The 70,640-nt window shown below is 45.2% G+C and overlaps 6 protein-coding genes across 6 annotated transcripts; 3 read left to right on the top strand and 3 right to left on the bottom strand.

Annotated features, from left to right (window-relative positions):
• Positions 1 to 25,466: 25,466 nt before the first annotated feature.
• Positions 25,467 to 26,604, top strand: LOC125512470 (nuclear transcription factor Y subunit B-3). Its single transcript, XM_048677563.1, has one exon. The coding sequence runs from the start codon at positions 25,546 to 25,548 to the stop codon at positions 26,284 to 26,286; it is 741 nt and encodes a 246-aa protein (XP_048533520.1). The 5' UTR covers positions 25,467 to 25,545; the 3' UTR covers positions 26,287 to 26,604.
• A 10,198-nt stretch (positions 26,605 to 36,802) lies between these two features.
• Positions 36,803 to 40,170, bottom strand: LOC125514449 (tRNA (guanine(9)-N1)-methyltransferase). The gene is made up of 3 exons (XM_048679787.1): positions 39,684 to 40,170; positions 37,902 to 38,261; positions 36,803 to 37,375 (listed from the first exon to the last, which is right to left on the bottom strand). Exons 1-3 carry the CDS (start codon positions 40,083 to 40,085, stop codon positions 37,103 to 37,105), a joined length of 1,035 nt encoding a protein of 344 aa, XP_048535744.1. The 5' UTR covers positions 40,086 to 40,170; the 3' UTR covers positions 36,803 to 37,102.
• Positions 40,171 to 40,472: 302 nt separating this feature from the next.
• Positions 40,473 to 41,417, top strand: LOC125512469 (early nodulin-like protein 1). Its single transcript, XM_048677562.1, has 2 exons — positions 40,473 to 40,693; positions 40,847 to 41,417. The coding sequence occupies exons 1-2, from the start codon at positions 40,495 to 40,497 to the stop codon at positions 41,305 to 41,307; spliced, it is 660 nt and encodes a 219-aa protein (XP_048533519.1). The 5' UTR covers positions 40,473 to 40,494; the 3' UTR covers positions 41,308 to 41,417.
• A 2,832-nt stretch (positions 41,418 to 44,249) lies between these two features.
• Positions 44,250 to 44,602, top strand: LOC125516865 (protein NOI4-like). Its single transcript, XM_048682152.1, has 2 exons — positions 44,250 to 44,471; positions 44,558 to 44,602. Exons 1-2 carry the CDS (start codon positions 44,250 to 44,252, stop codon positions 44,600 to 44,602), a joined length of 267 nt encoding a protein of 88 aa, XP_048538109.1.
• A 1,558-nt stretch (positions 44,603 to 46,160) lies between these two features.
• LOC125514447 (cellulose synthase-like protein E2) lies at positions 46,161 to 50,700 on the bottom strand. The gene is made up of 8 exons (XM_048679786.1): positions 50,292 to 50,700; positions 49,306 to 49,627; positions 48,981 to 49,121; positions 48,117 to 48,248; positions 47,805 to 48,017; positions 47,474 to 47,692; positions 46,957 to 47,304; positions 46,161 to 46,863 (listed from the first exon to the last, which is right to left on the bottom strand). The coding sequence occupies exons 1-8, from the start codon at positions 50,585 to 50,587 to the stop codon at positions 46,321 to 46,323; spliced, it is 2,214 nt and encodes a 737-aa protein (XP_048535743.1). The 5' UTR covers positions 50,588 to 50,700; the 3' UTR covers positions 46,161 to 46,320.
• A 3,179-nt stretch (positions 50,701 to 53,879) lies between these two features.
• LOC125514446 (ribulose-1,5 bisphosphate carboxylase/oxygenase large subunit N-methyltransferase, chloroplastic) lies at positions 53,880 to 58,647 on the bottom strand. The gene is made up of 13 exons (XM_048679785.1): positions 58,197 to 58,647; positions 57,935 to 58,098; positions 57,749 to 57,832; positions 57,593 to 57,650; positions 57,083 to 57,136; positions 56,860 to 56,931; positions 56,543 to 56,623; positions 55,859 to 56,031; positions 54,963 to 55,065; positions 54,731 to 54,862; positions 54,452 to 54,574; positions 54,192 to 54,350; positions 53,880 to 54,110 (listed from the first exon to the last, which is right to left on the bottom strand). Exons 1-12 carry the CDS (start codon positions 58,581 to 58,583, stop codon positions 54,261 to 54,263), a joined length of 1,521 nt encoding a protein of 506 aa, XP_048535742.1. The 5' UTR covers positions 58,584 to 58,647; the 3' UTR covers positions 53,880 to 54,110; positions 54,192 to 54,260.
• Between the last annotated feature and the right edge of the window lie 11,993 nt (positions 58,648 to 70,640).

Raw genomic sequence — 70,640 nt, 5'->3', positions numbered from 1 at the left:
CACGACAGGCCCGTCTCTTTCCAGGACACAAGCCGCGTGGGGGGTCCGGATCGGAACTTAGGGACCGCGGTCCATTCCGGATCGCGTGGCTCGGTGATATAAAACCACCAGGATTGCCATCCCTTCAGGGTCTCCACGAAAGAGCCCTCGAACCATAGGGCGTTGGCCTTCTTGCCCGCCATGGCGCCTCCGCACTCCGCCTGGCTGCCGCTCACCACCTTGGGCTTGACGTTGAAAGTCTTGAGCCAGAGGCCGAAATGGGGGCGGACGCGGAGAAAGGCCTCGCACACGACGATAAACGCCGAGATGTTGAGAATGAAGTTCGGAGCCAGATCGTGGAAATCCAGGCCGTAGTAGAACATGAGCCCCCGGACAAATGGGTGGAGTGGAAAACCCAGTCCGCGGAGGAAGTGGAGGAGAAATACCACCCTCTCATGGGGCCTTGGGGTGGGGATAAGCTGTCCCTTTTCGGGAAGCCGGTGCGCGATGTCCTTGGACAGATACCCGGCCTTCCTTAGCTTCTTGATTTTGTCCTCCATAACGGTGGAGACCATCCATTTGCCTCCCGCTCCGGACATTGCTGGAGAAGGTTGAGGTGGGAAGTGCGGGCTTGGGCGCTGGAGCTCGGGTGCGCGAGAGATGGGTAGGCAAGGGAGGAAGAAGGCGTAGGTAAATAGGGTGGATCCTTATCCCCTTATATAGGCGGATGCGGTTATGCGTCCCCACCTGCCTAATAAAACTCGCTTGCCTCCCGAGCGCCGTGATAAATGGCACGATTGGGTTACCCACATCCGTATTAATGAGAATCCCGTAAAAAGGGTACACGATCTCTGCTTTGACAAGACGTGCCAAGGAAACCACCTCGCAAAACATGCTGACGTGGAAAAGTAAAAACGATTCGAGTAAAGGACTTGGCTATAGTGTGATGGCGCACTGCAGAATACGTCAGCAGATTTTATTTGTGTTAATATTATTCTCTCTATAGCAATATGTGGAAACTTATTTTACAGAGCCGGACACTACTCTTGGTGATTACAATCTTCTATGAAGGACTTGGAGGAGGAACCCGCCTTGCAATGCCGAAGACAATTTGCGCGCCGGACTCGTCGTCATTGAAGCCTGGTTCAGGGGCTACTGAGGGAGTCCTGGATTAGGGGGTGTTCGGATAGCCGGACTCCTGGACTATGAAGATATAAGATTGAAGACTACGTCCCATGTCCGGATGGGACTTTCCTTGGCGTGGAAGGCAAGCTTGGCGATGCGATATTCAAGATCTCCTACCATTGTAACCGACTCTGTGTAACCCTAACCCTATCTGGTGTCTATATAAACCGGAGGGTTGTAGTCCGTAGAGGATCAATTCCATACACAATCATACCATAGGCTAGCTTCTAGGGTTTAGCCTCCTTGATCTCGTGGTAGATCTACTCTTGTACTACCCATATCATCAATATTAATCAAGCAGGAGTAGGGTTGTACCTCCATCGAGAGGGCCCGAACCTGGGTAAAACAAAGTGTCCCCTGTCTCCTGTTACCATCCGGCCTAGATGCACAGTTCGGGACCCCCTACCCGAGATCCGCCAGTTTTGACACCGACAATTTCCCTCAGTTTTTGAGAACCAAGGTATCAATCAAGTAGGAGGCTACGAGCGAGTCCCTCGCACCTACACAAAACAAATAAATCCTCGCAACCAACGCGATAAGGGGTTGTCAATCCCTACACGGTCACTTACGAGAGTGAGATCTGATAGATATGATAAGATAATATTTTTTGTATTTTTATGATAAAGATGCAAAGTAAAATAAAAGCAAAGGAAAATAACTAAGTATTGGAAGATTAATATGATGAAGATAGACCCGGGGGCCATAGGTTTCACTAGTGGCTTCTCTCGAGAGCATAAGTATTTTATGGTGGGTGAACGAATTACTGTTGAGCAATTGACAGAATTGAGCATAGTTATGTGAATATCTAGGTATGATCATGTATAAAGGCATCACGTCCGAGACAAGTAGACCGACTCCTGCCTGCATCTACTACTATTACTCCACACATCGACCGCTATCCAGCATGCATCTAGAGTATTAAGTTCATAAGAACAGAGTAACGCATTAGGCAAGATGACATGATGTAGAGGGATAAACTCATGCAATATGATATAAACCCCATCTTTTTATCCTCGATGGCAACAATACAATACGTGCCTTCCTGCCCCTACTATCACTGGGAAAGGAAACGAAAGATTGAACCCAAAGCTAAGCACTTCTCCCATTGCAAGAAAGATCAATCTAGTAGGCCAAACCAAACTTATAATTCGAAGATACTTGCAAAGATAACCAATCATACATAAAAGAATCCCGAGGAGATTCAAATATTGTTCATATATAAACTTGATCATAAACCCACAATTCATGGGTCTCAACAAACACACCGCAAAAATAAGATTACATCGAATAGATCTCCACAAGAGAGGGGGAGAACTTTGTATTGAGATCCAAAAAGAGAGAAGAAGCCATCTAGCTAATAACTATGGACTCGTAGGTCTGAGGTAAACTACTCACACTTCATCAGAGAGGCTATGGTGTTGATGTAGAAGCCCTGCGTGATTGATGCCCCCTCCGGTGGAGCTCCAGAACAGGCCCCGAGATGGGATCTCATGGATACAGAAAGTTACGGCGGTGGAATTAGGGTTTTGGCTCCGTTTCTGATCGTTTGGGGGTACATAGGTATATATATAGGAGGAAGAAGTACGTCGGTGGAGCAACAGGGGGCCCACGAGGGTGGAGGGCGCGCCTGGGGGGTAGGCGCGCCCCCCTACCTCGTGGCCTCCATGTTGGTTGCTTGACGTAGGGTCCAAGTCTCCTGGGTCTTGTTCGGTGAGAAAATCACGTTCCCGAAGGTTTCATTCCATTTGGACTCCGTTTGACATTCCTTTTCTTCGAAACCCTAAAATAGGCAAAAAAAACAGCAATTCTGGCTGGGCCTCCGGTTAATAGGTTAGTCCCAAAAATAATATAAAAGTGGATAATAAAGCCCAATAATGTCCAAAACAGTAGATAATATAGCATGGAGCAATCAAAAATTATAGATACGTTGGAGACGTATCAAGCATCCCCAAGCTTAATTCCTGCTCGTCATCGGGTAGGTAAATGATAAAAACAGAATTTTTGATGTGGAATGCTACTAGGCATAATTTCAATGTAATTCTTCTTAATTGTGGCATGAATATTCATATCCGAAAGATTCAAGATAAAAGTTTAGTATTGACATAGAAATAATAATACTTCAAGCATACTAACTAAGGAATTATGTCTTCTCAAAATAACATGGCCAAAGAAAGTTATCCCTACAAAATCATATAGTCTGGCTATGCTCTATCTTCACCACACAAAATATTTAAATCATGCACAACCCCGATGACAAGCCAAGCAATTGTTTCACACTTTTGACATTCTCAAACTTTTTCAATCTTCACGCAATACATGAGCGTGAGCCATGGACATAGCACTATAGGTGGAATAGAATGGTAGTTGTGGAGAAGACAAAAAGGGAGAAGATAGTCTCACATCAACTAGGCGTATCAACGGGCTATGGAGATGCCCATTAATATATATCAATGTGAGTGAGTAGGGATTGCCATGCAACGAATGCACTAGAGCTATAAGTATATGAAAGCTCAAAAAGAAACTAAGTGGGTGTGCATCCAACTCGCTTGCTCACGAATACCTAGGGCAATTTGAGGAATCCCATCATTGGAATATACAAGCCAAGTTCTATAATGAAAAATTCCCGCTAGTATATGAAAGTGACAACATAGGAGACTCTCTATCATGAAGATCATGATGCTACTTTGAAGCACAAGTGTGGTAAAAGGATAGTAGCATTGTCCCTTCTCTCTTTTTCTCTCATTTTTTTATTTGGGCCTTTTCTCTTTTTTATGGCCTCTTTATATATATATATATATATATATATATATATATATATATATTATTTTTGCCCGGAGTCTCATCCCGACTTGTGGGGGAATCATAGTCTCCATCATCCTTTCCTCACTGGGACAATGCTCTAATAATGATGATCATGACACTTTTATTTTCTTACAACTCAAGAATTACAACTCGATACTTAGAACAAAATATGACTCTATGTGAATGCCTCCGACGGTGTACCGGGATATGCAATGAATCAAGAGTGACATGTATGAAAGAATTATGAACGGTGGCTTTGTCACAAATGCGATGTCAACTACATGATCATGCAAAGCAATATGACAATGATGAAGTGTGTCATAATAACGGAACGGTGGAAAGTTGCATGGCAATATACCTCGGAATGGCTATGGAAATGCCATAATAGGTAGGTATGGTGGCTGTTTTGAGGAAGATATATGGTGGGTTTATGGTACCGGCGAAAGTTGCGCGGTACTAGAGAGGCTAGCAATGGTGGAAGGGTGAGAGTGCGTATAGTCCATGGACTCAACATTAGTCATAAAGAACTCACATACTTATTGCAAAAATCTATTAGTTATCGAAACGAAGTACTACGCGCATGCTCCTAGGGGGATAGATTGGTAGGAAAAGACAATCGCTCGTCCCCGACCGCCACTCATGAGGAAGACAATCAATAAATAAATCATGCTCCGACTTCATCACATAACGGTTCACCATACGTGCATGCTACGGGAATCACAAACTTTAACACAAGTATTTCTCAAATTCACAACTACTCAACTAGCACATCATTAATATCACCATCTCCATATCTCAAAACAATTATCAAGCATCAAACTTCTCATAGTATTCAACACACTCATAAGAGAATTTTATTATTAATCTTGTATACCTAGTGTATTAGGATTATTTAAGCAAATTACCATGATATTTAAGACTCTCAAAATAATCTAAGTGAAGCATGAGAGATCAATAGTTTCTATAAAACAAATCCACCATCGTGCTCTAAAAGATATAAGTGAAGTACTAGAGCAAAACTATATAACTCAAAAGATATAAGTGAAGCACATAGAGTATTCTAACAATTTCCAAATCATGTATGTCTCTATCAAAAGGTGTGTACAGCAAGGATGATTGTGGTAAACTAACAAATAAAGACTCAAATAATACAAGACGCTGCAAGCAAAACACATATCATGTGGTGAATAAAAATATAGCTCCAAGTAAAGATACCGATAGAAGTAGACGAAAGAGGGGATGCCTTCCGGGGCATCCCCAAGCTTTGGATTTTAGGTGTCCTTAGATTATCTTGGGGGTGCCATGGGCATACCCAAGCTTAGGCTCTTGCCACTCCTTGTTCCATAATCCATCAAATCTTTACCCAAAACTTGAAAACTTCACAACACAAAACTTAAAGTAGAAAATCTCGTGAGCTCCGTTAGCGAAATAAAACAAACGACCACTTCAAGGTACTGTAATGAACTCATTATTTATTTATATTGGTGTTAAACCTACTGTATTCCAACTTATCTATGGTTTATAAACTATTTTACTAGCCATAGATTCATCAAAATAAGCAAACAACACACGAAAAACAGAATCTGTCAAAAACAGAACAGTCTGTAGTAATCTGTAGCTAGCGCAAGATCTGGAACTCCAAAAATTCTAAAATAAATTTCTGGACGTGAGGAATTTATCTATTAATCATCTTCAAAAAGAATTAACTAAATATCACTTTCCAAATAAAAATGACAGCATTTCTCGTGAGCGCTAAAGTTTCTGTTTTTTACAGCAAGATTAACAAGACTTTTCCCAAGTCTTCCCAACGGTTCTACTTGGCACAAACACTAATTAAACACAAGAACACAACCAAAACAGAGGATAGATAAATTATTTATTACTAAACATGAGAAAAATCAAGTAATAAAAATAAAATTGGGTTGCCTCCCAACAAGCGCTATTGTTTAACGCCCCTAGCTAGGCATAAAAAGCAAGGATAGATCTAGGTATTGCCATAATAGTAAGATAGATCATAAAAAATCATTTCATATTCTGTACGTTTGACAGAAAGTTTTCTTTGAGGCAAGCAAGAATAATCAAAAGGTCTAAATTTAATGGGACAAAAGTCCCCAAGATCAACTTTATGAGGTATAGGTTCCTCCTTCGGCCCTTCGTATTACACAACCAATTCATCATTATAAGCATTCTTTTGATAGAACTTTGTGAGCCTATACTCAAGAGAGTATCCTAGCTCATTATTTCGAATAGCAAAATCATTATTAAGTTTAGAAAGTCTATCAATTAGAACATTGGTGGGAACCTTTTTTCTAAGGTTTTCATTAAAAGCAACATAATCTAGAGATTGAAAACGCATTATTTCCTCTTGATCAAATAGGAGAGTTTCTATGGGAGGACGGCCAGCGTCCACCCTATAATGCACAAAGATTTCTTTGGCCTCTCTTATTATAAATCTGAATTCATGAGCCAAAAAGATAGTAGCGGCACGCTTGACAGAAGAATGCTCAATATTAGAAAATTCTAGGGAAATCCTTTGTATGCAAGGGTGCATGTGCATAAATTGCCTTTCAAGTTCAACTACAAGCATGGCAATAGCGTCCGCAAGACTACTAGTTCTATGAAGGATAGAACTACCCATAGAAGGTAAAGCACCGACAAAAGTAAAGAAATCTTGGATAACTCCTTTTCCAATAATATTACCGCTACCAATATGGAATTTTTTTTGTATGTAAGATAGGGCGTTCTTCAGCAGGAGCATCAGAATTTTTCATGATATTATTATTGTCCATATCGACAATAATTTCCCCAATTTCGGACATAACGGTAGAAAGTGCAACGGGCAAAGAGAGGCAAATAGAGAAAGAGAGGGAGGATAGAGAGAGGGGGGCGAATAAAACGGCAAGGGTGAAGTGGGGGAGAGGAAAACGAGAGGCAAATGGAAAAAATGTAATACGGGAGATAAGGGTTTGTGATGGGTACTTGGTATGTTTGACTTTTGCGTAAACCTCCCCGGCAACGGTGCCAGAAATCTTTCTTGCTACCTCTTGAGCACTTGCGTTGGTTTTCCCTTGAAGAGGAAAGGGTGATGCAGCAGAGTAGCGTAAGTATTTCCCTCGGTTTTTGAGAACCAAGGTATCAATCTAGTAGGAGGCTACGCGCGAGTCCCTCGCACCTACACAAAACAAATAAATCCTCACAACCAATGCGATAAGGGGTTGTCAATCCCTACACGGTCACTTACGAGAGTGAGATCTGATAGATATGATAAGATAATATTTTTGGTATTTTTATGATAAAGATGCAAAGTAAAATAAAAGCAAAGGAAAATAACTAAGTATTGGAAGATTAATATGATGAAGATAGACCCGAGGGCCATAGGTTTCACTAGTGGCTTCTCTCGAGATCATAAGTATTTTACGGTGGGTGAACGAATTACTGTTGAGCAATTGACAGAATTGAGCAAAGTTATGAGAATATCTAGGTATGATCATGTATATAGGCATCACGTCCGAAGCAAGTAGACCGACTCCTGCCAGCATCTACTACTATTACTCCACACATCGACCGCTATCCAGCATGCATCTAGAGTATTAAGTTCATAAGAGCAGAGTAATACCTTAAGCAAGATGACATGATGTAGAGGGATAAACTCATACAATATGATGAAAACCCCATCTTGTTATCCTCGATGGCAACAATACAATACGTGCCTTGCTTCCCCTACTGTCACTGGGAAAGGACACCGAAAAATTGAACCCAAAGCTAAGCATTTCTCCCATTGCAAGAAAGATCAATCTAGTAGGCCAAACCAAACTGATAATTCGAAGAGACTTGCAAAGATAACCAATCATAAATAAAAGAATTCAGAGGAGATTCAAATATTGTTCATAGATAAACTTGATCATAAACCCACAATTCATCGGTCTCAACAAACACACCGCAAAAAGAAGATTACATGGAATAGATCTCCACAAGAGAGGGGGAGAACTTTGTATTGAGATCCAAAAAGAGAGAAGAAGCCATCTAGCTAATAACTATGGACCCGTAGGTCTGAGGTACACTACTCACACTTCATCGGAGAGGCTATGGTGTTGATGTAGAAGCCCTCCGTGATCGATGCCCCCTCCGGCGGAGCTCCGGAATAGGCCCCAAGATGGGATCTCGCGGATATAGAAAGTTACGGCGGTGGAATTAGGGTTTTGGCTCCGTTTCTGATCGTTTGGGGGTACGTAGATATATATAAGAGGAAGCAACAGGGGGCCCACGAGGGTGGAGGGCGCGCCCCCTACCTCGTGGCCTCCCTGTTGGTTGCTTGATGTAGGGTCCAAGTCTCCTGGGTCTTGTTCGGTGAGAAAATCATGTTCCCGAAGGTTTCATTCCGTTTGGACTCCGTTTGATATTCCTTTTCTTCGAAACCAATAGGCAAAAAAAAGCAATTCTGGGCTAGGCCTCTGGTTAATAGGTTAGTCCCAAAAATAATATAAAAGTGGATAATAAAGCCCAATAATGTCCAAAACAGTAGATAATATAGCATGGAGCAATCAACACACACACACACACACTTTTAGTCGACGGGCCAGATAGGCATATATCTCACCAAGATGGATCGTAAAATGGACCAAGAATAATCCACCTTGGTCGTACAACCTCTCTCTTGTTGTTGGTCAAAGTGATGGCCGTCCATGCGACTCCGGAGATGGGCTGGCTCGCCAATAATCATGCAAGTAGCTAGTCCCCGAAGACAACCACTGCATGCGTGTGGCCCAAACATATGTATGGAGAGGTGTGTTTTTGAGTAACAATGGAACAACTTTGATGTGGCACCGTGATTTCGAACTATAAATCCCCAGACTGAGTGAGAGTTAGGTTGACGATGCATATGTATGTTACACCACACTTGAAGCCAACGACGGGGATTCATGCATCCATGCGTGCATAGTATATGCGCTCAAACTTAATTACGTCTGAATCTCACTATAACCTATACTACAATAACATGAACCAAATGAAGAATCCGCCATGGTAACCTATCTTGTTGTTGGTCAGGTGATCATGGATGCCCACGTGGGCCACGAATATATAGGCTTGTCGCCGATAACCACGCGAGGGAGTGTACCGTTCGAAGGCAACCACTACATGCATATGTATGGAGGTGATGCGTGCATGCATGTTTGAATACACAACATTGATGTGGCGCGTGTGTCAAAAATCGTACACTAGCTCCCCACACAAAGCGAGATCGGTTCATGATGTGTCATTGTACTAGCCTCTTCGACTCAATGGGAGGGATTCATGCGTACACATGCATGTGTGCGTGCTCAAGCTGTATCATGCTTGTCATCCGAGAGCAAAAATAATAATCCCCTCCTAAGTCAAATTAACTTCTCTTGTTGTCAGGCAAAAAGTAGTGATGGACCAAGTGGGCCCACAAATGGAAAGCATCGATATCGCTGATAACCGCTTAAGTGGGTGCGAGAGGACAACCACCGCCTCTTTGCATGTGGGCCAAACATATATATGTTGAATACCCAAAATGCACAACTTTGATGTGCCACATGCCTCAAAAACCATAAACCATGCACCCACACAGAGCGAGGTTCATATCAAGCGTACTACATATGATGGTCCCCTTCCCCCCTCTTCACCGCATACTATATGCCCCTGCCGTAATATATGTAACCCAAAAGAATCCTCATCGATGGTGAAATTAATTAACCTCTCCCGATGTAGGTCAAGGTGATGCATGCATGCATCGACGATGGCCTCGTGGGCCCACGGATGGAAGCGTCACACGTGGGTGTCCTAGCTAGGATATGCATGTGGCCCAAAAAGGTGTTGTGTGATGTTTGAATAACCAATTTCATAATTTTGATGTGGCACGTGCCTCGGAAACCAAAAAGTCCTGACACTAAGTGAGGTGTACTTGTTCACGGACGCGTACATATAGTATATATGCTAGTCCCCTCCCACCTCTTCGACGCGTACTATATACCACCATAACACAAACAAAAAATATTCTACCTTGCTGGTCAAATTAACCTTACTGCCGGCTATTTGTCAAAGTGATGGACGACGACCTCACGGGCCCACAGAAAGCGTCACATGCGAGTATCGAGTGTCGTGTAGGACAACCATCGACTGCATGTGGCCAAAAAAATTATGTATGACAGGGTTGTGTAATATTTTAAATAATGATTTCACGACTCTGATGTGGCACCATCCTGCCTAACAAAACAGCTAACCCACACGGTGGGTCACAACTCGTAGTGTACTGCGAGCCACCCATCACCCCCAGACGCACACAACCACACACACACTGCAAATCTACCGCAACTACGATGCATGTTAAATTAATTATCCCGCTGTGAACATACATGTTACCAAAGGAGGGACGTTCTAATTTCAAAAAAATCACAGAGATCATTAAGACGTTTTAGTACATTGATTGATTGATTTTCTACGGGTATAATGTGCAAAAATCAAATTTGAGCTACATGCACATGTGACAGTGCACCTAAATGGATTGCAAAAACACATGTGTCTCAGTGGGTGCATGTTTACTCCCCGTGCAACAAATTTCAAATATTGAGAATCTTGATTTTTAAATTCTGGTACATCCAAAACTTATTTGAAGTTCATGAAACTTACCGTGTTGTCACACGGACACCAATACAAAGTGGCATTGTACTTTTTTGTCAAATTTGAGACCAGTTTTGATGTAATCTTTATCTAATTACAGATGGGAGATTATTAATAATTGGGAATCAATATCCCAAACATATTATTTATTCGAACCGTGAGCGTTAGACTAACAATGGATACGTGCCATGCTTCGGTTAAGCAATAAAGCGGCAGCATTAATCATCCAAATAGAAAAACAATATATGTGCCGCTGCGCGACTCGTGTGGCATGCGAGCAGGCATGAGTTGATGGGACGCGTCCGCCGCGCAGACATACGGGGAGGCGTGCGTGCAGGTGTGTGAATTGACGGAGGCGTGCTCGCAGCGCAGTGTCATCGGGAGGCGTGCGAGTAGCTGTGTGAAACTTTGGTAGGCATGCCAGCAGTCCGGTGTGCAGGCTCACGGGGAGGCGAGCCATCGTTTGACCGTCGCCTGCATCTCTCCCACAACTCCCACTACTCCATATTAATGGTGCGCCCGAGCGGCCGCACTCCCCATCCTCGCTACGCACACACAATCCTCTCTCTCCACTTGCATTCTCGACGCCGCTCTCAGTCCTCAAAGTCGTCAGTGTATGAGGATGCCGCTGAAGCGCCTCATCGGAGGGAGTGGCGACGCCGGGGCTGCTAAAGCACCGGAGCACGGAGTGGCGATGGAGATAGAGGTTGCCATCACCGCCAGCGAGTTATCGCTGCATCCTGACATCGTCGACGGCGTCGAGCTTCCACGGCCGAAGGCGGAGTTCCACACCGACTCCAACGACCACTCCGGCGACGACTCCGACAACCACTCCGGCGACGTCTCCGACAACGACGGACAGCTGGTTAGTCATCTATACCCGTTTATGTGTCAAATAGATCATAGGGTTTCTCTGGTTACTCTTGCCTCCCCCTTTTTGGAATAGAAATCATATGGTTATGTTCTCCCAATCCATGAAATCTGCGTAAGTTTCGTTAGATCCGTGTAGTGTATTGATTGTTTGAATGGTATAGGTGATAAGTGATTAGTTGTTTCATCTGTGCAAATTATTTCTGCTAGTAATCCGACTAGGGTTAGTGTTCATGCTAATAATTCCTAGCCAGGGCTTGACAATTGATTTTCAATGACCTACATATGTTTGTGCCATTATTTTCTTCAAGATTGGTCTGTACATAGACGACTGCGCTTAAAAATCAAACCATAATATCTGGATATGTATAAATAAATAGCCATAAATTCCTAATCCTACTTCACGGCATGTAATCATTAATTTGATGCCAAATTTGTTTTACTATTTGTATAGGTGTTGTCTGACGATGTGGACAGTGAGGATGAAAATGTCCATAGGAGGTACAACAGGAAAATCCTAAGGGAGCTTTATGCGGGAATGCATAACAGGCGTATTAGGACCTGGAACGGCGGCTATGGATGCCCATTTTGCAACCAGAAGCTTCATGATGCGTATCTAAGTGTTCTGGCGTATGCAAGAGGATGGGTCGTTGGCTCCTTCAAGCAAAAGTATTCTCGGAGGGTGGCGCATGGCGCGTACGCCGAATACCTAGAGAAGCTTCAGGATCGTGCCGGCTTGTGAGATGAGATGTGGGATGGATGGAACTATATATGTACGCTTGAGTATGCTTAATACTGTTGAACTATGTACTACCTATGGTTGAACTATACTTATCTACGTGTACGCTTATTATCTATGTTTGAGTATGTTAAATATTTCACCAAATTTTGGTAAAAATTACAATGGGGGACCAATAAATCAGGACGGAGGTAGTACGTCAATCACACACGGTTCCCAAAATTGGAACCGTGTGCAATGACTTTCATTTTGCCTCCTGCGTCAATCACACATGGTTCGCTCTAGCAAACCGTCGCTCCCAAAATTCTTTGTGGGACAAAAAACCCTCACCATCCAATTCAAAAAAGAAAAAAGAAAACCCTCACCATCCCCATGTCACAAAAACCCTCACCCCGCCCGCCACCCCCTCGGCCCCTCCGGTATGTTCCCCATTCACACCTGCACAAGCTCCTCCGCGTCTATGCCATGGCACCGCCTATCGCGGCGGTAAACACTTAGCTCGCCGCCTGCCGCCGCCGCTAGGCTGCCGGCAAAGCCCACCGCATTTCGCCACTTACGCTTTCCGCCACCTATCGCCATCGACTTTGTCGACGCTGCTCGTGGTCGACCCAGCTCTGCTCGGTTGGGAAATCTGCCGTACTGAGGGTTCTTTCTCATGGACGACAAGGTAACTAGTTTAACGAGATATTATCTCATCTCTTATCCCAGTTCATCTACCTCCTTTAATCACCTGGCGGAAATCGCCGTGAATTTATTTTTATTCGAGTTGATTTGAGGGTTTTCTTTCATTCATAGAATGTACAGTGTGCCGACACTTCAGGACTTTGCGACCGCCGCCAGAGTTTCCATCTCTCCATACCAGATAACTTGAGCACGCGCACGGTATGTTCAATCTCACCCTAAATCGGTTGGCATGGCCTACTTTCCTGAACATATTCTATATTGCTACATTTGGATAAAATGTGCCACATGCACCATATACGTCAAAGGGGATTTCCCCCCTCTTCTTTCTATATTAGGCAAATTCATGATGTATTGTTCTTTCGATTACTCTCATTTTTCCATGACATCATGTTTACCCTATCTGTTTAATTATAGATTTTTGTCCTTCGATTTCAACTGATGTACAGTTCTTTCAATTTGGGCCCATATTTGCATGTTACCATATTTTCTTTAACAATCCTACCACAGAACATCCCTCACTATGAAACAGATTATGTAGTGCACATTTTTTCCTTTACATACATCAAGGCTCCACGGATGTCATACTGCACACAAACCATGGATTTACAATCATTGCTACTGTAAGACTTGATGAACATGGTGACTCCTATTTTGGCACTGGCTTTTGGAATGAAATTGCAAAGTTTTATGTACTGAAAGCTGGCACTAAAATTGCACTGCACATAAAAGGGCCTGGTCATGAGATATATGCTAACTTCCCCGACAAAATCATCTGTCCAGACTTTGTTCGAAGTAAGTTTTTTTCCAACTATCTGCATATGTTCACTTACCCCGCAATGTCAAATGAATTGTGTAGTATTTAAGCAACCAATTGTTATTCCCTTTTCTTACTATATTCCTACCTAATAACTTCTAGTTACCAATACACTTTTCTATTGCCATGTTTTAACTAAATATTCCCTGTACTCCCATTTCTATCAGAAAGCACCGCTGACAAGGAGACTCCGGAGGTGGACAATGGGGCTACCAACAAGCAGAGGCGGGGCGAGCTAGAACCGCAAGCGACTCCAGCAGGCCTAGACTTAATCAGCAGCCTCCCTGATGATATGTTGAGAGTCATCATCTCCCTCCTCCCAATCAAATATGGGGCGCGGACAACCCTCCTTTCCCGGCGGTGGCGCCCCCTATGGAACTCCAGCTCTCTCGACCTCATCGACGCCCATGAGCTCTGCCATGGCTATCACAAAAGCTTGGATGCGTTCTCCAAGATCCTCGGCAGTCACCTTGGCCCAACCAAAGGCCTTAGAACGGGAAAGTTCCGTTTCAACGGCAAGGACCGAGCCAAGATTAACGACTGGTTCCGACCCCCGCCCTAGATCAGCTCGAGGAGCTCACTTTTGATGATGGGCATAAGCGGTCGCTGCCAACGTCTGCACTCCACCTCGCGCCCACGCTGCGTGTCGCCAAGTTCGGGAACTGCCATTTCCCGTCCCTTAATGACGCGCCCGCTCTTGTTCTACCACGACTGAAGCACCTCAAGATCATTGTCGTCTGCCTCTCAAAGGGTGAGATGGAGCGCCTGCTCTGTGGCTGTACTGCACTCCAGTACCTTCGTCTTCAGGCGATCAATGGGTTGAGTACCTTCCACATCACCTCCATGACTCTCCGGACTATTTATGTGTGTTGTTGGTGCGGCAGGAAGACACCACAAGATGTCTACCATAGTATGCTCATCCAGGACACACTTGTACTTGAGAGATTACTTGTAGTTGATCAAGAAGGACCAACAAGAATCAATGTCACTTCTGCGTCGAAATTGACAGTGGTGGGCTACTTGTCTGACAAATGCTCCGAACTTGTTATTGGATCCACACCCGTTCAGGTACAACAGCCGCCTTCTACCTCTCCTTCTACAAATTAACATTATTTCTAATTTTGAAGATGTTTGTTCGTCTGTCATTCAGAAAATGATTCCGACAAGCTTGACCCCGAAACTGCGCATAGTGAAGGTCTTGGCACTAGAATCTATTGGGCCCGACCTGAAGCAAGTTGTCAGTTTCCTGAGATGCTTTACGTGCCTGGAGAAGCTATATATCGAGGTGACGTTCCTTTCCTATTAAATGTTAACCATAAGGGAGTTCAATTTGTGACACCTTTTTCCAAGTTTACAATGATGATGTACTACGATTTCTGAAGGTTCTTTTGGACGATTTCAGTACATACATGCCCCCCCATATTGGTTGCTTGATCCATATGGTTACAATCAATAAGCATTTCTCCTTTGGATTCATCTGTACTAGTTTTCTTAGGGAACTTTTCATCCACTCCAACCTCTTGTGAAGAAGGCTACATTTTTCTAGAATGTAATCAAATGCCCATGTTAATCATGTCAGATCGAAGATGGCATGTTAGTGCATTTTACAAATCCTACAAACCAAATAGCTAGGCCTGTAGTAATGTTCAAAACTGCATGTAGGCACTAACACGTTTTCTTCTTTTGCACATAAGATTAGGTCCAGTGGTGGATAATGTGATACAATATAACAATCACGTCGAATGCCTAGATCTGCATCTCTCAGAAATTACTTTGAACTCCTACCGAGGGACCTTACTGGAGATTATATTCACCAGGTTCTTTGTTCTCGGAGCAAGGGTGCTGAAGAAAATGAGGTTTGCCCTACATTTATTTCGCAAAAATGAATGGTTTGTTGATCAGCGCCGACGCCTGCGGCATAACGGAGTAGGCTCCAAAAATGATGAATTTCATTTTGGAACTTCAGATGACAGAGTAATCGGAAGTCATCGTGTCAATCCCATACATGACTTCTTAGTGGCTGGCCCCTTTGCAAAAATTGTGAGGTTTCGAAGCCAGACTTAGAAGCGGTGATATTAGTTTGAACCTCTCTGATATCCATGTTCAGTGGATCAGCGCGAGCGTTTGCAGCTAATGAGCTGAATTTCATTTCTAATATCAGTCTGAACCTTGTAATCTTCGAATTTGAGCCATATAACTCTGGAATTTGAACCTTGTAACATTTCGAGCTTTTGTGGTACAATCATTGAAATGGCATCGTATGAGACTCGTATATTGCTAGCACTATTTTGACCTTAATATGCAATGGTCTTAGATTTTATTAACCATTCTCGAATTAGTTTACCTTGTCGATCTCACAACACACGATCTGTATAGCTAACTCGATTGCGATCTTCAACATTATTGCACACAGTTGGTTTCTTCCACCGTGTGCACTATAGAGCGCAGAATTAATTATCGCACTCAAGTGTCCATCATCACCCTTCTATGTAACTTTGATCACATCACCCAAGGGTAAACTTATGACCGAAGTCATTCCACACACTTTGTTTTTACAAAGCTTTTTGCCAATAAACGCCCACGATTTGTCCCTCTTCTAGCCGACGCGTGGCCAAACTAGCCAGGCGGGAAGCTTGCGCGGTAAACAGCACGATAGCGCTAGAACAGGCTCACCGACGATAAATTTGGCGCCTCTTCGAGCCCACACATGCGGTACGGTGTTGTCAAGCATGCACTGGAATCCTCCGCTATGAACGTTGTGATAAGACGTGACGATTACAGGCCGGTCGGCCCCCATTTATTACAGCGGCCATTTAACCTACCCTTGTGTCTCTTCAACCTTTCGATCACGCCCCACCATTGCAAGAAGCACACCCACCATGAGAAATTCTTAGAGGGTATCATGTGCGGCTCCAATGGCGCTCCGAGCGGGTGTCAACAACGAGCAGCAGTTCACCATGCGTGCCGTGGTGGACACCCACGGAAGGTTCATTCACCTCTCGATGGTGTACACCAACGACCCGGTCTGGGTGGAGCACTCCATCCACATCATGGAGTTGTTGCTTGTCGCGGAGAAGTACAAGGTGGTCGGGTTTGACCTCAAGTACACCCGCGCTCGTGCTGGGTCTCATCCCAAGGTCGCCGTCGCCTAGATGTGCGTGTGCCACCACGTCCTCGTCTACCACTACTGCCTGGCCACAAGGCCTTGCGAGCGTTTCGCCGGGTTTGTCAACAGCCCCCACTACATGTTCTCTACGGTGGACATCACCAACGATGTAAAGGCGCTCGAGAATTCGGGCATCGCCTGCCAGAATCTTGTCGACATTCAGAGCCAATACAAGATCTGGGCAGCAAGGAGCATGAGAAGGACTCACTGGTTCACCTCACCGAGGCCATCATCGACCCCTACTACAAAGACATGAAGGATTCGTGCAACAAGGACAAGCGTGCCTGGTACTCAGACTAGATGGAGAAACTCAACAAAGCTCACGTCGTGTACGCGGCCAAGGAGGCGTACATGAGCTACGACATGTACAGGTGGATCGTTGACATGAGGAAGTGCCTCCTTCCCTAAAACGGCCAAGGATCCAGCCGGAAGAGGAGCAATGGCAAGCTTCGTCGCAACAATAAGTAGATGATTAGATCCCCGTTTCTCCTACTTTAATATACATGTAATTGCTTTCTTTGGTGTGTGGAAATGTTATGTGTGTAGTCACTTGTGTAATTGTATGCTTAATTTGGTTATGCAATGCTGTCATTTTAAGTATATGTGTTGATGCTCTGTAGACAGAGCGTAGATGTTGTGCGGACAAAGAAAATCAAATCGCACACGGACTAAACAATGGAACCCGTCGGTGATGTTTTCATCAATCACTCACAATTGTATACCAGCAACCGTTTGCTCACAACACACACGGCTTGTTAGCAGTAATCGTCTGTGTTGTTATTGGTCTTCGCACACGTTTCTGATTACAGACCTGTTTGCCTCGTATCACATACATCTTGTTCATTTGAACCATTTCTGTTCTCATGTATCAACGCAAACAGTTCATCCGAGTGAACCGCATGCCGTATATCACACACACCTTTGATCTGGTTGATCGTTTTTTTTGTGTTGCCTAATCACAAACAGTTCATCCGAGTGAACCGTATGTTGTACATCGCACACACTTCATCTGGCTGCTCGTTTCTTTTGTTCCTCCTCATCGCAAACGGTTAACGGAACTAAACCGTATGCCCTCAGTCGCACACGCAACTCAAATCTGAACCGTGTTTGATGCATCCTCCATCGCAAACATTTTGCACCTTTTTGATGGGTTTTTACACCACCGTTTGCGATTATGGCATCGCACACAATTTCGTCGAAGGGTCTCTGATCGTAGTGTCGCGTTACCAGCATCCTGCAGTAGTGTCTTTTGGGTATCCTATGAAGAAGCACTTCTCCGATTTGTGTTCGAGCTTATCAGGCTGAAGCTTTTTCACATAAGCATCGCAACCCCAAACTTTAAGAAACGACAACTTAGGTTTCTTGCCAAACCACAATTCATATGGTGTCGTCTCAACAGATTTAGATGGTGCCCTATTTAACATGAATGCAGCTGTCTCTAATGCATAACCCCAAAACGATAGTGGTAAATCGGTAAGAGACATCATAGATCGCACCATATCTAATAAAGTACGGTTACGACGTTCGGACACACCATTACGATGTGGTGTTCCAGGTGGCGTGAGTTGCGAAACTATTCCACATTGTTTTAAATGAAGACCAAACTCGTAACTCAAATATTCACCTCCGCGATCAGATCATATAAACTTTATTTTTCTTGTTACGATGATCTTCAACTTCACTCTGAAATTCTTTGAACTTTTCAAATTCTCTGAATAATGTTTAAGCAGATATACCCATATCTGCTCAAATCATCTGTGAAGGTCAAAAAATAACGATACCCGCCGCGAGCCTCAACACTCATCGGACCACATACATCGGTATGTATTATTTTCAATAAGTCAGTGGCTCGCTCCATTGTTCCGTAGAACGGAGTCTTAGTCATCTTGCCCATGAGGCATGGTTCGCAAGCATCAAGTGATTCCAAAAGTCCATCTGCATGGAGTTTCTTCATGCGCTTTACACCAATATGACCTAAACGATGGTGCCACAAATATGTTGCACTATCATTATCAACTTTGCATCTTTTGGCATCAATATTATGAATATGTGTATCACCACGATCGAGATTCAACAAAAATAGACCACTCATCAAGGGTGCATGACCATAAAAGATATTACTCATATAAATAGAGGAACCATTATTCTTTGATTTAAATGAATAACCGTCTCGCATCAAACAAGATCCAGATATAATGTTCATGCTCAACGCTGGCACCAAATAAGAATTATTCAGGTTTAAAACTAATCTCAAAGGTAGATGTAGAGGTAGCGTGCCGACGGCGATCACATCGACCTTGGAACCATTTCCGACCCGCATCGTTACCTCGTCCTTAGCCAATCTTCGTTTAATCCGTAGCCCCTGTTTCAAGTTGCAAATATGAGCAACAGAACCAGTATCAAATACACAGATGCTACTATGAGCATTAGTAAGGTCACATCAATAACATGTATATAAAATATACCTTTGTTCATTTTGCCATCCTTCTTATCCACCAAATACTTGGGGCAGTTCTGCTTCCAGTGTCCAGTCCCTTTGCAATAGAAGCACTCAGTTTCAGGCTTAGGTCCAGACTTGAGCTTCTTCCCGGGAGTAGCAACTTGCTTGCCATTCTTCTTGAAGTTCCCCTTCTTTCCTTTGCCCTTTTTGTTGAAACTAGTGGTCTTGTTAACCATCAACACTTGATGCTCCTTCTTGATTTCTACATCCGCAGCTTTGAGCATTGCGAAGAGCTCGGGGATAGTCTTTTCCATCCCTTGCATATTATAGTTCATCATGAAGCCTTTGTAGCTTGGTGGCAGTGATTGAAGAACTCCGTCAATAACACTATCATCCGGAAGATTAACTCCCAGCTGAGTTAAGTGGTTATGGTACCCAGACATTCTGAGTATGTTTTCACTGACCGAACTGTTCTCCTCCATCATGTAGCTATAAAACTTCTTGGAGACTTCATATCTCTCAACTCGGGCATTTGCTTGAAATATTAACTTCAACTCCTGGAACATCTCATATGGTCCATGACGTTCAAAACGTCTTTGAAGTCCCGATTCTAAGCTGTAAAGCATGGCACACTGAACTATCGAGTAGTCATCAGATCGAGCTTGCCAGACGTTCATAACATCAGCAGTTGCTCCTGCAACAGGCCTTTCACCTAGCGGTGCATCAAGGACATAATTCTTCTGTGCGGCAATGAGGATAATCCTCAAGTTACGGACCCAGTCCGTGTAGTTGCTACCATCATCTTTCAACTTAGCTTTCTCTAGGAATGCATTAAAATTCAAGGGAACGGTAGCACGGGCCATTGATCTACAACATAGATATGCAAAAACTATCAGGACTAAGTGCATGATAAATTTAAGTTCAATTAATCATATTACTTAAGAAGTCCCACTTAGATAGACATCCCTCGAGTCATCTAAATGATCATGTGATCCATATTGACGAAACCATGTCCGATCATCATGTGAGATGGAGTAGTTTTCAATGGTGAACATCTCTATGTTGATCATATCTACTATATGATTCACGTTCGACCTTTCGGTCTCAGTGTTCCAAGGCCATGTCTATACATGCTAGGCTCGTCAAGTTTAACCCGAGTATTCCGCACATGCAAAATTGTCTTGCACCCGTTGTATGTGAACGTAGAGCTTATCACACCCGATCATCACGTGGTGTCTCGGCACGATGAACTGTCGCAACGGTGCATACTCAAGGAGAACACTTATACCTTGAAATTTTGTGAGGAATCATCTTATAATGCTACCGCCGTAGTAAGCAAAATAAGATGCATAAAAGACAAACATCACATGCAATCAAAATATGTGACATGATATGGCCATCATCATCTTGTGACTTTGATCTCCATCGCCAAAGCATCGTCATGATCTCCATCGTAACCGGCTTGACACCTTGATCTCCATCGTAGCATCATGGTCATCTCGCCAACTATTGCTTCTACAACTATCGCTAACGCATAGTGATAAAGTAAAGCAATTACATGGCGATTGCATTTCATACAATAAAGCGACAACCAAAAGGCTCCTGCCAGTTGCCGATAACTTTTACAAACATGATCATCTCATACAACAACGTATATCACATCATGTCTTGACCATATCACATCACAACATGCCCTGCAAAAACAAGTTAGACGTCCTCTACTTTGTTGTTGCAAGTTTTACGTGGCTGCTACGGGCTTCTAGTAAGAACCGTTCTTACCTACGCATCAAAACCACAACGATGTTTCGTCAAGTTTGTTGTTTTAACCTTCAATAAGGACCGGCCGCAGTCAAATTCGATTCAACTAAAGTTAGAGAAACAAATACCCACGAGCCACCTTTATGCAAAAAAAAAGTTGCATGTCTGTCGGTGGAACCGGTCTCATGAACGTGGTCATGTAAGGTTGGTCTGGGCCGCTTCATCCAACAATACCTCCGAATCAGAATAAGATGTTGGTGGTAAGCATTATGACTATGATTGCCCACAACTCTTTGTGTTCTACTCGTGGATATCATCTACCATAGACCTGGCTCGGATGCCACTGTTGGGAACGTAGCATGCAATTTCAAAAAAATTCCTACGATCACACAAGATCTATCTAAGAGATGCATAGCAATGAGAGGGGGAGAGTGTGTCCATGTACCCTCGTAGACCGAAAGCGGAAGCGTTAGTTTAACGCGGTTGATGTAGTCGAACGTCTTATCGATTCAACTGATCAAGTACCGAACGTACGGCACCTCCGAGTTCTGCACACGTTCAGCTTGATAACGTCTCTCGAACTCTTGATCCAGCAAAGTGTCGAGGGAGAGTTTTGTCAGCACGATGGCGTGATGATGGTGAAGTGATCTGCGCAGGACTTCGCCTAAGAACTACAACAATATGACCGGAGGAGTAAACGGTGGAGGGGGCACCGCACATGGCTAAGAACAATTAATGTGTCTTAGAGGTGCCCCCTGCCCCCGTATATAAAGGAGGGAGAGGGGAGGAGGCCGGCCTAGGGGGCGTGCCAAGTGGGGGAAACCCACTTGGACTCCTAGTCCTATTCGCCCCCCCCCCTTCCTTCTTTCGGAGGGGGCAAGGGAGGAGGAGAGGGAGAGAGAGAAGGAAAGGGAGGCCGCACCCCCTCCCCTTGTCCAATTCGGACTCCCCATGGGGGGCGCCACCCCCTTGTGGGGTGCCTTGCCTCTCCCCTATGGCCCATGTGGCCTGTTACTTCCCCCGAGTGGGTTCCGGTAAGCCCCCGGTACTCTGATAAATACCCGAAACACTCCGGAACCATTCCAATGTCTGAATACTATCGTCCAATATATCAATCTTTAACTCTCGACCATTTCAAGACTCCTCGTCATGTCCGTGATGTCATCCGGGACTCCGAACAATCTTCGATCACCAAAACACATAACTGATAATACAAATCGTCTTCGAACGTTAAGCATGCGGACCCTACAAGTTCGAGAACTATGTAGACATGACTGAGACACATCTCCGGTCAATAACCAACAGCGGAACCTGGATGCTCATATTGGTTCCTACATATTCTATGAAGATCATTATCGGCCAAACCGCAATGACAAGATACGTCATTCCCTTTGTCATCGGTATGTTAGTTGCCCGAGATTCGATCATCGCTATCTTCATACCTAGTTCAATCTCGTTACCGGCAAGTCTCTTTACTCGTTCCGTAATGCATCATCCCGTAACTAACTCATTAGTCACATTGCTTGCAAGGTTTATCATGATGTGCATTACCGAGAGGGCCCGGAGATACCTCTCCGATACTCGGAGTGACAAATCCTAATCTCGATCTATGCCAACCCAACAAACACATTCGGAGATACCTGTAGAACATCTTTATAATCACCCAGTTACGTTGTGACGTTTGATAGCACATAAGGTATTCCTCCGGTATCCGGGAGTTGCATAATCTCATAGTCAAAGGAATATGTATAAGTCATGAAGAGAGCAATAGCAATAAAACTTAACAATCATTATGCTAAGCTAACAGATGGGTCTTATCCATCACATCATTCTTCTAATGATGTGATCCCGTTCATCAAATGACAACACATGTCTATGGTTAGGAAACTTAACCATCTTTGATTAACGAGCTAGTCTAGTCGAGGCTTACTAGGGACACTTTGTTTTGTCTATGTATTCACACATGTATCAATTCTCCGGTTAATACAATTATAGCATGAATAATAACATTTATCATGATATAAGGAAATATAAATAACAACTTTATTATTGCCTCTAGGGCATATTTCCTTCAGTCTTCACCTTAGACCGCTCCACCGCAATGTGGAGGGCCATCTCCTCCTCGTAGTCGAGCTCTGAGCCAGAGTCGCTGCCGGAGCTGCTCATGGTGGTGGATGAGATCGGAACCGGATAGGGAGAGGAGTGGACGGACAAAGCGAGAAAGGGAGAGAGTGAGCTAGGGTTTAAGCTCGCCTCCCGAATTGAGGTTTTTTGTGGGGTCCGTGGTGGGTCGGGCCTGTCAGGCGGACGCACCTGGACGTGCCCAGGCCGCCCCATATCCGTCCTATATTTAGGCTGGATATGAGAGATGTCGGTCGGTCCGGGCATTTGTCCGCAATTTGAGAAGTCCGGTTGGGTCCTTTTTTTTTTGACCGGTCACTGACCGAAGCGTTTGAGACGGATATGAGAGACTCGGCTGTAGATGTTGTGACACATTACATTTTTCTATAGTATTACATATTCCTTTGCACTCCGTGTATATGCCTGTTTTGTACGTAACCTATGTTTGCGCCCTCATGTACTTTAAGAAAAAGTCAATAGTGTTTGCGTGTCCATGTACTTACGATCATGTCATCTCTGTGTACGCAAGCCCAATTTATGCACGACCTGACAATTTCATCAGGACGTAGTATTCCACTAGTGCTGCGGCTCTGCCAGGGTGAGCACACTGCAGACGCATGCATGGTTGGAAGCATATTAGCCACACTACCTGCGACGATTCCTCGATTCGATGTTTTTTTTAAACAGTAGAAACACATGCACTGCCGGAAATTTTGAAATAAATTTAGAATAAATATGGGCATCAGGATTTGAGCATTGATGGACTGGGAATATCACTGTCCTCATAACCGTTCAACCACAGTTTGGTTCACAATTCCTCGATTCGGTGTTGGGAGGTGTTCAGGGAGTAGGAGTATTGAGTGTTCCACACAACTCTTTAATTTTTAGCCAGAAACTTGATTTTAAACACCTCAAAAATTTCTGAAAAAAGTACATACACATATAGATGTGCATATAATTTTTCATATGTGGTGCACATGAAAAAAAAATAAGTGCATAAAAACGGGCCGTTCTTTTACTATTTTTGGGCCAGAATTTGTCCTTTTACGTGGGCTACAAATTATTGTATTTTCTATGAAATTTTACATACATGTGAAACAACATCTAGATGCATCCATACAGAAAAAACAATCTGTTTGTTTAACTAAGGAATAACATTTTTGGTCTTTCTGAAATATCCATCTCCTTTTAGCCTGGTCTCATTGTTACTCTTCTTATGTGTACATCACTTATGACAGCCTTCAGCCTCCATCTAACTGGGGCTAAGCTATTATGTTCAAAGTTCTGAAAATGAGACCGCCTAAATGTTATGTTTTAGTCGATTTCATGATTTCATCCGAACAATTGAATTGAAACCCAGCGCAGTTGTCTCTCTTCTTCATCCTCCAGACACACACCGGCAATGTTCGTCTTCTTCCTTCAAACACATGCTCTTCTTCACCCCGCCATACCCTCCTCTCGCCCTACCTCGCCTCCGGCGGAGGTTTTGTTCGAGTCCTCGCTGGTAGGCCATGGCGTCCCCGTCTCTAGTTCAATCTCGGTCCAATCTATTGGTTGTCAAATCGAAAAGGCCTTCCTACCCACACCGATTAACCCTCATCCACGCCTCTGCCGGTGCCTTGGGGCTACCTTGCTGTTATCCCAACCCTATTTTCAGGCGACTCATATAAATGTCACGGATTTGCTAATCCTCGTCTAGAGGAATTAACAAAGTGACATCTAACCTCTACACCTTGATTAATCAAACAAAAAGAAAGAAAACAAAAATCCATGTATCTCCGCGGAGTGCTAGTATAAGTTACGTGGAGTGCTAGTATGAGAGCTAGCTGCACCCTAAATGTCAACCGTTTGAAAATAAGCGCATGCATCCAACGGCGATAAAACCCAGTTTTACCAAAGGTGGCGGGAGCAGTAAATTAATCTGAAGCGTGCATTAAGTACTGGGCGTGTGTTGGGAAATAGCAAAACTACTTGGTTGGTCACTCCGGCTTTACATTTGAATAATAGCGATTGCATGGCTCAATGCAGATTTGCAGAGCATGCATGCCATATCGCGGCATCACCAGTTCACAGATGGAGCAGTAATTCACAGGGAAGCCGCCGCCACTTGTCACGCACAGGCGCGGCGAAACCTCGCGGTGCATGCATGCCCCGGCCCCTCGAGCTCTAGCTCCTCCAGTCAACACCTCGCTCGTAGCTTCCTATTTAACGTATCCTCCCTCCCTCCCTCCCTCGCACATCGCAAAGAGCACACACCAAAGCCAGCAAGCAGCAGTTCGTGTTCCCACTAGCTAGGTACTACGTGCACGAAGAACCCTAGCTCGACCGATCAGGTTTAGCCAGCCAAAATGGACATGGGCTTCCCCGGCGCGGCGAACGGCGCTGCGGCGGCGGCCGCGGGGAACGGCGGCGGCGGCGGGCAGGCGCCGGCGGTGCGCGAGCAGGACAGGTTGATGCCGATCGCGAACGTGATCCGCATCATGCGCCGCGTGCTGCCGCCGCACGCCAAGATCTCGGACGACGCCAAGGAGACGATCCAGGAGTGCGTGTCCGAGTACATCAGCTTCATCACGGGGGAGGCCAACGAGCGGTGCCAGCGCGAGCAGCGCAAGACCATCACCGCCGAGGACGTGCTCTGGGCCATGAGCCGCCTCGGCTTCGACGACTACGTCGAGCCCCTCAGCATCTACCTCCACCGCTTCCGCGAGTTCGAGGGCGAGGCGCGCGGCGCCGGCGCCGGCCACCATCACCACGGGATGCCGCCCATGATGCTCAAGCCCCGCGGGGCGCCGGGGCCCATGGTGCCACACGGCGACATGCAGATGCATGCCGCCGGCATGTACGGCGGAGGAGCCATGCCCCCGCATCCGCACCATCCGTTCCACATGCCGCCGCACCACGGCCAGTACCCGCAGTACGAGATGTACGGCGGCGAGCATGGGATGGCCGCGTACTATGGAGGGCCCTACGCTCCCGGTAACGGCGGTAATAATGGCGACGGGAGTGGCAGCAGCGGCAATGGCCATGGCGGTGAAAGCACGCCGCCGGGGGGCAACTTCGAGCACCATCAGACGTTCGGGTACAAGTAGCGGCGACCTAACCCTGCGTATCTGCATGCACCGAAGGAACGCGTGCCGTAGCTAGCATCTAGCGGCTGATGCAGCCTGTTGAAACTACCTTAGGCGCATCTAGCTAGCCACTTTTATCCAGTTTGCACTTGCCACGTTCGCGTGGCGAGCATCCAGTTTCACTGTTCGTGTAGTTTCTTCCTAAGCTTAGTGCAGTGCACATTAGTGTGTAGTACGCGTCTTCTAAATTTAGCTGTGCTGCAGTCATCGCGATGGAGCACCATCGATCTATCTCCTCATCTTAGTTATGTAATCGAAGGGATCAAACCGTCATGCAAATTCAAAGACCTGTGTGTTATGCATTTTAACCACGTACGTCGTGTGCAGCCTCGCAGCTGGGGTTATTCTGAATGCATGCCTACTCAAGATTTGATGCTCGAAATCAAGTAAATTGGACTAACTTCCGCTAACCCAAAAACAAGAGTGGTCGTGGTGACCCTCAGATCCGGGTCTGGAGGTTTGTGCTTGTCGCGCTTGTCAGCGGTGGCACAGGTGGGCAGCGAGCAAAATCTTTGCGTCTTGGCGGGGACACTCATAGCTGTCGCTCTCCTCTTGTGGATGTCGTTGCGGTTCTACTCTCAGTTCTAGGGTCTGGGTGAAGCCCCTTGTCCGTTTCGGACTAGGCAGCCGCAACACTTAGCATCGGTTTCTTTCTTGGGCGTTGTTGTGAAGCTTAGATGTCTTAGGGCGTGGCGTGTGTTCTTTCTCGACAGTGTAGTCGTGGTGGGTTTTATGTTGTCTGGTCATTCTGGGATCTGCTTTGTAAAATGGTTTTCTAAATACTTTCGTATCATTTGGCCGTGTATTTTGATGTGTATTTTATGTATAAAGCATGGCGACAACTTGTTTCTTGAAAAGCAAAAGTGGCATGCGCTGCCATACACGGGCAAAGTGTTGCCAAGTTGCTAGTTCGTGAGGGACACAGTTGTGTTTATTGTTTTCAACAATAAAAATCAAGTAGGACACATGACAATTTGGACGTGTTTGCTATTCTTCAGTCGTCTGGATCAGCCATAGGACAAATCAACATAGCTCTTGAGTGTGAGAAGGGGATGTTGCAAACGTCCGTAGCATCATCGATGAGCATGAGCCAGGACCTAGCCAGACATGGGGATGTTTTAGGGCCTGTTTGGTTCCAATAAGACACCTGACTTATAAGTCACGCTTGTTTGGTTGTCATCTGACTTATAAGTCATCTGAGCACACTCTTCCATCTTGTTTTTTAATGTAAAGGTGATGGGACCCACGTAAAAGGGTGACTTATAAGTTTTAAATTGGGGTGGAGCAACTTATGACTTATAAGTTGGGGTGACTTATAAGTTGGGTCCGTTTGGCAAAATAAGTCACTTTTTGCATTTTTCAACTTATAAATTGGTGACTTATTTGGAACCAAACAGGGCCTTAGCTCCCTGTTGGGTCAGCGGGGGAAGCTAGAAAGGAGATTGCCTAGTTTGGGTGCTGGGAGGAAGGGAGCTAGGGCATCATGCCAAATGCATGGCGCCCTAGTCCGGGGCTGGGGCGTCACGCCCTAACCCCGGACGTCATCCAAAAGGGCCTGTTTCTGAAATATTTTCAGATTAGGGTCATTGTGTTGAAGTTTCGGAGAAGGGTCAGTTTCGTTCATTTTGATTCCATATAAACACGCACATACATCCTACTCCGATGAACACTGTTACTGAACCGGCCCTAAATTTGGACGGACCTGGCAGAGGAAACAACTGAGCAGTGAAGAGCCGTACTACGTAGAGAGTGCTGATGTACGTACACACCCATGACCGAGGTACGGTACTACTTACTCCTACGAACATGCGTACGGTATGGGCGTACATCTTTCACGTGTAGCAATCCGCTGGCGGGCGCGCGACAAGTGCGGGGCACGCGCAGGTTCCACCAGGTTAATATATCGGTTCTCGCTGGCGCTAGCGCTGGTGTTGCTGCCCCAGTGCATGCCCGCCTTGCTGCCGCTTCGGGAACCGCAGGCCCGCAGCCCGCCTAGTTCTGTGAGCTCTCTCTGCTCTCGCGACGTCCTTCCCTATGCACCAGCTACGGGCTAGCCTCGCTGACCAGTGACCATCCCCTCCCTCCCTGTCCCTCCACTGTACGCATGGCCGCGTGAGCTCACGCCTCAGTTATTTTCTTGTTTTTTTGCTGCCGCGCCCTGCGTACGTACGTGACGAAACACCCGGACCTGCAAAACCCCTGTAGCCATGCACCGCACTGTGCGGCGACGGCCCTCCGTGCGTACTGCGTACCACCTCGCTCCGACGCTTCCATTCACCCGTCTACTCCAGCAGTAGTACCCTGGTACTGGTACAAGCTTCCAACGAAACGAGCATATGTGATTTTTGAGAGATTTTTTTTTGGATTTCTGAGAGAAAAATCATTGGATTTTTGAGAGAAAACTTATGAATGATTAAACTGATTGCCTATTGGGTTTCTAGCTGGTCAATTCTACAGATAAAGGAGAAAATCGAAGGCTGCTGATGCTGGTTTAAGACTGTTGAGCCGATAGCAAGTGAAGTTTATCGCCCATCGCAGGGGTGCAGGCACGACGTTTTGCGGACTGGTGGCTAAAATCTTCAGGGCTGACGCTCTGCTAGTGTTGGTTTCTACGAAAGTTTCTGGACCACCTTCATCTACCTTTATTTTTCTTCTCCTTGCTTTACTAGTTATGCTAGTTATTGTTCATATTTGATGTAATTCGGAGTTTAAACTTAGTCTGGAGTCTACGGTTGGCTGGTGATGTGGTTATGATCGTGGACAACATTCCTTGTTGTAGGTTAACTTTGCTTTTGGCTTATGTCTGCTGGAGATCCATCATGATCTTGAGCTCTTTGTAAGCTACATGCTTGCTAACGGTTTGTATTAGGCATGAACCAAATGGCTACAATAATAGAAATCAACCCCGTACCTACCATCAGTAAAGAACTTTGCATATTACACAATGGTGACAATCTTCACTGCATGCTATCATATAGAAGGGGACAACTGGTACTAGGATCGGAACTACAATGTGTAGAATCAACCCCGTACCTACCATCACCCGCATACACAAACTGCACAACAATGAAGATGACACTAATCTACAACGAAATCAAACTGATGTTTCATGAAATGGAACTCATCTAGAATGGAATTGAACTGTTGTACTACCAGAACCAGTCTACCACGAAAGCTAACTAATCTACCATGAAATCTAACTGATCTACCACGAAATCAAACTGGTCTACCAGGAAATCTAACTGATCTACCATGAAATCAAATGGTCGTACCGCCGAATCGATCTGATCTTCCCTAAATCAAAACCTACATTAAAGCCTAAATGCACACCCAAATTGATAGCCATATATATCGAGCCCTATCAAACAATAAATCGATGCCTATATCGATCCCTAAATCGACCAGAGAAGAGCTTACCGCCATTGACGTAGGGCTGGCGAAGGGGTGTTGAAGCCAGTGATCGTTGTCTATATTTCCCGCCGTCGGTGTTCGTCATCGAGATCTTTTTGCCACTGATGCTTGCCGCGCTGCCGGTGAGAGAGGGTGACAACGCGAAGGAGGGAGAGTAAGGGGTGAGGAGATTTATGGCGTCGCTTTGGAAAACAACACGATGTCTCATGTGAGTCTCCACGTGTGCATCCGCGTGCCTGCTCGGGCCTGGCTCGTTGGAAATGGTCAATTCGGCCATTCCTTCACAGTCAGTCTTTGAGTTGCTTTGAGTATCCTGATATTCACACCCAATCGCACGCTCAGGTAACCAGACGGCCTAAAGTTGCATCCCCCAGGGCTGGCTTGATGTTATGGAGGATAACAGACATACCCAATCACCCATAGTCTGGAGAAGCTCCTATAGGACGCATGCGGGCGTCCAATGGACAAGTGTTCGCACAGGCACAAAAAATTGGGTCGGCCCAACACTGTTGCGATTGAAGGTACTGTGGCGACCCAACACTATAGAATCTCGTTTACTATAGCGAACCCAATTTTTGGTTGGTTTTTATTTCGATTTTTTTGAAATATCATTTTTTGTAAAACATGAACAAATTTTGGAATTTCTTTTTTTAATACAATTAACTTTATGTAATATACGTTGAAGAATTTTTAAATACACTTTAAACATTTTTGTAATATGCGTTGAACATTTTTATAATGCATCGTGGACTTTTTGTAATATACGGTGAATATTTTTAAAATATAGTGTACATTTTCATAAAAATACCCTCAAACAATTTTCAAATACACATTGAATATTTTTTAATATATGATGAACATTTTTTAAACATATGATGCACTTTTTTAATATATGATGAACATTTTTGTAATGCATGGTGAATTTTTTCAATATACGATGTGCAATTTATTAATATGCGATGAATATTTTTGTAATACACGATGAACTTTTTCATATAATACACAAAAATGAAAATAAAAAATTTGAAAGAAAACCCATACCTAGAAAAATAGAAAAGATAGAAACAATAAAAACCAGAAACAAAACCCCCAAAAATAATAGAAAAATGATCAGAAAAAACATAATAATAGCGAATGAAACAACCGTATGAGAAAACGAGGAACTGGGTCGGCCCATGGCACCTCGTTCCGGGGGGCGCAGGTGACGTATAGGATTGGCCCATAGTCTGCAAATGGTTTCGTTTCAGAACTCAATGGGGGTCGGCGGGGGGTGGTGGAGATCCGGAAATCACTAATTGAGGAGATCTCCTTCCAAAGACCACTTCCACCTCCTCAGACTGCGACAAGTGGCGTGCTGCATGTGCGTCATTTGTCACAACCTGTGAGTTTTCCCCTTTATATAGATCCATTTATTCAAAACGATTTATCTCTTAAACCGTGCGGCCAAATCTTGAACCATTTTCACCATTGAATTCCTTACGTCAAGATCTTCAAAACTAGATCCCGTGTTGATAGGTTTTAAAGAACTTCTCTTCACAAAATATAGACAAAAAGCTGGACGAAAAACCAAACCAATCACATGTTTTTTTTCTTTCCGAAAGCCGTTTCCGAGAGGCACGACCGTGCCTTTCGCGGAAGCAAAATCGTGCCTCTCGCGAAAGAACAAAATGCGTTTTTTCGTTTACTAGATGCATGGTCGTGCCTCTCGCGGAAGAAAAGAATGTGTTTTTTTCATTTCGTGAAAGCAATACCACACCGGAAGCAAAATCGTGCCTCTCGCAGAAAAAAGAAGAGAAAACGTGTTTTTTTCCTTTCCGAGAGGCAAAACTGTGCCTCTCAAAGGAAAACCTTGCCTCTCGCGAAAAAAAGATAAAATATGTTTTTTCGTTTTCGAGAGGCATGATTGTGCCTCTCACGGAAGCAAAACCATGCCTCTCGCGAAAGTAAAACCATGCCTCTCGCAAAAAGGAAAAAAATATATGTTTTTTCGTGTAAAAAAATTCAAAAATGTTTTTGGTCTAAAAGCTAAGGAAGACCGGTGAAATACCGAAAAGCTGAAAAACCCAAAAAACCCATCTAAAAACCAAAATCGCGTGCGGAAAAATTAAAATAAATCTGAAGAAAGCACCCAGAGCCTGAGACGTGGCGGCAGCTGAGAGCGTGATGACCCACAAGTATAGGAGATCTATTGTAGTCATTTCGATAAGTAAGGGTGTCGAACCCAATGAGGAGCAGAAGGAAATGACATGCGGTTTTTCAGCAAGGTATTCTCTGTAAGCACATAAATTATCGGTAACAAATAGTTTTGTCATAAGATAATTCGTAACGGGTAACAAGTAAAAGTGTAGCTAAAGTGCAGCAAGATGGCACAATGCTTTTTGTAGCAAATGACAAGTCTGGACAAATTCTTATATAAAGCAAAGCGCTCCCGAGGACACATGAGAATTACTATCAAGTTAGTTTTCATCATGCTCATATGATTCTCGTTCGTTACTTTGATAATTTAATATGTGGGTGGACCGGTGCTTGGGTGTTGTCCTTACTTGGACAAGCCTCTCACTTATGATTAACCCCTCTCGCAGTATCCACAACTACGAAAGAAGAATTAAGATAAATCTAATCATAGCATGAAACATGTTGATTCAAATCAACCCCTTACGAAGCAACGCATAAATTAAGGTTTAAGTTTCTATCACTTTAGCAACCCATCATCTACTTATTACTACTTCCGTTCAGGTTTATTAGGTTCGTGGACGGAGGAAGCGCGTCCGGTTTTAAAAGGCCCCTGCATCGATTTGTGCTGCAAACGCTTCATACCTTTCTTTATCTGACGGGGCTGCATGCAGCTTAATTGAGTGTGGGGTTGTCAAAAGGGTTCCCAAGTATCAGGGATTGGCTAGATTATTTGACCATGGGGCTGCATGCAGGAAGCTGTGCCGGAGCAGCATTGCGTTTGCAGTTAATCGCGCAAGAAAACCGAAGGAGCGGTGCTTATTTTGGGGAATTAATTGTGGTGTCTTCGTACATGCGTTTTGGTCCAGGGGTATAATAAACTCGGACGGAGGGAGTACTTCTCAATGTCTTCTCCTAGGCTCAAATCATGGTGAAGTATCATGTAGTCGACGTTTACATAACACCACTAGAGGAAAGACAACATACATCTCATCAAAATATCAAACGAAAACCAAATTCACATGATTACTTATAACAAGATTTCTCCCATGTCCTCATGAACAAACATAACTACTCACAAAGCATATTCATGTTCATAATCAGAGAAGTAATAAATATCATTAAGGATCTGAACATATGATCTTCCACCGAATAAACCAACTAGCATCAACTACAAGGAGTAATAAACACTACTAGCAACCCACGTGTACCAATCTGAGGTTTTGAGACAAATATCGGATACAATAGATGAACTAGGGTTTGAGAGAAGATGGTGCTGGCGAAGATATTGATGGAGATTGACCCTCTCTCAATGAGAGGATCATTGGTGATGACGATGGCTTCGATTTCCCCCTTCGAGAGGGAAGTTTCCATGGCAGAACAGATCTGCCGGAGCCCTAGATTGCTTCTGCCCAGGTTTCGCCTTGAGACGGCGGCGCTTCGTCCCAAAAATTTTCTTCTGATTCTTTCCAGGTCAAAAGACATCATATAGCAGAAGATGGGCACCAGAGGCCTGCCAGGGGACCCACAAGCCCTAGGGGCGCACCTAGGGGATAGCCCCCCCCCCCTCCAGGCTTGTGCCCACCTGGTGGGTCCCCTCTGGTATTTTCTTCTCCTAATATTTTTATATATTCCAAAATAATTCTCGGTAAAGTTTTAGGACTTTTGGAGTTGTGCAAAATAGGTCACTCAGATTTGTTCATTTTCGGTCCAAAATTTCAGCTTAAGGAAAAAAAGGCATACATATTGTACCATAATATGTAAGAACGTCTCATAATGCAAAATATCAATATAAAAATATGATGCAAAACAGACGTATCAGTGGCGCGCTCCCAGCCCATCGCCAAGTGACCTGACTGGGAACGAGCGCTTTTTAGTTAGTTGGTCCCTGAAGATCCTATCTGACGCATTTGGCGTCAAATTCTCAAGCTTTCACATAGGCTGGCGATCGAAGCGGTGAGTTGGGCCAGCTCGTTAACATGTTCGTCAAATTGTCGAGCTTTCGCACAAGCTGGCGATCAAAGTGATGAGCTGGGCCAGCCCGTTAACATGTTCCAGCGTTTTCGGTTTTAGAAACCTTCCACAAATTACCAGCCACTTTCTATCGGTTTTGGGAACATTCTAGAAGGTTCCTGAACTGGGCATCTTATTTTGAACCTTTTTCTTTTATTTTTTCCTTTTTCTGTTTATGTTTCTTTTTCGTTTTTTGTTCTTGTTTTGGTTTTTTATTTTTCCTATCTCTTTTTGTTTGGAGATTTCAAATATTGTTCGAAATTTTCTAAAATGTTCTCATATTAAAATTTTGTTCACAATTTTAGAAACTGATTGTGCCTGAAAATATCTTCAAGAATTTAAAAAACAATTCTCCTTTTCAAAATTTCTTCACAATTTTAAAAATATGTCCCTGTTTCTAAATTTTGTTCACATTTTCAAAAAATGTTCATGTTTCAAAAAGTTCCAGAATTTTAAAACTTATTCTCATTTTATTATTCATAATTTCAGAAAGACTTTCGTGTTTCAAAATATGTGCAGGTATTTCAAGAAAATGTTCCTGTTTTCAAAATTTGTTCACCATTTCAAAAAAAACATTCATGTTCCAAAAAATGTTTGCGGATTCAACATTTTGTTCGCAATTTCAAAAAATCTTTCCATGTTTGAAATTTTGTTCGCATTTCCAAAAAAGTATACAGAGCAAACATGTCTACATTGCAAAAAATGTTCTATTTTAACATTCTTTTATGAATTTTAAAAATGTTCTTGTTTTCATTTTGTCAAAAGTTTGAGAACTGTTCATGATCTCAGAAAATATGCGGAAATTTCAAAGAATGTTCGCGCTTTTTGTAATTTGTTAATTTTTTAGAAAATGCTAATTTTTGAAAAAAAAACAAGTTTTTAAAAACAGTTCGGGATTTGCAAAATTTGTTCGTGTTCCTTTTTAAAATCAGAATTACCAAAAATGTTCACTTCTCCAAAAAAAACTGGAATATAAAAAATTGCAGCATTTCAAAACTGCTTGTAATTTTCAAGAAATGTTTTCCAAATCTCAACGTTGTTGTGTGTTTGAAACACTTAGCTCTGCTGGCGCACAATTCAAAAACAGTTCCAGAATTTGAAAAACAAATTGCAAATATGAAAATAGTTTATGAATTTGAAAAAAAAGTAAAATTGAAAAAACTTCGTGGGTTTGGGAAATGTTCATCGAATTTGAAAAAAAGTTCATTGAATTTGAAAGTAATTAATCAAATTTTTAAAAATTTCATCAATTAAAAAAATGTTTGTCCAATTTGAAAAAAGAGCATGATATTGGAAAAAAGTTCATACATTTGAATACAAAATCATCATTTTTTGTAAATGAATTTAAATAAAATTTCATTGAATGAGAGAGAAGAAATAAAAGGAAAAAAGAGGAGGAAAAAAGAAAAAGAGAAAAGGGGAAAAAGAAAAAGCAAAGGAGGAAGAATGAAAAAACAGAAAAGATGTAAGTAGTCCGTGCGGGCAGGGTGGCGGGGTGGTTATTTCAACAAACTTGATGCATGGAGTCACTTGTTCACACTCTTTTGTGTTGTAAAAAACAGAAGAAAAAATGGTAGATCGACCAACCCACCACGGAGGGGATGTGCGTCCGTTTGCAAATTGCACAGTAACAGGCACCTGAAGCGCTAAACAGAAAATGCCATGGGGGTGGGGGAGACTCTTCCTTAGGTCAACACCAATGGGCTGACCCAAACGGACATAAAATGTGTCCTTTTTTGTCTATTTGGGTGGTCATGTGGACAACAAAAGTCCATCCGAGGCCTAATGTGTGGACCAACATTTTTTTTTCAAAATAAAAAAGATAATTTGCCGCCAAAAGTCCGTTCGTTACATTAATTGAGCTAAAAACATAAGTTTAAAAACCTAGATCAAATGCTCATCGCCTTGTCCTCATTCTCGTCGCTGACGAGGTCGATTGAAGACTGAGGCGATTATGGGTATGGCCCCGCCAGTGCAGTGGCCACGACCGCCGATGAGTGGAGCGACAGTGGCAGGTCAGACCAGTGCGTGAGCTCGACCAGCTCGGAGGCCTTGAGGGCCTGGTCGTCCTCGGGCTCCTTCTCCTTCACCACAGGCGGGTCATGCGGTGGCGTTGGAGCACACGCGTGCGCATGAGCGACGAAGCACGGCCGACGGCGCTGGTCGTGCTCGTCGTCGAACCACGTATCCTAGTGGAAGGGAGGGGGGAGTCCTCGGCAAACGTCGAGTCGTGGCGGAGATCATCGGGCAGTAGATCGTGATGGCGGTGGATCTCCACCGCACCCGCGACTGGAGGCCAGAACGACCGGCACTGAAACCATTTATGGGCTCAAATGCCAGCCGTTGGGCAGTTGCACATCCGGCCTAGGGCATTGGGATGACCGCCTCCTAGTACCTCTGACACGTTGCGACTGGAACGTACATGCGTACATACGGTCGTGCACGGGCGGCGCAGCCCCCGTCAACGTCACGGTGAAGGGTGCCGCACGGCGCCGCCCCGAGGAGGAGTCGGCCTCGTCGTTGTGCTGCCCGAGGTCCACTTCCACAACATTGCGCCGCCGGTGGACTCGGGTTTTGCCTGTTGGCGACGGGGAGCAGAGTGGTCACGGATGCCTCCACCCCAACACACTCGTGGCATTTAGAAGGACCCGGATATCGCGTTGGGTGGCTGATGTGTGGACCCGAACGGACAAACGGCTTGTCCGTCTCCTGTCCGTGTGACGCAAAACCATGGTTTCTGTCCATGTGGACCCAAACGAACGCAGCAGCGTGTCTGTAGGCACGCTTGAGTTTGGGTGATATGTGTTTCTAAAGCAGATAGATGCCTGTGTTGTCTATAAAAATACATGTGTTTTCTAAACTCCAAGAGAAAACCATCAAAGATGAGAACAGAAGCACTCTATTTATCTGTGCTGTTATATAGCACGTTCCTTCCTCGCGCCGTACAAAAGTACAGGGTGTAGTTCAGATAACAAAAACAAAAATACTACGACACCTCAGAGTACTCCAAACAAATAAACCTAGGTAAACAAAGCAGTTCAGCAACGTTAATAGTAATGATACACTTGGAGATGACTCGTATTTCAGTCGTCGGCACAGTAGGTTGCTCTTTCCCTCTGCTCTTCCCGGAGATAATAACCTATCCAGGAGTCACTTCCACCACTGCACCAAAAGAGTGATTCTAAGATTTTCCATTTTCACTTCTAACACAATGTCTTTTGTTAGCAACATCGGCTTCTTCATCCCCATCACCATCATCCTCATCATCATCAACCTCCTCTTCTAAACACTTGTCAATATCTCCGTTTGCAGCCCCTTCAGGTGCATCATCATCATTTGCTGCTCCAGCTTCTCCTCGTTTCCTCGGTGGGATCACATGAAAGAATGCCGTCTTCCAGTCCTTTGTTTCCACAAACTTTTGCATTATCTCAAACACTTGGTTGACTGTAAGAACCTACATGATCAATATGCAAGGAGAGTCAATAATTTTAGATTCTTAGTATAGCTCTCCAAAGTCCTCCGAAGCCAAGACTAATACATTCTCAAACACTTGGTTGACTGTAAGAACGATCAACAACAGTTGACAACTTGTTTTGTACTTTGAACTAAAACCACGACAAGAATTATGGAAAGGAGGGAGTAGTAGTTTAAAATAAGCAGCAACATAATTATAAATGCTCTCCGGTTTCTGCATTAAAATGTGAAAACAGTACTCTCTAGAAAATCAGCAAAAACATGTGTGGTATATTTCCCATTCATAAAATGCTCTCTAGGTTCTTCTAACATGTTAGAAATGATGATATGATCCCAAAGCTGTCCATATTATTTGAAAGAAGACATCATAACAATATGATCCCAAGGTATATTTTGAAATGCAAACACAATAACAAATTTGATGCCATAGAGGCAACAAAATATATAATATTAACTGCGGAAGCTAACTTGTAAGGAAAAAAATAGAGGAGCATGCATATGCGCACCTGAGAACTTGACATCTTTAAATAACTTCCAATGGGGAGCTTCGCAGACTGAATGCCCTGATCAACTGCCTTTTTCTGTGTTATGCCTTTCCATCTGTTCCGATCCACTAGACCACCAATGATGTATATTTTCGACATGTCTAGTTCATCAAGGACAGTCTCAGCATCCGCTGTAAGATACACAAGATTTTCTTTACAGTCTGCAAATGCTTCAAGGTAAGACTTGGCCTCTTTTTCTATGATCCACTTATCAAAGCCAGGTATCCTTTGAACCTGGGTCCCCATTTCTCCGCTGCAACCTGTCAACCATAGATGAGCCGGGGTTGCTGATCTTCCATTCACTGCATAGCAGTACATAATCTGTAACTTGCATTAGTTCACAGTTCAGATGTTTACTCAGACAAATATTCATGAAGGTGTAAAGTATCTTGGTAGACATAGGCATTTAGATATTACCTAAGTACGCAGTATCAGAAATGGTACTCTCATTTTTATTAGCTTTGCAGATGCTAAGAGCATCTCCAATAGAGGCGCTAAAAGTAGCCCGCGCTGGAAAAAACGTCAATTTAGCGCGCGGAGCATCTCCAACAGACGCTGCAAAAGCCAGCACGCTGTAAAATCCATCCAGCGCGCTGGGAATTTCTGCATCGCACGCGGGATATTTGGTGCGCGGCGTACAGCGCGCTGGACAATTTGAAGCGCGAAGACCAGCTGCTCTGCTTCCTCTGCTCGTCCCGCCTCGAGCTCGCCGCTACAGCCCTTCCCTGCAGCGCGCCGCCGCCGGCCGCCGCCACTCCTCTGCGTGCTCGTCTCTGCTCGTCCTAGCACGGGGCGGAGCCGACGCTGCCCTTCTGCTCGCCGGCTGCAGCTCGCCGCCTCGAGTTCGCTGGCCGGGAGCGCGTGCCGGCCGGGAGCCGCCGTTGCCCTTCTCTAGCTTGCTCCAACGATTTAGAAGGGAAGCTAAAGCTAGCTAGCTCGCGTTTGCGATTCACAGCAAGCTTAGCTCGCGTGTGGTGGCCGGCGGAAGATGATTTGCAAGGTCAGCAAGCTAGCTTGCTCCAACCATTGGGGACCCAATTGCGTTTTTGTTTTGAACAGATGGACTTATTTGTAAATGTTTAGGGACCTGTTTGCTGTAGATATATTTGTGGCGCTTTATTTTTTAGTGCGTCTGCTGGACTGCTGCGCGCTATATTTTTGTGCCTCTGCTGGACTGAATCGGCCACAGCGCGCTAAAATTACTAAAATGGCGCTGTAAAATTATTTTAGCGCGCCGTTTTTTTGGGCTTCTGTTGGAGATGCTCTAATACCAGTGCATTTTACATTGCTCTGAATGTTTCAGATAGACGAGAAAGAATTGGGTATATCACACCCATGATTAACAATTGATAGATAGCAACAGCACACAAACTGGTAAGTTCTTGAGATGCAAACTGAAAAATATGCCATGTCACAAATTATATTTCATATGCATTCACAATTAAGCCAATTATTAATTATAATGAAAGGGACTACTCAAGCTTTCACTACAACAACGAAGGAGCTTATCTGAATATTGAACAACTACAACATTAGCGTCTAATGTTAATCCAACTAGCACTTCCAGTTCGCCAATTACAGCAACAAGGCCGGAGACTCTCCCCGTGCATACGAGCCAGTGTAAATCATCAAGAATCGCATAATCCCCTTTCAATTACCTTACTATAAATCTCTGATCATCAATGTTACTTAGTGTGAGCACAAAACATAGCGAGAAAGGCAACAAGGACAAGGGGAATTCACCTGCTGGGTGAGGCTGTGAATCTCGTTGGGCCGCATGAGGTCGGCGAACTCGAGGTCGAGCACCACCTTCTGCCCACCCTCGGCGGCGCGCCGGAGCCTCTCGGCGCGCGCCCCCCGCTCCTCCACGCGCTTTCCCACCCGCTCGAGCCGCGTCTCCCTGCGCGCCGCCAGCATCGCTTCGCGCGCCTCCTGCGACGGCGCCGCGGTCAGAGACTCCTCCCACTCGCGCCTCCGCCGCTCTATGTCGGCGCGCCGGCGCTCCTTCTCCCCCGCCTTCCGCTCGGCCTTCCGCGCCGCCTGCCGCTCCTGCTTCAGCAGCTTCTTCTTCGCGCTCTTGGAGAGCTGCGGAGGGTTCCCGTCCCCCACGACCGCGGCCTGCCCGCTCTCCGCGCCGTCAGCCATCTCAACGCGCCGCCGCCGCCGAGGGAGTAGTCCTGGGTTCGGAGAGGGGTTTGGGGTTCTCCGCAGAATCTGGGGAGTCTACGCAAACATGATATTTACCGTAAACCGACCCTCTTTGACGTACTTCGAGGAAATACGCCTCTCAAGGGGGTTTACGTATTCAACCCACGACTCGTCGCAGAAGCTAACGCCTCCTATCGCCATGCAGCGGAGACCGGACAGCCCAACGGCTCCTCCCGTTGTGCAGCAACGACCCCCGCTCTCTCCTCCTGCACGTTGGCAACTGACCTCCGTTTCGCCGGCGCCACTCGCTTCCGGATCCTCGGTATAAAAGGCCACTGCCACCATCGCTAGATCTCACACCAACACCACTACACTACACACTAGTGCCCTTTCTGATCCTTCTCCAATGGCCAGCGTCATCGTCCTCGCTGCTGCTGCTGCTTGCTGCTGCATTCTCCTCGCGGCCTCGGTGTCGCCGGCGTCGCCGGCGCCCGTGGTGTACAGCGTCGGCGACGAGAGGGGGTGGGCGGTGCCGGCCGGCAACGGCACCGAGACGTACAACCACTGGGCCAAGAAGAACCGCTTCCAAGTCGGCGACGTCCTGGGTAAGCAGCAGTTACCGTCGCATCCAGATCGAACCCCATAGCGCTCTTCTTGATTACCGCAAAGCCTTATTGCTTGATTTATTTGGTACTCCTGTCCTACATAATAGTAACTCACTTTGCGTTCTTGATTCATGGCGGCCGGCCGGCGCGCAGATTTCAAGTACGCGGCCAAGGACTCGGTGCTGCTGGTGAACCACGACGACTACAAGATGTGCAGCACGGTGACCCCCCTGACCCGGTTCGCGGACGGCGACACCAAGTTCAAGTTCGACCGGACGGGCTTCTTCTTCTTCGTCAGCGGCGTGCCGGGGCACTGCGAGGCGGGCCAGCGGATGATCGCCAGCGTCGTCGGGCACTCCACGCTGGCCGCCGCTCCGGCCAAACCGCCCGCCGTCGGCGTCGTCGGCGGCCACGCGCCCGGCCCCAGCCCCAGCCCCAACCAGGCGGTCTCGGCCCCGGAGTCCCCGTCGTACGGGTCCAGTTCTGGCGGATCCACCTCGACGACCGGTTTCGGACCCAGCCCGTCGACCGAGCCCAGTGGCGCGTCCAGGCGGGCGCTCTCCACTGTCACAGGGCTTGTCGCCAGTGTCGTCGCCATGATCGCGTTGGCGTGATCTTACTTGGAAGAGGTTAATGTAGGCTATCGATCGTTAGGTCTGTGTCATCGGTGTAGGGATTAATGTTAGTCTCGAGATCTATAGGTAATGGTAGGGAGGAACATCTGTTCAAGTCAAAAAAAAAGGGAGGAACATCTGTTATCGAGTCTTAGGTGAATTACTCAGGCGAGACCTTGGTGTCATGTAATCCATTCGATCCAGTCAAATAAAATGGAAATAAATTTCGCCTTATTGATTTGGTTTACTGTCGCCGTTTTCCTGTCGACCAGCAGCAATCGGTAGGAGGTCTTCTCACGGTGCATTTTGCAATCGAAATGGTCTCTGTCGAGCTAGTCACCCATAAATTCGGTGTGGTCAGACTGCTTCCAAGAAGTCAGAGTATTCCAGCATTTCCACTATTCTCGTGATGTTTCAGCCACCATCTTGTAGGGGTGGTAGTTGCTCTTAGAATGTTTTGTGTTGTTATTTTGTTTCATGAGCCATCGACATGGGCCCCGTATGGATCCATGGGTTAGAATTAGTTTGTAAGTTTGGACTCAACTAACTTAAAAATATTCAAATAGGAGGGTTAGTTTGGGTTAGATGCATCTAACCCATTCAAAAAATCTAATCCACCCAAGATGTACTCATTTGGGTTAGTTCTTTTTTTTAAAACTCAACCACGTCTATTTATTTGACCATCCCCCGAAGGGATCTCGTCCGAAACAATCTGCAAAATAAAGTCTGGGGTTAGTTCTTTTTGAGACCATTAAAAAACATCTTTTTCTCTTACTCTTCCTGCAGCAGATCCCTCCCCACTTCCTCACAGCTTCTTGTCCTCTCCCTCCCTGCCTCTCGCACTGCCCGTGAAGACGTCTCGCCGTATCCGCGCTCCATCTAACCCTACCATCCAAACACCTCTCTAGCTAGAGTTAGTTCAAGGTTAGTTCAAGGTTAGAATCTAACTCTAATCCCTAACTAAATTAGAGTATCCAAACAAGGCCATGAACTTGTTCATTCAGAAGCTATAGCAAATGCCATGTCCCTCCCGAAACGACATAACTAACAATCAACATACCAACATAGAGCCAACATATATACCAGTTAACAAACTACTCACTTTGTAAAATTTTGAATTTATGTGAACTTTTGGCCGAATGACACAATGTCTTCTTCATCGGGCACGAAGGAAGATAGACTACTCAACTTTTTTTAGGAGCCCATTCGAAAAAAAATTCAAAATTAAGCGTGTTTGTCTTGGAGCAATTTAAAAACGGGTGGTCAACCGATAAGTTGATTCCGGATGCGCACGAGTGAGGATGAAAATGTGCAGTAAAAACTAGTGCTGGTCTAGATCCCGGACACAACGGGTAGTAACCAGTGGGTTTGGTCGGGGTGTTACATCCCTCCCATGTATCCCTGCCTTTCTCGCGACGCGACTTTGCAGCATTCCTCAAAAATATATTCTCAGCTATTTGGTCTTTTTAAGCACATTCATCACCTAAATTTATATAGTATTTTTTTGTACATGATTCCGTAAAAATCCCTTGCTACTATAAACTTTAGTTGACACAAAGACATGTCTTGTCCAGTGCCATCTCTCTCGCACTCCGTGAAAATGAAACTAGAAGGAACTGTTGGATCTCGCTCCGCTACTCGCATATGAGTCCTCCTATTCAGTGCTCAATGCGTGGAATAGAGGAGGTAACGTGCGCCTCGTGAGTCTGTGGGATGTCATGTCTCCTTGCCACCTTCTTCGTTTCTTGCCACCGGCGTTCTCCCTTTTCAGCGACATATCTGCGCGTCACCTCAACGACCTGCAAGTCGGCATCAGCTGAACCGCTGGCTCCCACCACCCATGGCTGGTGTCGATGCTGCACCACCTGGTGTCTCTCCCTACCCTTACCGCCCTGGTCTTCCCTCTAATCCCCCCTCTCTGGCGCTGCTGATCCACACCCAACCTCTTCAGATTTCGTCCTTGCCTTCACCTGTATCGGGCGTTGTCAGCGGCTCGGGTTCAGTGTTTCGCCCTCCGTCCACCACCACCTACGCCTCACAGCCGCCACGTCGTCACCAGCTCAGGCTCAGTGCTTCGTCATCCGTCCACCATCTCCTACGCCTCGCTGCCGTTGCCCCAACTTCTTGGCCCGAGCCTAGGACAAGGCACGGTGTGCACGGAAGGTGCATGTTTGATCGCTATTCCACGCACTACCCCGGGGATGTCAAAAAAAAGACATGTGATCCGGTGACTCCACCACCTAGCCGCAAACAGGACACGGCTACCAGGCGGGCCCGGCAGAAGCAGTGACGGAGATAGGGAGTGCCAGCAAGCCCCCTCAAGGATTGCTGCTAATATTACTTATGAACAGGAAGAAAATAGTCCACTATTTGTTGCCAAAAATCTTTTTTTCCTATAGTTTGGCCCTCCCAGCCTCTTTTGACAGCACTTGCCCCCCCTAATCCAGTTTTTCTGGCTCCCTAGGCCGTTTTGCTGCCTCCGAAACCAGAGCCGCCGTGTTAAAAAAAAAGGTAGTGGGAGTAAACAAAATCCGCTGGGAAATGTGCTTAATTTTAGCCAGGCAACGTCCCACGCAGAGCATGCATGAGATTAGCGGGTATAAGTGGGCGGGTGCCGTTGCGATCCCCCCAATCTTCTCCTCCTGCTATATTTGACCGCCTTCCCTCTCATCCCGGGGGAAATTTTGCCCCGAAGCACTTGCGCTTCATATCCATTCAAGGGGGCAAAATTTTCTCTCGCGTCTACCGCTCAAGGGCACCGCGCCACCCCGTCAAGGCATAAACATGTCGGTGAGTTGATCAAGATCCTGCGTGAATTTACGCCTATGGATTCATCGATCTCTGGTTCATCTTGTTTGCACTGCCTTGATTGATCATACTACATGGATCTTGTTTTAATGTCGCAAACAAATAATGTGATGATGGTGCATTGAAACAAGAAAATGGCTCAGATGGAGGCTGGCCGCACAATCCCCAAGTTCGGCGCCTGGGACGTGAACAACCCGGCCTCCGCCGACGGGTTCACGGTCATCTTCAGCAAGGCCAGGGATGACAAGAAGGCCCCCGTCAACGTGCACAAGGCCAGCAGGTCCGCCGACGGCAAGGACGCCAGGCCCGACTCCAAGATGAACCAGTCCTACAGCAACTCCAGGCCCAACACCTCGGTACCTTTTCTTCTTCCTCTTCTTCTTCCTCACCTATCTTAAGAGATTCAAGAGATTCATTCATTCATTTCCATCTGATATTGCAGAAGAAATGGTTCTGCTGCGTGTCGCCGAGCCCCACGCAGCCCTGAGCCAGGACACTGAGGAAGAGGAGGAGGGGGATCGGGCGGAGTGTCGCGCGAATGCGAATGCGATGGGATGGAGGAGAGGGGAGTGTCAATGCCGCTGCTTCGTTTATAAACAAACGTACTACTATCGTACATACACAAACACTTGCCACTTCGGGGATGAGATGAGACGATGTTGATGTAATTATGCGACGGTCGCACGTGACCCTGTCGCCAGGCGCGATGTATGGCTTTCGCATAAGAGAAAGAAACTTGCTCATACCATGCGGATACATCTGCTTTCCTTTCAGATGTTCTCAGCCTCAGGTGCGTGCGTAAACTCCCCATCCTGCCTGCCACCGGCAGCTTCAAGCTGAGATGCCCCGTTCGATGTGGAACCTGCCCTGCAGAACTACCAGATGATCGTTAGGGCAAAACTATATGCAAAAATGATGATGCATTAGTAGCTGTTAATCGCGTGGGTGTAGAGAATACCACAGCGTTTTTTTTTTGAATTGAGGGGCATGCCCCCGATTTCATTTCATTGCATGAAAGGAAACTAATAAAACAGATCAAGTATTCTTCAGATTCCATCCAGCCCTCAGATGTCCTACCATGACATCCAGGCATCAACAACTAGACAACCAAAAGAATAAAGCTTGCAACTAAGAAAAAACTTCATACTTATCAGAAATGCATACCCAGGTGAGAGGTAACCACACAGGGCTCCTCTCCCCCACTCATCGCCACATACTCTCCAGGGAGGACAGAAATTCAGCTAACATTACAGACAAAATTACTCCCCGATGTCAAGACGTTTCACCATGGGCGCCCATCCTCTACTCTTGTTGAAGAAACCATTCGCAACATCAACCAACAGTGTTGCGACGGCCCGCAACATCTGTTGCCCTTCTTTTCTCTGTAGACCAGCCCAGTAAGACATCCAATAAGATATTTGAAAGAACAACACACTAGGATCATGAGGGTAAACATGATGAAATGTAGCAGCATTTCTGGCTTTCCACAAAGTCCAAAACACCGCAGAAACACCCACTGCTATTGTTTGCCTACTATTCTTAGGAATTTTTTTTACCCAGGCAGTAAACTCTTCTATCTTGCATGGAATGTCATGAATTCCAGTTACATTCCTAACCACACCCCACACAAACTTAGCCACCACACATGTACAGAAAAGATGATCAACCGTTTCTGAGTAATCACAGAAACTACAGTTTTTATCCTTTCCTTTCCAGTTTCTTTTCACCAAATTGTCTCTAGTTAGGACACTATTCTTAAACATCAACCACAAGAAAACTTAACTTTCAGCGGTATCCTCGCCTGCCACAATTTCCTATGAGGCCAGTCAGCCTGATCCGTTTTTAAAGCAAGATACAAAGATCTAACCGTGAATCTACCAGATTTAGTTAGCAGCCAACTACATCTATCCTCTTGATCGTTTAAAACTACTTTACTGCATAGATTTTTGAGCTCATACCACATATCAGCCGTGTCTCCCCATAAAACTCTTTTAAATCTAATCAAACTCATATTATCAGACAGAACTTTTGGCGACAGTGAAATCTGAATTAAAGGTTAGTAGATAGAGTCTAGGGAACTGAATACCACATCGTTGTCGCAGCTGTCCAATAACATGGAAGTTCAGAGCCGTGTAAACAGATTGTTTCAAAATGTTACTCATAGTAAGGGCATGTCCGTCTATCGTTATCACGCCGAATTCATTTCTAGATAGCCTGTAGGCAGAGCGACGACACAAAGCAAAGGGAAACTAGGGTGACGAAATAAGGCAGGCTTCCGCTGTCCCTGCGGATGAAGAGGGCCTCGTAGACCGGAGCATTGATGACCACTATGGCCACACAGAGGACAGCCTGCAGAAACAAAGGTCCCAACCCTGCCGTTCCTTCGCGCAACAGAGCTCTGCCCAGCCCGACCACCAGGCACACCAGGTTGAACAGCGCGATCGTGGTGATGATCACAAACATACCCGAGATGGGCCCGAACTCCATCTTCCCCTTCTTGTACCTCTCCAGAGCCTGCGACTCGTCCACCTTCACCGTCAGCTCGAATCCGGACTCGGAGACGCCCAGCATTCCCCCGATCGTGTCGATGGCCGCCAGGAGGTAGGAGGTGGTCCTTCTCATGAGCCACATCCTTTGTGCGTTCCACCACTCCACTGCAGTGTCACCACATTGCAGCGACTCCATTAGGCTCCAGGAGTATGAAGCTACCACGACGTATATGAATGGAATGCACCAAGGGCTGGTTATCTGAATGAGTTGCACATGCAAGTATCGTGTCAGAACTGAACCGCGGTGCGTAAAAATGAGCTAGGGAACATAGTGTAGAATGTTAGTCATTACCTCAGGGAAAACAGAGACGCCACTGAGGAAGCAAAGTGAAGGAATGATGACATAGTAAAAGGTGGGGAAGCTGTTCAGGGCCCAGAAGCCACAGACCGAGTAACCCATTTGAAGACCCAGCTTGATCTTACCATGGCCTAATAAAAAGGGACTGTAATTGGAGAGGGATATTTGGAGGAACCCTTCTGACCATCTCTTGTGCTGAACCAGGATCTGGCCTAGTGAGGTAGGGGCCATGCCTAAGAAGCCCTTTCTAGCGGGGTTGTAGTACACCGATCTCCACCCGCGGCATTGGATTTGCAATCCTGTAATCACATCCTCCAGTGGGCACCCATATCTAACTCCTTTCTGCAATTCAGAAACACAAACTCATCAAAAATGATCTGCATAACAGTACACACATGCAAGGAAGGACATCCTTCGGGCATCACTGAAGGATTTTCTGTATATACTCATCAAAGAGAAGGGGATCAATGGAAATGTTCATATTCAGGTTTGTAGAAAGAGATAGAGATACCTCAATGCCCCACGGGGTGTTATGCTCATACGTGCATGTCACAAGTGACTTGGACGTTTCTTCCAGCTCATCTGCATTTTCTGCTATCCCCACTCCTCTATCCCAGTCTTCCTTGTAATCTTTACTATATATTTGTCCAGAGAGGGTCTCCCTGCGATGGAAGCATCCAGTGCCATAGTAACACATTCCACCCCATCCATCCAAGCAAGGGTTATCCAACTGAACATCAAGTCAATGAAACAACAAACCAGATTAGTCTTAATTACAGCTTCAGACATAGGTGTGTCCTTTGTCGAAATTTTAGGAGGTGCTATATTATCTTTCAATTGACCTCATTGACAACGTTGATGGGATTGCCATAGATGTCATTGTGCACCACATTGTCAAAGTTCTGAGGGTACTGCACAAAACCGATATCTTGACCTTGCTCTTCATCTAGGAAGAAGCACAATGCATCTCTAATGGACTCAGAGTTGTTGGAGTACATATCACAATCAACATTCAGAATGACTGGGCTGTTGCTTATCACTGAAGATACCCTTATCTGCACAATTGACCTTATTAAGGTATATAAACACAATGAAGGTTGATTCTAAATGGTAATTCTAGAAAATCATTGACTATACCAAGAGAGGACACCTACCAAAGCATTTAATGATCCAGCTTTGAAGTGATGTTGTTCCTGAGGTCTCTTCTCGCGTGACATATACACAAGTTTTGGCAATGCATTTCCATCTACATCAACTGCCTTCCGTTTGTTTCTATCAATTAGAATCTAGCAATGGAGAACCATTTGATTAGACGGGATCACCAAAATTATGCAGATAAGAAATATAAATTCTACTCTGCTATTACAGTTTTCTGTGAAGGTAGATTCTTCACTGGATGAATATCAACCATGTCAGGCTCGTCTTACATCAGGTTGAATTACATTCAGCCAAACAAGCACCTATGCCTTTTATTTTAACTACCTGAATTAACTATCAATTGCATGGTTGGATAGTAAAAAACTAAACAACAATTGTATTTTTTACACCAACATGATGCGTTAAACTTTTATAATTGTAATAACTGCTCTATTGCACACTGATTAATTTGCACTGCTATACTGCAGAGCCACTAAAATAAGCGGTGTACATCTTTTTCTTTTTCCTCTGACTACTGTGGGTTTTCTAGCTTCTCAGAGCAAACACTACTGTGGGATTTCTAGCTTCTCAGAGCGAACATGGAAGCTCCTTTTGGAATAGTTTTAACAGTGGACAGATTGCCTAGAATTATTCTCCATAGGTACTACTTGATAAACATAAAAACATATTTATTTTTTCCACAACACTTCAATTCACCAACACTCTTATATGTTAGCTTTTATAACCAATTCACCAGCTTTGTATTAGCTACACGAGTTGGTTTTCACACTTCTCATAGTTATCATATTATTTTGAATTTCAAAATCAATTACCATGCACTTCATCTAGTAGTCAGACTCTGACCAAACTACCATTTTTACCTGGACTATTGAAGGGTGATCTCCAGAAGTTATCATCTCATTCCATTCAGAGAAGCCTCTGTGGTTGCATTCTGGAACCTCGGGAATCTTGCCTGAATGTACTACTGAGTTCACGCGATCTGTCAGATCCTTGTACAACTCCTGCAATTCACAAAAGAGGGGAAAACAGATAAGAAAACAATGTGTTGGTTTCACAGCCTTACACGGCAAAAATGGAAGGCCAGCAGGCCCTTACACCAGTAAATATTGTATCAGACTGCATCACAACATCATTTCTTTCGAGATAAGCTAAATTGCATAGGTGCAGAACAAGTTTGTGATCTACCTTCATGCGGAGCAATTCTTGAGGGCTACAAGCATCATGAGGGGTAGCCCCTTCGGCAAAGTAGGCAGCTGGTGACCTGGGCTCCACCTTGTAATTTTTGCAAAATGAAATCCAGTGCTTTGCAAACTCAGATGCCTCATGAAGAGCGTAGAATGTTACAGCAGAACCAGCATCATCAGACAAATAGATGTTTAGCTTCTCTGGCGGGTAGTCATAAGCCATAACAGACAGAACCGTGGAGATGACAAGCATGGGTGGTTCAAGAGCTGGGTCCGCTGTACACACAAATATGTCCACACCAGGGAGCTGGTCATCATCATATCTGTTTGTGGCCAGTATTTTAACAAGTCATTCACCACAGACATAGATAGTACAGTCAAACTAATTTTTGTTCATACGATGCTATGCAGATACCGCGCTATCTGAACCATGTAACTAGGCATGAATGTGCATCATCACAATACCCATGGCCATTGAGGTCCTTGATGGAGCATAACAGTACCTGATTTGGCAGTAGCCGTGACTCCTAGCTGAAATATATCTATGTAAATGAATCATATTCTAGCATGGGTGCGATGTTTCAATTGTATCCACAACTCTGGAACCATATTCTAGCATGGGTGCGATCTTTCAACTGTATCCATAACTCTGGGTAGTTATGACAAAGCGTATCTACTTCAGGCTTGAGCCCAGCTGAAAAAGAAAACGGGGAATGTGCTAACTACACTGCTGCAGACATACAATACAATGCAAGGTTTGTTCTCGAGTCTCGATGTCACATTATTTCAGCAATAAGCCTTCGCGGATCACAGATGTAAGTTGCTGGACTTGGTGTGATTCAGAATCGGAAGGGAAGCCGCCTCTAAAGGCGAGCCCCTGAACTAATGCTCTCGTCGGAGCTCTACTTGTCCAGCTAGCCATTCCGTCGAACACTCTCTGCTCTACGAGAGAGAAGGAAAAAAGCGCGGCGCAGATCAGGCACTAACCTCTCCGAGAGGCGGTCCTTGAATGTGGTGCGGCGGACCGGGTTCCAGCGCACGGAGAGGGTGAGGACCCAGTAGAGGCCGAACAATATCTCGGCCACGAGCAGCCCCAGCCCCGCCCGCCACCCCAGGCTGCTGCTGCCCCTCGCCGGGATGTGGGTGGCTCTGTAGAACCATATGAGGAGGATCCCCGCGAAGATGGTGCCCGCGTACACCCGGTACGCCAGCACCCGCTTCGGCTTCTCCGTCGCGAACAGCGGCGGGCGGCCGCCGCCGCCGGAGACGCTGCTCCCGGCCATCCTCCCTGCCTGCTAGTGCGAGCGAGCGAGAACGCAGGTGTGGAGCGTGACGGGTAGGCCTGGGTCCCTGGGTCAGAGGTGCAGGGGCCGGGTATGTAGCGGATGGTCAACGGAGCCTCCCCGTTGGAGCCGCCTCTGTGTTGGAGAACTTTGACCTCTTGTCAGTCTTCTAGTAGACACATCGCTGTAGCTTAGCCGCCACCATGCTCATTTCAATCTATTCATCTTAAATTATGATAATACAACAAACATCAAAAATAATAAAAATTACATCCAAATTTGTACACCACCTAGCGACGACTGCAAGCATTGAAGCGAGTCGATGGCGTGCCGCTGTCATCGTCTCTCCCTCATTCGATCTGGGCAAAAATTATAGCAGACAGTCAAAAAGTTATAGTGCTAAAACCTCATAGGACCAGTGCACCGAAAACAGCAATTGTCACTGATGAAGAGTAACGTAGATGACAAGGATCCAACCCGAAGGCAGATGAATGTAGACGAACGACGACCAGATCCAAGCAAATCCATCAAAGACGGATCGGCCGAAGACACACCTCCACATGCCCACCGACGATGGTAGACGCACCATCGGAACAAGGGCTAGGTGAAACAGAATCTTATTCAATTTTCAAGGAACCGTCGTCTCGTCTTCTTGAATAGGACACAAAACCTAACAAAACTAGAAGAAACATAAAAAACGAAACCCTCCCACTGAGAAGGACCGGGATCAACCGCGTTTCCATAGCCCTAAGGCCACCAAACACGAGGCAGACCGGCGGCGACACCGGCGGGAGGCAGTGAAACCCTATTTTTTTTCTTAAAAAGCAAATATATTTCAGTTTGCTATTGAGATTTTTTATATCATTCGGCTTTGGAGATTAAAGCCCTGATGATCGATAGGGAGTTTGTTCCATAGACTTACATTGTGATCAAAATGGAATAGCAGATTGTTTGGTAAGGTATAGCAATTCTTTTCTTTAAGTTCGGTATAGCCGTTCTAAGAGTATCACGGTTATGTGGTTACATAGAAGGCCCCATGTATCGAGGAAATCTTACCTCTACACTTTTTTTTTCAGGAAAACTTGATCTATTCATCTTTAATCATGGTAGTACATTAAACACCAGAAATAATAAAAATTACATTTAAATCCGTAGACCATCTAGCGACGACTACAAACACTGAAGCGAGCCGAAGGCGCACCGCCGTCATCGTCCATCCCTTGCTGGAGCCGGTCAAAACATTTGTAGTATCTAGTAGACAGTCGAGAAGTCATCATGTTAAGACCTCATAGGACCAGCGCACCAGAATAGCAGTCGTCGCTGTTGAAGAATAGCATAGATCGGAAGGATCCTACTTGAAGACGCACAAACATAGACGAACTACGGCTAGATCCGAGCAAATCCACAAAGGAAAGATTCGCCAGAGACACACCTCTGCACGCCCACTGGCGATGCTACACACACCATTAAGACATGGGCTAGGCTGGGAAAACATTATTCCATCTTCAGGGAGTCGTTATCGTCTTGTCTTTCTGATCAAGATACAAACCCTAACAAAACTCGAAAAAACATCTAGCAAGGGTCGGGATCTACCGCACCACCATGGCCCTAAGGCCACCTGAGACGATGCGGACCGGCGGCGGGAGGCAAAGAAACCCTAGGCTTTTCATGGGGAGGAGGCAATGTGTGGAACCTTAGCACACCTCTAGACCTCAACTCTCTATTTTTTTTGCGCTGTACCTTGACTCTATTACTTTGGAACAAAACTCCCTGTTTCGTCGCAAAAAAAATATACATCTAAAGTTTTTGAAAAGTAGATCTCCAGTTTAGTGGAAAATGTTATAAGGAATTGATTCTCTAAATGATGAGGTCGATTGATAAAATAGGGAATTGCTGATATTTTGATTGGTAAACAGAAAATTACTGATATTTCAATTGGTAAATAGAAAATTACTGATATTTCATCCATTTCAGATTGTCAATTTTGTACTTCCTTCATCCCACAATATAAGATGTTTTTGCAAGTTAAGGAATTACCATAGGTGTATTTTGAGTACCAAAGGTGTATTTTGAGTGTACCAAGTGAGTAGACTTGGATATAAGAAAAATATACTAGAAATATTATTATTATTATGAAATATAGCGTTGTGCGTGTGCTAAAGAAAGTAGTGGTTGCGTGTTCTGATATTCTCAACTAAGAGCATCTCCAGCCGCGCCCTCAGAAAGGCCTCCCCACGCGATTTTTTCGCGCCGGTGCCGGAAAAACGGCCCAGTTGTGCCTCCAGGAGCCCGATTTTCGCCGGTCTGGGCCGAAATCAGTGCCGGCGGACCCAGACCAAACCCGACGCACTGGGGGCGCCCGGGGGCGCCGGGGCGAGCGGTTTTGGCGCGAAAGAGCCGCGTCAGCGACACCGCCCTCGTCTTCCCTAATGCCTCGGTTTCCCGCGGGGAATCAATGGCAAGGCTGCCGTCAGTCAGCCTTGCCATTGATTCCTCACGGGCGGCGCGTCACGGGGGCGGGCGGCGCACCTCCTTGTCGGCTCCTCCTCCGCGCTCCGTCAAGCCAAAGATGGAGCCGGGCCTCCCTGCCATGAAGACGGAGCACGGCGACGTGAAGCTAGACGACGACGCGGTCCTGGAATGGGCACGCCATGACTCCTTGAAGATGGCGAGGGAGCGCCAGTGCGCCGCCCTGCAACGCTTCGCGTAGCGCCACCGGGGCGGCCGCGACGAAGGAGGAGTCGTTGTCATCGTCGACAGCGACGACGACGCGCCACCGCCGCCGCCGCCACCAGTCCGCCATGGCAACGCCGGGCAGGGGTCCAGCAGGGACGCCTGTGTCAAGAAGGAGAAGGACGACGATGGTGAGGATGGCGGCGACGACGGCGACTACTCAGCGTTCAACCAATTTCTTTTGTAGATTAGTTATGTATTTTGTTATGTAATGAAAATCCGCAAACATGTCTAATATATGCCCAAGTTTGCCGAAATTTAGTCGTGTTTAGCCGAACTTCGCCGAACTTTGCCGAAATTTGCTATATATTTTTCTTTCTTGAACGCGCCTAGGAGCGGCCCTGGGGCCGGCAGCCGGGGACCAACTCGCCCCAGGCCGATTTTTTGCGCTGGCTCACCCCCAGATGGCGATTTTAGACGTCGCCTCGGGCCAACGGCTGGAGATGCTCTAAACAGTCACACAATACCGCCACCGAGCTGCACCGGTAGAACTGGACACGAAGCACGAATGCTCTGGCGCGTCTTTGGGAGTACAGGCGACCCCAAAAAGAGCTCTGTGTAGGAAAAGATAAACAGATGCGCTGCAGCACCCTAGATCACATATACACGTATGCCAAGCTCAGGGCTGTTCAATCACAACTCGCAGCTATTCTTGGTTTCACATCAACCTTTTCTAAGTTTTCCCTACGTACTATTCAGTTGCAGCTCCGAAGATCTTGGCCTGATACTGCAATATGCCTTTGGCAAGCAAACACCTGAGCTCACCAGCAACAGGGTGGTGGAACTGAAACTGCATCATGTGGTGTTCAGTGAAAAAATACGGCATTCGACGACGAAGGTGGTAAAAAATGAGGACAGATTGAGAATTTACCAAGTCGACGGAGACACACGAGCATTGCTCCCCGAAATCTTCAGGGGGCAGAAGATATAGCCCATCTGTTTATTTGAAGAGCTTTCTGAGACCATTGAATAGTGACAGAGCTTTAAGCTCACCGCCGGCCCTCATGTCCCTCAATCTCCTACGCAATATCTGCACCATATCAACGGGAGGAAATGTGAGGCGCCAAGGAATAACCGCATGACGTGCAGAGCGAAGGAACCAGCTAGGCTGCAAGATCTATGCTGGCTTACGTATTGTGAACGATATAGGATCCTCCGTTCGCTGATGCACAGATCTCTTGCTAGCTGCTTTAGTAGCAAGGTCCTGTTGGCCTGCTTTGTATTGATTGAGACTTCCGCAGAACCCTTGGCGCCCTGAAACATTATTGTTTGACTTAAAAACTGACATTTGAAGGAAATAATATTGGTGCCGAATGATTATGATTTGTGTAACTTATAACAGGAATGGCGCGGTCTGAAATCACATGGGGAATTGTGAAATCTGCAAGATAGCCACAGACAAGATCTCACCTCTAGGTACTTGGTATATTTTTTTATACTAGATTCACAGCAGTCCAAGATAAACTGAAGAGCCTGCTCGTCCAGCTCGGGATAATTAAGTGCAGGCTTGGATGAACCTTTATTGGATGCAGCAACAGCCATCTGCACAAATAAGTTATATAGGCAAGCTGTGTTGACCACCCTTGTTATAGCTGTATGGAGACAGTTCTGAAAATAATTGGTGCCAAATAACAGCACTAACCTCCTCAAAGCGTTGAATCATCTCAGGAGGACTGACTACAAGAAAGGCATAAGCCATCAGCTCAACTGGCCACCCTGTGACCCTCAAGGGGAAACTTTCAGACCTGATAATGGTGACCAGATCCACCCTTGTCAATACTAACCATATAACTTTGATAGTATAAAAAATGTACAAAACAAGGCAATAAAAATGAAAACAATGTTGCACATACTACTGAACTGGTGCCATTTTCCCCAGAGAACATGCAACCTAAAGGTCCTCTCGAAAATAAGGTGACACTGACAAGAAACAAGAGCCTATGGTGGATGGTGCCAAGAAGTTGGAGTTGATTGCCACGATCTTTATGTCCCGGTTTAGGTGGTGTTGAGCATTTCTCCAGTTTTATGTGGCTAGTCATTTTCGTTGCCCTTTTGGACAAATCTTGTAATAAATACTATGACTATATGCATCTCAAGATCCAGACGCTGGGAGAGTTTTCTCTTCCATTACCCAAAACAATGAACCAAGTCAAAATCTATGACTAGATGCACAACTGCAAATTCATTTTTTCCAAAACGTGAGCAGGAACTTTACCATTTTATTGGGAGAGAGAACATCGAATCAACGAGGATGTCAGCACCAAGACATTCAAATGGATCAACACCATCGACACAAGATATAGCATCTTAAATTTACTTCTTGAGGGCAAAATGTGATTAAAAATTCTCTTCTAAATGAAATGTGTTACAAACTCATTGCACAAACAAAATGCTATTTTCGTATTTTATTCTTGATACTATCATGAAGTAAAAACAAGAATATGCCAACAAATACCCCAATTTAATGAACTTCTCTAACCTAAACCAAGTAACAGAAGCATATGAAGTTCCGCATGGAAAAAGGATGAGAGCACTTACTCTGACAAACCGTGTTTCTTTAGTGCTTGTAATTTCTCTTTGTAGCACTCATCAGACTTGTTAAGAGACACCAAGAATTCAACTGAATCATTTGGATTTGTTCCCTCTTTTGGTACAAAACCATAGGAAAGCAATAGCTCACCACTGGATTTCTTCCCATAGGATATGAACACCTGAGGAGGTCAAACAAGAAATAGACAAGTTAGCTAGTAATAATTTCTCATAAGAAACACATTTAAAATAATATATGCATGGAATAAGACTAATTGGCCCCAAGCGTAACACATGCAGAAAATGATAAGGCCACAATAAAATAAGTACAGTGGTGGCCCATCTGAAATCAAGTATACTCTATCTGTAAAATATAAAATGGATAGATGCAGAGACACAGCCTGTACAAGACTCAAGATGATTTCGTACTTTAAATGCCAGTCTATTGGTACAGAAAAGGGTGCACAATATACTAGATGAAATTATATTGGATTTCAACTAATTCCCAGTTCTGTAAAACCAAAAGAAGATGCCACATGGCCTTCCGAAAACAAGCAATAGTGAAGATTATGATCATCATTAATGTCGTGGACATGGCAATTACCAATGGATGAGGAGTGATGGACTTTTTGATAACTAACTTGGTATGGAGAAAATATATAGTAGAGTCAAAGCACAAATGAAAAAAGTTACCTGCTCACCTGGTTGATACGAACGATCAGTGGTGAAGACTATTCCTTGCGATGACTTGTCATAATCCAGGAATGCATCTACCTGGAAAGTTGATTTTGCTAAGAAAAAATGCATGACATTGTGCACTTCAGGAAGACTTGGGAAATGATGGAAAAAGGTGGAAAATTGTCCGATATGCGGTGCTTAAGGAATTCAGCACAATATTGCTAAAAATTCTTTGTAAACAGGAGAAATGTGGGACTTGCTGTGCTTCATAATTCCATACAACATTTTTTAGAACTGAAATGATTCTTTGTAAAATATAGAAAATGTAATACCTCAGGGCTATGGTTAAGCATATCTGCCCAAGGAACTAGTGCAACCTTTCCATCCATTGATTCTAAACGAACCTGCAAAATAGTCCGATGCAGTGTGCGTGTTCTTATAGCAGAAAAGGGCAGCAAAAGCATATGTATATGTAATGGAAAGGGCTATCAGATAAGCAAAATGAAGTAAAACAAGGTTTGCATCATATTTTAGCTTCACGACACTTTGTCTTACCAGACGTGAGAAGAGAATGCCGAAGGACCATCTAAAGTTCTCCATGTTGTACACCTAAAATAAGAAAGTAGCAGCACCAAACTCAAAAATCAATTAATGATAATAATTGGTACATTTGGTGTCATCAGACCATATTATTTGTTATAGTAGCGACTTCCTCTCCTTTGTTTTCATAGTGATAGTCAAACAGTTAAATATCATCAGCATTGTTTAGTCATGCTGTATTCGGAACATTTACTTAATCGAATTTATGCTTCTGTGTATAGAAATTGGGTGGCACTGGCTGCGACGAATTCCGGACATAATCGATTGATGGCAGTTTTTTTGTGTTTAAATTGAAATAAAATGGAATCCCCGTGAATGCCCCATGTCACAAGAATAGTTCTCCAAACCCCCCTCTTATGTTCATCAGTTTAAACTACTCTCTCAGTTCCAAATTACTTTTGAACTAAAACCACGACAAGTATTTTGGAACGGAGGGAGTAATATAGCAGCGGTTGCGAAGCATACCTTCTCGGGGAACAAATCTGGATATTTAGAAAATATTCGATCTCGAAGGTCATTGTATCTGCCAAAACCATAAGGCGTCATTCCAGTGAGGGCACCAAACAGAGGAGAAAACTTAGTATGGTAAATGACTAGGACAAAAAACAGATAGACACTTACGTCCCAATCACATCACCGATCCTTGAAATTGCCCGTTCCCTGATCGGAGAAGCCACCAAGTATGCATCTATCTCAGTGCGAGTCCTACAATGACAAAGAAAGGCTGTACAAGATTGAGAATGTTATCTCAAAAACCACTCGTCTTATCACTCGGGTGTCAAACCAACAGTAACCGTGGGGCTATACCAGTACAAAAGCGAGTAAGGCTGCCTAGGCAATGCGTCGATATAGCTGCTCCACTTCGACGAACCCTCCAAGCTGGCTTCGCTTATGAGGTAGGTGGCGAGAAGCGGCCAGTCCGGCACAGAGTACCTCTTCATCACATCCCCCACCTCACGGTTGCTCCATTCCTACACACGACACGAGCACAAGAAAGACAGTGATTGTGAAAACTGAATGCCGTTAATGGGGTTGTGACTGATGAGACAGATTGTATGATCATTTCTACCGAATCGGCGGTGATGACGAGGGTCGGGGGCACGAAGAGCAGCTTCTCTCCATTCCGGACGTTCTTGAGCGCGACGAGGCCGCGCTCTCCGATGTCCACCTTCTCTAGGGCCAGCCGCTGCTCGGGGAGCCCCGACGCGGTGAGCCACCGCTCCAGCGACGCCGCGCTCTCCAGGGACTCGATCTCGCAGCCCCATGGGACACCCGCGACGACCTCGCGCTGCGCCGGAGCGGACGCGGACGCGGACGCCGACGCCGCTGCGGCGCGGACGGAGAAGCGGGGGCGGACGCTGGAGGAGGAGGGGCATGGTCGGAGCCGACGGGTTGCGCGCGGGTGCGACGGCGGCCGGAACTGGGGGTGGAGAGCGGTGGTGGTGGTGGTGGCCATTGCGAAGCCGCGAAAGTGGAGGGACGGTTGTGTGCGGGTGCGGGGGCTTATCCGCTCGTTCGTGGCGGGCCGGGGGTTTTATCCGTTTCTCTTACGGGCAGGCTTGAAATCTCCGTTTTCGTGGGCTTGACAGGGCTTGTTGTGACGAACGGTTTTGCAAAGATGAAACCTTTCATCGGTTTTGAAAAGATTTCACGCGTTTTTTTCTGTGTTTTTATTCATGATGTGCATTGGTTTTAATTTTCTTCTTCCTTTGTTTATTATTTCAAATACATGTCGACTTTTTTAATACACGTTGTACATTTTCCGTATACGCACTGAACATTCTTTTGTACTCATTCAACATTTTTTAAATACAAGATGAATATTTTTATAAATACATGTTTGAGCATTTTTTTTGTTGAATACTCCCTCTGTACCAAAATACTTGTAGTTGGGAGAAACTTGTACTAGTTTCCCCCAGCTACAAGTATTTCGGTACAGAGGTACTATATGTTAAAAATCCAAATATACATTGAGACTTCTTGGAATACAAATTAAAAGAATAAGACATGTGAAACGTTTTTAGGTACACCTTGAACATTTTAAAAAATGCATGGTGGATTTTTTAAAATACACAATGATTTTTTTCAAATACACATTATACATTTTTGGTATACATGTGGACATTTTTTTATACATGTTGGACATTTTTAATACATGATAAACGATGATCATTTTTTTAAGATGTCATAAACATAACCGTATAACCGATCACTAACCTCAGACTCCTCAGTGACGCCTTGGGCGGCCTCTACCTCGAGTACATGTAGGATCTCCAATCCTGCACTCATTTCCCATGCCAAACACAAACGCAAACCTGAACCGGAGCGCTCACCTGATGTTCTGCAAGTGCACAAAATTTAGTCGTGACTTTTTTAAAATAAGAGTATTGCTACTCATGATGGAGTTGTTGGATTTTTCCGAATAGTAAGGGTGAAGTAATATAATAGCAGATAGTATTTCCTTCAGTTAAGAATTAAGGTTTATCGAACCAGTAGGAGCCACCACACCAGCAATGTGATAGTATCTGCACACAGACACAACAATTGCTTGCACCCAACGAAGGCAAGGGTGTCGTCCAGTGGCGGAGCTAGCGATATATTACTGAGGGGGCAAATAGCTAAATATAATTGTGTGGAGGGGCCAAATAATGTACTTATCTTAATTTGTGTCATTCTAAACAGTATTTCTTCACAAAAAATCATGAGCTGGGGGGCCATGGCACCTGCAGCACACCACATAGCTCCGCCAGTGGTGCCGTCACTCCCCTTGTTCTTGCCAGTTACAAGATTAAAATTGATGTGACATGCAAAGCAATAAAAAGTAAAAAAGAAAATGAAAGAAAGCAAACAAAACAATTGTAGGAATCTTAGTATTGATGGAGAATGGATCCGGCGTCCATAGGTTCACTTATGGCATCTCTGTCGAAAGCATCGCGATGGTGGGTAAACAAATTATTGTTGGGAAGTTGATAAAATTGAGCATACTTTTGATTATCAACCATGGCATAATCATTACATGGGCATTAAGTCTGTGACAAGTAGACCGCTAATCCAACTACATCTACTACTATTACTCCACCCCAAGACTGATATCCAGTATGTATCTTAAAGTATTAAGTTCATGACAAACAGAGTAACGCTTTAATTAAGATGACATAATGTAGCCAAAATAAGATCAATCAATATGAACAAACCCCATAGTTTATCCTTAGTAGAAACAATACAATACATGCCTTTGCCCCTTCTAACACAGGGCAATATCACAAGATTGAACCTACCACAAAGAACCTCACCCGCTTAAGATAAATCAATTTAACCTAGGCAAAGTAGACGGATAGATCAGAGAGAAATACAAAGCTATAAAATTACGTAGCAAAGAGATCTCAAAGACTCGAATAAATTCAATGAATAATCTGATCATAAACCCATAATTCATTGGATCCCAACAAACACACCGTAAAAGATTACATCAGATAGATCCTAGAGAAGATCATTGTATAGAAGATAGATAGATAGATGGAGGGAGGGAGGGAGAGAGTGAGAGGGATGGAAAGAGATCTAGGTACTACTATGGCTCTGTGGGTCCTAAAGGAACTACTCACACATCATCACGGAGGCGGCAAGGTTGATGAAAATGGCATCCCCAATGATTCCCCCTCCGACAGTGTGACAGAACATGCCTCCAAATGAGATCGCTTTAAAATAGAGGCTTGCGGTGGTGATAAAATTGTTTCAGGTCTCGCTTCGAGGGTTTCTGAATATATGGATTTTATAGGCGAAGAATTAGGGCAAAAAGAGCTACGAGGCACCCACAAATCAGAGTGGCACACCCTACCCCTTAGGGCGTGCTCCCCTGGCTTGTGGGGCCCTTGTGGGTTGACACATCCATTTTGCATCATGTTTTTCTTTTGTTATTTATGATGTATTGCGTTAATATTTCACTTCATCAGGCAATTCTAATGATTTTATCTCTCTTATTTTGCAAGTTCTATATGAAGAGGGAAATTGTCGGCAACCGAAATTCTGGACCTAAAAGGAGCTACACCAGAGATGGCTATTCTCCGGAGTTCTAAATGACCTGAAAATTTATGGAGATTTATTTTGAAATTAATAAAAAATACTAGAAGATGAATCACCACGAGGGGCCCTGCTAGTGAGCCATAAGCTCAGGTGGCGCCCCCTAGGGCGCGCCATGTGAGCTTGTGGGCCCACCATGTAATGCCCCGGATGTAACTTACCATATTTGTACTCCAACTCTTGCCATTTTCGGCACTAAGTTATGAGATTCGTGGTTGGGTTTTTGTCTTCGTTTGCATCTTGATCATGTCATGCATATCATATCATGTCATCATGTGCATTGCATTTGCACACGTGTTCGTCTCATGCATCCGAACTTTTTCCTCGTTGTCCGTTTTGCAACCCGACACTCCTATGTCCTCCGGTGCCCCCTTTTGCCTCTTTTCGTGAGCGGGTGCTAAACTTTCTCAGAATGGATCGAGATTTGCCAAGCGTCCTTGGTACACCACCGGTAGACCGCCTGTCAAGTTTCGTGCCATTTGGAGTCCGTTTGGGTACTCCGTCGGTTAACCGGGGAACCGTAAAGGCCTCGTGTGTGTTGCAGCCCAACACCCCTCCAAAGTGGCCCAATAACCCATCCAAACCCCCTCCATCCTCTCGGCCGTTCGATCACGATCTCGTGGCCGAAAACCGCACCCCATTTGGACTTTCCTAGCTCCCTCTACCTATATAAACACCCCCTCCAAAATTCGCAGTCCAAACCCTAAAAATCCTCCCCTCGCCGCCACCGGACACGTCCGGCCTCGCCGGACAGGATCCGCCGCCGCCCGCGGCCAATCAAGGCGCGCCACTTGTCGCCTCCCCGCCGTCGCGGCCCGCCGGGCCCATGCGGGACCCGCCCGGCCCGTTCCGCTGCCGCCCGCCCGCGGTTGCCCGCGCCCGAGCCGCGCTCGGCTCCGCCGCCCGTCCGGCCGCCGCCTCCCGCCTCCTTGCCGGACCGCGCCGCTGCTCGCCGGCCCTCCGCCTCGCTGCCTCCTGCCGAGCCTCGCCGCTCGCCGTCGCGGAGGCCGGGCCTCCACCGAAGTCCATCGCCGGTGCCACCCAGCTCCGGCGCCGCCCCATCCTCCTCCAGGCGTCTCCCTCCTCCAACTCCGGCGTCCAACTCCTCCAACCCCGGCCAGATCTCCGGTGAACCTCGAGCCCGGCGCCGCCCGATCCCAGATCCAGATCCGTTTCGCGAGGAGGTTGACCTCGTTTTTGCCATTAAGTCATTTTATTTTGCATTTTCATGCACTATTCATCATGCCATAACTCCTCATCCGTAGCTCCGTTTTGTGCATGCCATATATCGAAATGTTCATCATGTTGTGCTCTTCATTTTGTTCCATTGTGCCATGCTTGTTTGAGTCCATCTTGATGCTCAAATTGTTGATGCAAGAGTGCTATAAAATGTTAGGTGCTGATTCTTAGCAGATTATGAGCATATGTCATTTTGCCACATTTATTGTGTGCTGCATATGAGCATGAGCTCTACATGTGTTTTGGGCTATGCCATGCCATCTTTACAGGGGTGTATTCCATGTATTTTTGTGATCAATGTGGTGCTAGCAAATGCATGCAAAGTAGCTCTCGTCATATTGTTGATTTCAGAGACTTAGAATTTCACTAAGTCATTGCTCTACTGTTATTTTTATGCTATGTGTTCTTGTTGCTACAGAGAGATCCATGCTTCTTTTGAGTATGTTCAGTAAGGATGATTTTGACATATGGTTATGCTCTATCCATCCATGTCACTGTTTGCATTTATGGAGTGCCCTAGCATGACTCAATCTTGCTCTACTTTTGCTATAAAATGTTCCTGGCAGATTGTTTACGTGTTAATCAAATTTGCCAAGGTTGTTGTAGTTGATCCATGCATGCTATGAGATTGTTCTTGCCATGGTTAGCTTCTTGATCATGTATTCTTGCTGTTAGTATGCTCATTTTATCATGCAATGCCTTGTGGTGAGTGCATCGAGCTCGCAAAGAGGCCTTCATAATTCTGTTTTTGCCATGTCCAGTTTTCTGCTAAGTCTGAATCTGTTAACGAAACTTGCTATGTTTACATGGGTGCCATCATATATTCTGATCCTTTTTGGCTTATGGTCAGTAAGGGACTTTTGTTATATACTTTGAGTAGATTCATGCCATGCCCTTTTTTTTGTTATGTTTTGTTCCTGTAGAATGTTGTTATCTTGCTCTAAACATTGCTTCCTGATGTTAATTCCTGACATGTTAGTTTTTTCACTAAGTCTGTGATGCTGATATCTTTTGCACTTTTGCCATGCTAGTTTGAACCTGCACTTGTGTGATTTAGCCGTAGCTCAGCGTTCATCTTTTATCAAGCATCTTGAGTAGATCACTGCCATGTGCTTTGTTGCTATGTTAGAGAGCAGTAGCTTAGTTTCTTGTTGCATTTTAGATGGCATCGTGCTGTTAATCGCAGATTTGTGCCATTATTGTTTTGCTTGCCATTTGCAAACCATGCATCCGTTTCCGGTGATCTTTATATCAATTTCGACGGAAATCAACTCATCTTTCCAGCGGCACTCTTGGTTTGCCAATTTGAGGCCTGGTTCAATCTTTTCCTTCGGGAGCATGCATATGCATTGCATATCACATCCCGCATATCATGCCATGTTTTGCATCATGTTGCTTGCGCATTGCACCGTGGTTGATTGTTGTTTCCTTTGCTTGTGTTCTTGACTTGGGTAGAGCCGGGAGACGAGTATGTGATCGAGGAACCCGTTGAGTACGCTTACGAGGATCAAGCTTACGTCAACTCGGAGAACTTTGCAGGCAAGATGACCATACCCTCGAAATCACTTCTATCTTTGCTTGCTAGTTGCTCGCTCTTTTGCTATGCCACGATACCTACCACTTTCTATAGAATGCCTCCCATATTGCCATGTCAAGCCTCTAACCCACCTCGTCCTAGCAAACCGTTGTTTGGCTATGTTACCGCTTTGCTCAGCCCATCTTATAGCGTTGCTAGTTGCAGGTGAAGATGGAGTTTGTTCCTTGTTGGAACATGTTTATTGTTGGGATATCATTATTATATCTTGTTTACTTTAATGCATCTATATACTTGGTAAAGGGTGGAAGGCTCGGCCTTATGCCTAGTGTTTTGTTCCACTCTTGCCGCCCTAGTTTCCGTCATACCGGTGTTATGTTCCTTGATTTTGCGTTCCTTACGCGGTTGGGTTATAATGGGAACCCCTTGATAGTTCGCCTTGAATAAAACTCCTCCAGCAAGGCCCAACCTTGGTTTTACCATTTGCCACCTAAACCTTTTTCCCTTGGGTTTCGCGGACTCAAGGGTCATCTTTATTTTAACCCCCCCGGGCCAGTGCTTCTCTAAGTGTTGGTCCAACCTGGGCGATGTCCAGCGCCCCCTGGGCAACCAGGGTTTATGCCAACCCGACGTCTTGCCCATCCGGTGTGCCCTGAGAACGAGATACGTGCGACTCCTATCGGGATTTTTCGGCACATCGGGTGGCTTTGCTGATCTTGTTTTACCATTGTCAAAATGTCTTGTAACCGGGATTCCGAGTCTGATCGGGTCGTCCTAGGAGAAGGAATATCCTTTGTTGACCGTGAGAGCTTGTGATGGGCTAAGTTGGGACACCCCTGCAGGGTTTTGAACTTTCGAAAGCCATGCCCACGGTTATGGGCATATGGGAATTTGTTAATGTCCGATTGTAGAGACTTTACACTTAACTTAATTAAAATGAATCAACAGCGTGTGTAGCCGTGATGGTATCTTTTCGGCGGAGTCCGGGAAGAGAACACGGTCTCGTGTTATGCTTGAACGTAAGTAGTTTCATGATCACTTCGTGATCTTTATAGCTTCTCGACCGTGCTTTGCTTCTCTTATCGCTCTCATTTGCGTAAGTTAGCCACCATATATGCTAGTGCTTGCTGCAGCTCCACCTTACTACCTTTCCTACCCATAAGCTTAAATAGTCTTGATCGTGAGGGTGTGAGATTGCTGAGTCCCCGTGACTCACAGATTACTTCCAAAACCAGATGCAGGTGCCGATGATGCTATTGCAGGGGACGCGACCGAACTCAAGTGGGAGTTCGACGAGGATTCGGGACGTTACTATGTTTCCTTTCCAGACGATCGGTAGAGGATCCAAGTTGGGGCGATCGGGGATCTATGCATTTGGGGTGGTCTTTCTTTATTTGGTTCCGTAGTCGGACCTTGATTGTATTCTAGATGATGTAATGCTATATTTATGTATTGTGTGAAGTGGCGATTGTAAGCCAACCCTTTATCCCTTTTCTTATTCAGTACATGGGATGTGTAAAGATTACCTCTCTTGCGACATGCCTACTATGCGGTTATGCCTCTAAGTCGTGCTCCGACACGTGGGAGATATAGCCGCATCGTGGGTGTGACAAGTTGGTAATCAGAGCCTTCCTCGACTTAGGAGCCCCCTGCTTGATTGAATCGCTGATGTTGTTGAGTCTAGAAAAATGTTTTGAGTCTTCTAGGATTATATATACCGGAGAGTAGGATTCTTTTTACTCCTCAGTCCCTTCGCCGCTCTGGTGAGGCCTCCTGACGTAGAGTTTTGACTATTCTCTCCTCAAATTTCATGAAATATTTTTTTAGGATCACGTGGGTATCTTGGAATCGTTCCGATGGTTTTGTGACGAGAACATTGTTCTTGGTGCCTCCTGACATTTAGGGGTTGTGGTAGTGTCCCGGGGAGTTGAGCTCCAAGGTGTTGTTGTCACAATTTTATCGTTGCAGTTCTGGAATACCTGAGTTCGCCGACATCGAAAATCTCTTTTATGCAATTGCTGGTGAGATAACCTCGACGCCACCCAGTACTGGGGCGGGAGTTCGGGAGTATTGCCATAACTCGTATAACAGATGCTTTTCGAAGGTTGAGGTAAATGATTTCCGAAGGTTTCTTGGTTATGTGTTGAAGGATGTATACAGCTGGATGTAGGATTTGCTAGTTTTGGGTGAGATATTATGCTTCCCCTGTATCCCCAACACCTGATTGCATAACCAGAAAGTTTCGGGAGTTTCATAGGTGGGAATTCATGTAGCTCTAGTATTTCTTCCGGCAGATATTTGGTTTGTGATTGGGTAATCCTTACCAATTATTTGTTCATGTCCGTACCTTGTTGTTTTATTCATCTACATTTATCTAAGTGGCTTCTCAACTTTATGGAAGTGTGATCATTTACTTTGGAATTCATTCGTTCATCCTTGTTCGAATGTTAAGGCTATATGCTGCAATTTTGATCCATTGATTCAGCTTGAATATATGTCTTTCAAGATGCTAACCGATGTCACCCTCTTCAGGGTGGCTCCTCCAACGCGTCAGAATCCGGAACCTCCGCCACCACCTCCACCTTCGGAGGCATGGCAAGCTGTCATGGCCGCCACCAACGCCAACACGCAGATGCTTTTGCAACTCTTGCAAGAGCGTAACCGAGGAAATCAAGGCCAAGGCAACAATCAAGCTCAGTTTTCTACCCTCAATCAGTTCCTCGCAAACCAGCCGAAGTCCTTCAGTAACCGTGTCAAGGCCACAGACGCTGACGATTGGCTCGTGGATATATGCAAACATTTTGAGTGTAGCAATGTTAGGCCTGAGGACTTTGTCAAGTTTGCTTCGTTCCAACTCAAAGACCAAGCTGCTGAGTGGTATCAACAATACAAATATTTCAGAGGAGGTCGTGTGATTACCTGGGATGATTTCCGCTGAGACTTCAAAGCTCACCACATTCCTCAAAGTGTTGCTAAGAGTAAGCGCGAGGAGTTCCGCAATCTCAAGCAAGGCAACATGTCTGTTTACCAATACAACATCATGTTTCAGAGGCTTGCTCGCTTCGCCAAACAAGGCATCCCTGATGAGAAGAGCATGATTTATCAATTCAGAGGTGGCCTTAGAGAAGATCTGCAACTAGCTCTCATGCTTTTTGAGCCAACCGAGTATGATGAATTCTACAACATGGCACTAAAGCAAGAAGCTGCTTAGCTCAAGTGCGATGCTTCTAAGAAGAGAGTCAGGGATGCAACTCCATCGTCTTCTTCAACTCAAGTGGCAGCTAAGCAGCAAAAGTTCTGGTTGCCTCCTCCTCCTCTGTTCCGTTAGCCTTATCAGTAGAAGAGTAAAGGTGGCAATGGATCTTCCCAGCCACCCAACCCAGGCTATCAGAACAAAGCTCCGTCTCATGCTCCAAGGTCAAGTTCTCCTTATCACCGTCCGCTCTCAGAGGTTACTTGCAACAAGTGTCAGCAGAAGGGGCACTATGCAAACAAATGCTTCAACCAGAGGTGTCTTCCGCCTCCTCCTCCTGTGAAATCTGCCAGCAATGCAGTGGTCAAGCATAATTCCAAGTCTGCAAAGGTCAACACGATGAACGCAGCTTAGGCAGAGGACTCTTCAGAAGTGATCATGGGTAATCTTCCTGTTAATGATATTCCTGCAAGAGTTCTTTTTTATACTGGCGCATCTTTGTCATTCATATCGAAGCCTTTTGCATCCATGCATGATTTGCATACTGTCGATTTGCCTAAACCGATAGTGGTTTCCTCTCCGGGTTTGTTCATGAACACCAAAATGATGGCTCCGGATGTTTCTATCAAGATGGGAGATTATAAATTTCTGTCTTCTCCAATGGTCCTTGGTAACTCGGATATTGATCTAATTCTCGGCATGGACTGGCTTTCTAAGCACAAGGCTCAGCTTGATTGTGCTGCCAGGCAGATTCAATTGACACACTCGTCTGAGGATGTGATCATCTATGCCACTCATGACGATACCATTCGACTGTTTTCTCTCAATGAGAAGGGCGAGTTGAATGCCATCTCTTAGATTCCAGTCGTTTGTGAATATCAAGATGTCTTTCCAGAAGAGCTTCCAGGAATGCCTCCTCACCGGCCAGTTGAATTCATCATCGATCTTGAGCCTGGCACGGAACCTGTTTGCAAACGTCCTTACAAGCTTGGACCAGAAGAGTTGAAGGAGCTGAAGAAACAACTCGATGTACAAGAGCGTATGGGTCTGATCCAACCGAGTTCTTCTCCATGGGGTTGTGGTGTTCTTGTTGTCAAGAAGAAGGATGGCACGGACCGACTCTGCGTCGACTACTGTCCATTGAACAAGAAGACCATAAAGAACAAGTACCCACTTCCCAACATCAATGAGCTTTTCGAGCAACTCAAGGGTGCCCAAGTATTCTCCAAGCTTGACCTCCGTATGGGCTATCATTAGATTCGCATTCCTGAACAAGACATCCCCAAGACAACATTCAGAACAAGCTATGGTTCTTATGAATACACTGTCATGTCTTTCGGCCTTGTCAATGCTCCTCCAACGTTCTCTCGCATGATGAACTTCATCTTCAACCCCTACACAAATGATTTCGTCTTGGTGTATCTCGATGACATTTTGGTCTTTTCCAAGAACAAGGAGGATCATGCCAACCATTTGAGATTGGTGCTGGACAAACTCAGAGAACATCAGTTCTATGCGAAGTTTTCAAAGTGTGAGTTTTGGCTCGATGAGGTTCTCTACCTTGGCCATATCATCTCCGCCAAGGGCATAGCTGTTAATCCTGAGAAGGTGTCTACAATTGTGAATTGGGAACCGCCTCATAATGTGAAGCAGCTCCGCAGTTTCCTTGGGCTTGCAAGCTATTGTCGAAGATTCGTTGAGAATTTCTCTAAGATTGCAAAGCCTCTTTCCAACCTCCTCCAGAAGCATGTGAAGTATGTCTGGACGCCTGAATGTGACATCGCTTTCAACACCCTCAAAGAGAAGCTAGTCACAGCTCCAGTTTTGACTCCTCCTGATGAATCCAAACCATTCAAGGTTTTCTATGATGCTTCCCTGCAAGGTCTCGGTGCTGTGTTAATGCAAGAGAAGAAAGTTATGGCCTATACCTCTCACCAGTTGAAGCCTAACAAAAAGAACTACCCCACTCATGACCTTGAGTTGGCGGCAGTTGTCCATGCTCTTTTAACATGGAGACATCTCTTGTTGGGAAGGAAAGTGGACATCTTCACTGATCATAAGAATCTCAAGTACATCTTCACTCAACCCAACCTCAACCTTAGGCAGACTCGTTGGGTCGAAATGATTCAAGAGTATAATCCGAGTATTGAATATACTCCAGGCAAGGCCAATGTCATTGCTGACGCTTTGAGCAGGAAGGCTTACTGCAATAGTTTAATTCTCAAGCCCTTCCAACCGGATCTTTGTGAAGCTTTCCGCAAACTTAATCTCCAAGTTGTTCCTTAAGGATTTCTTGCCAACCTCCAAGTCTGTCCTACTTTGGAAGATCAAATTCGTGAGGCACAACTTCTTGATGCAATAGTGAAGAAGGTGAAGATTGGGATTGCCAAGAGCCAACCCAAGTACAAGTGCTATCGCCTTGATGACAAAGATACTCTATTCTTCGGGGATCGAATTGTTGTTCCTAAAGGTGACCTTCGTAAAATCATTATGAAAGAGGCTCACAATTCACTCCTATCCATTCATCCTGGAAGTACAAAGATGTACCATGACCTCAAGCAGACGTATTGGTGGACTCGAATGAAGCGAAAAATTGCTCAGTTCGTGAATGAATGTGATGTCTGCAGAATAGTGAAAGCAGAACACCAACGGCCAGCTGGTCTCCTCCAACCTCGTACCATTCCAGAATGGAAGTTTGAACACATTGAGATGGATTTCATGACTGGATTTCCCAAGTCCAAACGTGGAAATGATGCTATCTTTGTTGTCATCGACAAGCTTACAAAAGTGGATCATTTTCTTCCTATCAAAGAATCTATCACAACAGCTCAGTTGGCAGAGCTATATACCTCTAGGATTGTCTCCTTGCACGGCATTCCGCAGTTGATATCTTTAGATCGTGGAAGCATCTTTACTTATAAGTTCTAGGACTCCTTCCAGAAGGCCATGGGCACCAACATTCGCTTCAGCACAACCTTTCATCCTCAAACTAGTGGACAAGTCGAGCGAGTTAATCAAATTCTTGAAGATATGCTCGGGGTTTGTGTCATTTCTTTCGGTATGAAGTGGGAACATTGTCTTCCATATGCCGAGTTCTCCTACAACAATAGCTTCCAAGCAAGTTCGGGCAAGGCCCCATTCGAGATTCTCTATGGCAGAAAGTGCCGTACTCCTCTTAATTGGTCAGAGACTGGTGAACGCCAACTTCTTGGCAATGACTTAATCACGGAAGCTGAAGAAATATGCAAAGTCATCCGTGAAAATCTCAAAGCCGTGCAATCGCGCCAGAAGAGTTACTATGATAGCAAGCATCGTGACTTAGCTTTCGAGATCGAAGACCATGTCTACCTCCGCGTCTCTCCAATGAAAGGTACTTGTCTCTTCGGTATCAAAGGGAAGCTTGCCCCTAGATACGTGGGTCCTTTCAAGATCATTGGCAAAAGAGGCGACCTCACCTATCAACTTGAGCT

The sequence above is a fragment of the Triticum urartu genome, chromosome 6, assembly GCF_003073215.2.
Source record: "Triticum urartu cultivar G1812 chromosome 6, Tu2.1, whole genome shotgun sequence".
Classification (NCBI taxonomy): Eukaryota; Viridiplantae; Streptophyta; class Magnoliopsida; order Poales; family Poaceae; genus Triticum; species Triticum urartu.
This window is presented reverse-complemented; position numbering and strand designations above follow the sequence as displayed.

Excerpts from the sequence above, each read along its gene's own strand:
- LOC125514449 (XM_048679787.1), bottom strand. The coding sequence starts at position 40,085 with ATGGCTGACGGCGCGGAGAGCGGGCAGGCCGCGGTCGTGGGGGACGGG. Across the intron at positions 38,262-39,683 it reads TTCACAGCCTCACCCAGCAG|ATTATGTACTGCTATGCAGT; the intron begins GTGAATTCCCCT and ends TGCAAGTTACAG. Across the intron at positions 37,376-37,901 it reads TAAAGATGTCAAGTTCTCAG|GTTCTTACAGTCAACCAAGT; the intron begins GTGCGCATATGC and ends TTGATCATGTAG.
- LOC125516865 (XM_048682152.1), top strand. The coding sequence starts at position 44,250 with ATGGCTCAGATGGAGGCTGGCCGCACAATCCCCAAGTTCGGCGCCTGG. Across the intron at positions 44,472-44,557 it reads ACTCCAGGCCCAACACCTCG|AAGAAATGGTTCTGCTGCGT; the intron begins GTACCTTTTCTT and ends CTGATATTGCAG.
- LOC125514447 (XM_048679786.1), bottom strand. The coding sequence starts at position 50,587 with ATGGCCGGGAGCAGCGTCTCCGGCGGCGGCGGCCGCCCGCCGCTGTTC. Across the intron at positions 48,249-48,980 it reads ATCACCCTTCAATAGTCCAG|ATTCTAATTGATAGAAACAA; the intron begins GTAAAAATGGTA and ends CTCCATTGCTAG. Across the intron at positions 47,693-47,804 it reads CCATCAACGTTGTCAATGAG|TTGGATAACCCTTGCTTGGA; the intron begins GTCAATTGAAAG and ends CTTGATGTTCAG.
- LOC125512469 (XM_048677562.1), top strand. The coding sequence starts at position 40,495 with ATGGCCAGCGTCATCGTCCTCGCTGCTGCTGCTGCTTGCTGCTGCATT. Across the intron at positions 40,694-40,846 it reads CCAAGTCGGCGACGTCCTGG|ATTTCAAGTACGCGGCCAAG; the intron begins GTAAGCAGCAGT and ends GCCGGCGCGCAG.
- LOC125514446 (XM_048679785.1), bottom strand. The coding sequence starts at position 58,583 with ATGGCCACCACCACCACCACCGCTCTCCACCCCCAGTTCCGGCCGCCG. Across the intron at positions 56,932-57,082 it reads GCATTCTCTTCTCACGTCTG|GTTCGTTTAGAATCAATGGA; the intron begins GTAAGACAAAGT and ends ACTATTTTGCAG. Across the intron at positions 54,863-54,962 it reads TGATTCAACGCTTTGAGGAG|ATGGCTGTTGCTGCATCCAA; the intron begins GTTAGTGCTGTT and ends TTATTTGTGCAG.
- LOC125512470 (XM_048677563.1), top strand. The coding sequence starts at position 25,546 with ATGGACATGGGCTTCCCCGGCGCGGCGAACGGCGCTGCGGCGGCGGCC.